At 50.1% G+C, this 70400-nt stretch overlaps 2 protein-coding genes and 1 pseudogene across 7 annotated transcripts; 1 reads left to right on the top strand and 2 right to left on the bottom strand.

Moving 5' to 3' along the window:
- Positions 1–17493: 17493 nt before the first annotated feature.
- Positions 17494–28888, bottom strand: MIIP (migration and invasion inhibitory protein). Its single transcript, XM_010346508.3, is given in 11 exon segments — positions 17494–17652; positions 17654–17680; positions 18001–18135; positions 19535–19631; positions 19770–19899; positions 20370–20434; positions 20535–20643; positions 25358–25442; positions 25829–26176; positions 26429–26624; positions 28818–28888. Coding segments are annotated over 10 exon segments (1170 nt in total). The 5' UTR covers positions 26543–26624; positions 28818–28888; the 3' UTR covers positions 17494–17592.
- A 1758-nt stretch (positions 28889–30646) lies between these two features.
- Positions 30647–33333, top strand: LOC101042306 (inositol monophosphatase 1-like; annotated as a pseudogene).
- A 3512-nt stretch (positions 33334–36845) lies between these two features.
- On the bottom strand, positions 36846–66530 carry MFN2 (mitofusin 2). 6 transcript variants are annotated; one of them, XM_074380065.1, is made up of 21 exons: positions 66368–66530; positions 64976–65036; positions 64727–64871; positions 64250–64316; positions 57880–58058; positions 54376–54511; positions 52298–52460; positions 51518–51642; positions 50384–50492; positions 50167–50274; positions 47152–47305; positions 46871–46938; positions 46615–46736; positions 44903–45029; positions 44442–44546; positions 44216–44318; positions 43207–43427; positions 42416–42571; positions 41834–42030; positions 40559–40693; positions 36846–38857 (listed from the first exon to the last, which is right to left on the bottom strand). In XM_074380065.1, the coding sequence occupies exons 5-21, from the start codon at positions 58052–58054 to the stop codon at positions 38788–38790; spliced, it is 2274 nt and encodes a 757-aa protein (XP_074236166.1). In that variant the 5' UTR covers positions 58055–58058; positions 64250–64316; positions 64727–64871; positions 64976–65036; positions 66368–66530; the 3' UTR covers positions 36846–38787. The 6 variants fall into 6 exon arrangements, with proteins under 6 accessions (XP_074236166.1, XP_074236167.1, XP_074236165.1 ...); XM_074380066.1 differs by lacking the exon at positions 64250–64316 and having other exon boundaries at positions 64727–64874; XM_074380064.1 differs by lacking the exon at positions 64250–64316.
- Between the last annotated feature and the right edge of the window lie 3870 nt (positions 66531–70400).

Here is a 70400-nt window from a genome sequence, read left to right as displayed (position 1 = left end):
AGCAGGCTTCAAAAGGTGGATGATAAGAAACTTCTGTGAGTTAAAAGAACTTGTTCTAACCCAATGCAAAGTAACTAAGAACTTTGAAAAAAGGTTTGACGAAATGTTAACAAGAATACACAATTTAGAGAGGAATATAAGTGAATTAATGGAGCTGAAAAACAACACGAGAACTTCGCGAAGTATGCACAAGTTTTAACAGCTGAATTGATCAAGCAGAAGAAAAGATATCAGAGGTCGAAGACTAACTTAATGAAATAAAACGAGAAGACAAGATTAGAGAAAAAAGGATAAAAAGGAATGAGCAAAGTCTCCAAGAAATATGGGACTATGTGAAAAGACCTAATCTACGCTTGATAGGTGTACCTGAATGTGACGAAGAGAATGAATCCAAGCTGGAAAATACGCTTCAGGATATTATTCAGGAAAACTTTCCCAACCTAGCAAGGCAGGACAATATTCAACTCCAGGTAATACAGAGAACACCACAAAGATATTCCTCAAGAAGACCAACCTCAAGGCACATAATTGCCAGATTCACCAGGGTTGAAATGAAGGGGAAAATACTAAGGGCAGCCAGAGAGAAAGGTCAGGTTCCCCACAAAGGGAAGCCTATCAGACTTACAGCAGATCTCTCAGCAGAAACCCTACAAGCCAGAAGAGAGTGGGGGCCAATATTCAACATCCTTAAAGAAAAGAACTTTCAACCCAGAATTTTACATCCAGCCAAACTAGCTTCATAAGCGAAGGAAAAATAAAATTTTTTGTGAAGAAGCAAGCACTCAGATTTCATCACCACCAGGCCTGCTTTACAAGAGCTTTTGAAAGAACCACTGCACATAGAAATGAACAACCAGTATCAGCCTTTCTAAAAAATACCAAAAAGTAAAGAGCATCAACAGAATCAAGAATTTACATCAACTAATGGGCAAAACAGCCAGCTAACATTAAATGGTAGTATTAAACTCACATATATTATTATTAATTCTAAATTTAAACCCCCAATCCAAAGACACAGACAGACAAAAAAAGCCAAAACCCTTCGGTATGCTGCATCCAGACCCATCTCACATGCAAGGATACACAAAGACTCAAAGGGATGGAGAAAGACTTACCAACCAAATGGAGAGCAAAAATAAATAAATAAATAAAAAGCAGGAGTTGCAATTTTGCCTCTGATAAAATAGACTTTAAAGCAACAAAAATCAAAAGAAGCAAAGAAGGATATTACATAATGATAAAAGGATCAATGCAACAAGAAGAGCTAAAGATCCTAAATATATACGCACCCAATACAGGAATACCCAGATATATAAGACTAACAAAGAGACTTAGACTCCCACACAATAATAGTGGGAGACTTCAACATCAATATTAGACAGATCAATGAGACAGAAAATTAACCACGATATCCAGGACTTGAACTCAGATCCAGAACAAGTAGACTTAATTAACATTTATAGAACTCTCCACTTTAAATACACAAACTATACACTCATCAGTACCACATCACATCTATTTACAGATTTAAATGAAATATTGGTTGGCTGCTTGTTTGTTATTTTCTTCCCTCATTTTTTTTCATGTCTCTATTATTAAGCACAGTTACAGGCATATCCACTTTTATACTGCATTCTAGCCCGGGCAATAAAGCAACACCCCCGTTCTCTCTCCCTCTTCCTCTTTCTTCTTCTCCTTCATTCTTTTTTTAAAATTTTTTTTTCTTTCTTCCTCTCTTTCTTCTTTTTTTTTTTTTCTAAAAAAAAAAAAAAAAGAGAAAAGTGAGGCCCAGAGCTCAGGGTGAGGTTATACTGTGCGGGACCACACAGGGGCTCACTCAGCCCAGTCCCAGGCTTCGCCACTCCTCCTGGCTAAGCTGCCTCCAGAGGAAAATGGGAGTTCACCCAATGTCAGTCCAGAAGGAGAGAAATGCCAGCACAGACGTCAACAAGGGGCACATGTTGCAGCTCAGAAAATGGACTCTGGAGTTCGGCGTGGTCCGAGTTCAAATCCTGACTTGGTCCCTTGCTAGCTGTGTGGCCTGAGACAGGTCATTTAACCTCTCTGTGTCTCATCTGCCCCATCTGTAAACTGGGGATAACAAGAACTCGAAGAGTAAGAGACGTAGAGCTCTTAGAATAGTGGATGGCGGGGCCACGCATGGTGGCTCACGCCTGTAATCCTAGCACGTTGGGAGGCCAAAGCAGGCAGATCACGAAGTCAGGAGATGGAGAGCATCCTGGCTAACATGGTGAAACCCGGTCTCTATTAAAAATAGAAAACATTAGCCGGGTGGCATGCGCCTGTAGTCCCAGCTACTCAGAAGGCTGAGGTAGGACAATCGCTTGAACCCCTGGAGGTGGAGGTTGCAGTGAGATCATACCACTACACTCCAGTCTGGGCTACAGAGCTGTCTCAAAAAAAAACGAAAAGAAAAATCTTCCTCTTACTACCATAAGTGATCCCTGCAAGACCTGAGCTCCCGAATGTTGTACACCTAGGACAGATAAACCCCCAGGATTATAAAGCCCCGAGATACATCACATGCCAGAGTGGGCAGACACCAAAGGCCATGAGGCTGAGCCCCAGTTTGTAGGTGACCATGGCAGAGGGTTGGGGAGCTGCCTGCTGTCCACCCCTCCCACCTACAGGAGACCTCGTCCCCCCACATGTCATCTCAAGAGGCTGCTTTGGCTGGTAAGACAAACCTGCATTTACAGCTTGGAGCACTGAGGGATGGGGAGCTCTGGAGTTCAGGGATCTCAGAATGGAGGGCCTGGGATCTCAAGCCCAACAAGGAATTTTCTGACACGATGAGAGTGTTCGTCTGCTGAGGTTGCCATAAAGTCCCACAAACGGGGTGGCTTAAATCACAGAAATTAACTTCCTTACACTTCTGGAGGCAAAGGTTGAGACGTCAGCCTCTCTCCTTGGCTCTCGGGTGGCTGTCTTCTCGCTGTGTTCTCACTTGGTCCTCTAAATGCACAAAGGAAAGTGGCCGATTTTCCCCTTTTTGTAAGGACACCCAGTCGTATTGGATTAGGGTCCACCTGAAAGGCCTCGTTTTAACTTAATTGCCTCTTTAAAGACTATCTCAGCTGGCCGTGGTGGCTCACACCTGTAATCCCAGCACTTCGGGAGGCCGAGGCAGGTGGATCCCAAGGTCAGGAGTTCAAGACCAGCCTGACCAACATGGTGAAACCTTGTCTCTACCAAAAATACGAAAATTAGCCAGGCGTGGTGGTGGGCACCTGTAATCCCAGCTACTCAGGAGGCTGAGACAGGAGAATTGCTTGAACCTGGGAAGTGGAAGTTGTAGTGAGCCAAGATCATGCCACTGCACTCCAGCCTAAGCGACAGAGCAAGACTCCATCCAAAAAAAAAAAAAAAAAAAAAAGACTATCTCAAAGGACAGCTGCATTCTGAAGTACTGGGGGTTAGGACATCCACAAATGAATTTGGGGAGGGACACAGTTCAGCCCAGGACACTGAGGTTTCAGCTTTCCCCAGAAAATTCCCAACGGAAGCTAAGAACTAAATCATTCACTTGACCGTGAGCAAACAGCCATCACATGGCCACCCCAGCGTCTCATTCATCATTCATCCAGGCAACTGTCAACTGTGCTCTTTTCCTTTTTTTTGAGTCAGAGTCTCGCTCTGTCACCCAGATTGGAGTGCAGTGGTGTGATCTCAGCTCACTGCAACCTCCACTTCCTGGGTTCAAGCAATTCTACTGCCTCAACCTCCCGAGTAGTTGGGATTTCAGATGCCCACCATCACACCAACTCATTTTTGTATTTTCAGTGGAGACAGGGTTTCACCATGTTGGCCAGGCTGGTCTCGAACTCCTGACCTCAAGTGATCCACCCACCTTGGCCTCCCTAAGTACTGGGATTACAGGTGTGAGCCACCACGCCCGGCCTGTATTCATTTCTTAGGGCCACTCTAGTAACTGCTCACAAATGTTGTGATTAAAGCAACTGAAACTTCTAGCCTCTAGGTCTGGAGAGTGGAAGTCCAAGATCAAGGTCTTGGTAGGGTTGCTTCCTTCTGAAAGCTCTGACAGAAAATCTGTTCCTCCCATGCCTCTTCCCTGCCCGCTATCCTTCATCGGTCCCTCTCTGCCCGTGTCATCCTGTCCCCTACTTTTTTTCTTTTCTTAATTGAGACAGAGTCTTGCTCTCTTGCCCAGGCTGGAGTGCAATGGTGTGATCTCCACTCACTGCAACCTCTGCCTTCCAGGTTTAAGCGATTCTTCCTGCCTCAGCCTCCTGAGTAGCTGGGACCACAGGTGCTGGCCGCCCTGCCCAGCTAGTTATTTTGTATTTTTAGTAGAGATAGGGTTTCACCATGTCTGCCAGGCTGGTCTGAAACTCCTGACCTCAGGTGATCTGCCCACCTCGGCCTCTCAGAGTGCTGGAATTCTAGGCATGAGCCACCGTGCCCGGACCATGTCCCCTACTTCTTTGTGTCTGTGTGGTGTGTCCTTTTCTGTCTCTTCTGTGGACACCTTATTATTGGATTTAAAGCCCTCCCTAACCAGGATGTGCTCATCTTGAGATACTTACCTTACATTAATTACATCTGCAGAAAGGCCGGGCACGGTCTCACACCTGTAATCCCCGCACTTTGGGAGGCCGAGGCGGGTGGATCACTTGAGGTCAGGAGTTTCAGACCAGCCTGGCCAACGTGGTGAAACTTTGTCTCTACTGAAAATACAAAATATTAGCCAGGTATGGTGGCATGGGCCTGTAGTCCCTTTTACTCAGGAGACTGAGGCGGGAGAATCACTTGTATCTGGGAGGCAGAGGTTGCAGCGAGCCGAGAGTATGCCACCGCACTCCAGCTTGGGTGACGCACACACAAAAAAAGAAAGAAAAGAAATGGACGTTGCTTTAGCCCTCCCGACCGTGTTCTGTTACACAGCCCTAGTGGGCGACAGGGCAAGACTGTCTCAAAAAAAAAAAAGAAAAGAAAAAAATTACATCTGCCTAGACCCTTATTCCAAATGAGGTCACACTCTGAGGTTCTAGGTGGACATATCTTTGGGGGCCGCCTTTGAACCCACATCAGAGACCTAGAGAAGGTGTCAGCTCTCCCGGATGCCAGTGGCCTCAGAGTCCTTTGGGAGCCAAGGCCCCCAGGAAGGATCAGCACTGGGGGACCCAAGTCCTTCAGGAGGCCCAGCCCAGCAAGGCAAGAAGCCCCAAGGAGCCCACCCAGCCCGGTGAGGAGAACACAGGAGGGCCTTGTGGGATGGGGAGTTCGCGGAGCCAGGCAGCAAGAGCGAGGAACGGTTTGGGCAATCCAGCCTGAAGGCAGAACTTGAGTAGGTCTTACTCCGAAGGAGGAGTGGAATGGAGGCTCGGGTAACAGCCCCATCCTGCTCTGTTTCCACGCCGTGTCCCACAAGGCCCTTACAGTTCCCACCCAAGGCTTCCTGGAAGGGCCCGAGTGGTTTCCAGGCCTCTGACCCTCCCAGGCACAGAGGCCCACAGGGCCCTACTCTAGCACAGCGCCCTACATCCATCATTTCATGGAGAAATCACCTGAAACTTCCCTTGCTCCCACCCCCCCTCATTCCTTACTGTGTATCAGACCAGGTGGGGTGGACCTCCCAGAGACAGGATCCTCATCTGCCAGCATGCACGCAGGCCCTTATTTCTTTTTTTCTTTCTTTCTTTGAGACAGGGTCTCACTCTGTTGCCCAGGCTGGAGTGCAGCAGCACGATCTCGGTTCACTGCAACCTCCGCCTCCCGGGTTCAAGCAATTCTCCTGCCTCAGTCTCCCAAAGTAGCTGGGACTACAATTACTTGCCACCACGCCTGGCTAATTTTTGTATTTTTAGAAGAGGCGAGGTTTCACCATGTTGGTCACGCTGGTCTCAAACTCTTAACCTTGTGATCCACCCACATTGGCCTCGCAAAGTGCTGGGATTACAGGCATGAGCCAACACGCCCAGCCTAGGCCCTTCTTTCAAATAACTATGCTGCACATTTCTTCGGCCCAGTACTGCCCTACACATTTCATCTCCTGATCACCTCATTTCATCCTCTAAAAACCCCTATGCAGTGGGTAGCATGCTTGGTTTTCTGGTGGTGGTGGTGGTTGTTTGAGACAGGGTCTTGCTCTGTCACCCAGGCTGAAGTGCAGTAGCGTGATCATGGCTCACTGCAGCCTCCAACTCCTGAGCTCAAGTGATCCTCCTGCCTCAAAGTAGCTGGAACCACAAGTTCATGCCACCACATCTGGCTAATTTTTCTTACTTTTGTAGAGACAAAATATGTTGCCCGAACCAGTCTCAAGCTCATGGGCTCAAGCAATCCACCCACCTTGGCCTCCCAAAGTGTTGGCATTACAGGCGTCAGCCATGGTGCCCAGCCAAATAGGTAATCCCCATTCTACAGATGAAGAAACTGAGGCTCAGAGAGGCCCACTGACTTGTCCAGGAGCAGCAGCCAACACTGGTCCCCAGGCTGAGGCTCCGGGTCCAGTGCCCTGTGACACACAGCTGGCACCTGGGGCTAATTCCTCTCCTGGGTGAGCAGAAGTAGCAAATGTAAGAAGCTATGTTTGCTCATTTCTGCTTGAGCAGATTCACAAGCCCCTGACTCTGTGACAATGTGCAGCTCTCTGGAGGGTTGCTTTGGAGACAAAACAGAATAGAGCACGTGGCCGTGTGTCTCTTGTGTGACTCACTACATTCCTTGAAAGATAAATAGCCCCAACCTTGCTTTTTCCTACACAAAAGATACTATCTGGTGGGCTGAGTGATTCTGCGTATATGATTGATTCAGTAGATGTGCTTTAGGCATCTGACACCCAGAGCGTGGTGTGATTTTGCACGTACTGCAGCTTCACCACCTGCACATAAACTGTGAACTGAAACTGGGCCAGCGCAGCCCGACAGAACCCCCCAACAAGGCGCTCTCAGGCGACAGGCTCTGTCTATAGTCCTAGTATAACTTCTCAATAGGCCGGGCACGGTGGCTCATGCCTGTAATCCCAGCACTTTGGGATGCTGAGGCGGGCAGATCACGAGGTCAGGAGTTCTAAGACCAGACTGGCCAACATGGTGAAACCCTGTCTCTACTGAAAAATACACAACTAGCTGGGCATGGTGGTTCATGCCTGTAATCCCAGCTACTCAGGGGGCTGAGGTAGGAGTATTGCTTGAACCGGAACCCGGGAGGCAGAGGTTGCAGTGAACCGAGACTGCGCCAGTGTGCTCCAGCCTGGGCTACAGAGTGAGATTCCATCTCAAAAAAAAAAAAAAAAAAAAACTTCTGAATAAAAAGAACTCTAAGGCTTTTGTTTGTTTTTGAGATGTGATCTTACTCTGTTGCTCAGGCTGGACTGCAATGTGGTGATCACCCCCCACTGCAGCCTCAGACCTCCCCTGGCTCAGGCGATCCTCCCACTTCAGCCTCCCAGGTAGCTGGGACCGCAGATGCATGCCACTGTGCCCGGCTAATTTTTTGTATTTTCCGTAGAGATGGGGTTTCATCTCTGCATGTTGCCCAGGCTGGTCTCAAACTCCTAGGGTGAGGCGATCCACCAGCTTCAGCCTCCCAAAGTGCTGAGATTACATGTGTAAGCCACTGCACCTGGCTCCAACTCTAATTCTTCAGAAGCTTTTTATTTTCTTCAGTTGACACCTGGGAAACTTCCACAGGAGTCGGGGGTATTTGTCAGAATTTGCTGGGAATGGGATGGAGGGGCAGCTGGGTCTCCCTTGAGGCTGGGGTGTTCTATAACCCTCAACCCTGGGGGATAAGAAGAATCCCCACACCAGATCTGAGGCCTGGGGAATTCTCAAAGCCCTCCACGTCCCTTCTCCACTGGCTGAGATCTCACAAGTGTTGGCCGGCCAATAAAGGCTTCCTTACCTTGGGAGCTGGAGGCCAGAGCACCTGGGTCCCTCTGGTATCCCAGCTAGAGGAGGCAGGGCTGGGGGAAGCAGAGGGGTTTCTGGTGAGTTTCAGAAGTTATATTGACAACCCCTTAGCCACAAACAGAACCAAAGAGAGTACCTTGTGGTCAGAGCTCAGCTTGGTAATGCCATGACAGGGGATGTCCCCAAAGGCCACCCAAACCAGCATTAGATAGGCAGTCACTGAGGACTCACTCTCACGCCACCCCAACTGATCACATCATGATCCTGTGGGCCCAACTTCCTCTCAAAACTTCCTGCACAGCTTCAGCCATCCACCGTCACAGCCCCCGCGCTGGCCCCAGGAAGTGCCCTGCCCACCCACATCCCTCCTACCTGCCTGTCCGCAGAGCCTCCGAGCTATTAAAACTGGCAAGAAGGCTGCTGCCTGCATCGGCTCCCAGCCACAGCCCCTCCAGGAGCTGGGAGCGAACGCCAATGGGTCAAAGGACTCCACGCCCTATTTCCCCCGTCTTATTGTCCTGGGGAAGGCGTGAGCTGGAGCGAACTCAGAGAGGCCAGGTTCCATTCCAGGCAACAGGATGGCATCAATCTTATGACCGAAGAGCTGATGACAATCTTATCATTAATCACCGCTCCCTTCCCCATCAGACCATGTGCCCGGGGCTTCGAAGGTCTGATCTGGTTCACCTCTCCCTGGTGTTATCGCCCACTTATGGATGACAAAACTGAGCTACAGAAAGGCCAAGTGACATGCCCGCCATCACGCAGTTGAGAATGGCAACCTTGAGGGTGGGTGTTCGGAGCTACACTCTGTGTCCTCCCACAGATGAGGGTGAAAAGTTCAGCGAGCCTCCGGCCAAGCCTGCGTGGAGCCAGTGTGCATTCTCAGAACATCTGAATGCCATTTTCCAAAGGCAGAGTGGGACAGCATTCTGGAAAATCCAGCTTCCTGTGTGTTTCTGGGCCATGCACACTTGACCTCCCTAATGAAGTGGGAGTCGAGGAGCCACTCAGCGTCTCCGGCAAGATTCCCCTTTGCTGCCTCCCTCGGAGAGGGTGGCAATCAGTAGCCAGCGGGTCCTTCTCTGGCCTGGGAGGTTGGAAGTGGCCGGAGGGAGGGAAGGTGGGGTTATTGCCACACACTCCCATCTGCACACCAAGGGACTGGGCCCTGCCGCTGCTGATGGATGTGACCGACATAGAGTTTCCCAGATGAAGACGTTTCAGCTGTCCCCAGCCACTCCCGACGGTTCACCCCCGGGGCCTAGACCTCCCCTGGGAGACTGGTGCTGAGCTGAGACCCCACAATCTGCCTGAGACCTCGGAAAACAGACACGCAGAAACCGGCGCAAGCTAGAACAGCAGCAGCTGCTCAGCCCTAATGCCAGATTCCCAGGACACACGAACGTCAGGTCCCAGAGCTGCCAGGCCTGCCTTCGCAAGACCTGGGGGCTCATTTACTCCATCGTTCATTCAACAGTTACTTATTGAACATCTATCATATGCCACATGCTATACTAGGCCCTGGGGATAGCGCCGAGGACAGGACAGGCTTGGTTCCTGCTCTCGAGGAGCTTACAGTCAAGTGTCAGTTACAAAGTCTATAGTGGGGAGAGCCGGGGTGCTGTAGAACCCAACTCCAGACACTTTGGCCAGTTCAGTAGGATCAGGAAAGGGCTCTGAGGAGTGGACATAGAAGCTGAGGCCTGAGTAGGAGTTGGTTGGGAGGAAGAGAGCTTCAGGCAGAGGCAATGGAGTAGATAAAGACCCAGAGGCCATGGGGAGCCTGCAGGTTTAAGACCCAGAAAAAAGCTTCAGCAGGGCTTGAGCCATGCCTGGGAGGTGTGTGGGAGGTGTGAGACATGGGTCAGGGTAGCGTGGTCGGGCCGCTCTGGTTTTCTTCCCAGCACTTCCCACCATCTGACACATTTTCTATTTACTGGCTCATTTCAGACCCGCCAGCAGCAGGGAAGCTCCGGGGACAGGCTCCTTGGATCTATGGTACTACTGTTGTCTGATCACTGCTGCCTCTCCAGAGCCCAGAATGGTGCCTAGCACACAGTAGGAGTCTAACATGTGGCTGGTGAATGAATGAGTGAATGGGGGGATGGGGGAGGCATTGCAAACTGTATCAAGAAGTTGGGTTCCATTTGGAGAGCATTCACCAGCTCCATACTTTTCTTTTTTTTTTTTTCTGAGATGGAGTTTCACTCATTCACGCAGGCTGGAGTGCAGTGGTGTGATCTCAGCTCACTACAACATCCGCCTCCTGGGTTCAAGCAATTCTCCTGCCTCAGCCTCCCAACTAGCTGAGATTACAGGTGCAAGCCACCACGCCAAGCTAATTTTTTGTACTTTTCATAGAGATAGCGTTTCACCATGTTGGCCAGGCTGGTCTCAAACTCCTGGCCTCAGGTGATCCGCCTGCCTCGGCCTTACAAAGTGCTGGGATTACAGGTGTGAGCCACCACGCCCAGCCTTTTGGAGAGATGGGGTTTTGCTATGTTGCCCAGGCTGGATTTGAGCTCCTGCCTTTTCTCACGTCCTTAGCTGACTGTCTCCAGCACGGCCAGGTCCCAGAAGACAAACCTCAGGCCAGGGCCAGGGCCATGTTTCCAAGCTGTGGTGCAGGCAATGGAGGAGTCAGATTTTAGTTCTTTTTGTTTGTTTGTTTGGTTTTTGAGACAGAGTCTCACTCTGTCACCCAGGCTGAAGTGCAATGGTGTGATCTCAGCTCACTGCAACTTCCACCTCCCAGGTTGAAGCGATTCTCTGCCTCAGCCTCCCGAGTAGCTGGGATTACAGGTGTGCACCACCATGCCCAGCTAATTTTTGTATTTTTAGTAGAGACAGGGTTTCACCATCTTAGCTAGGCTGGTCTTGAACTCCTGACCTCATGATCCACCTGCCTCAGTATCCCAACATGCTAGAATTACAGGCGTGAGCCACCACACTTGGCCTTTGTTCTTATTTCTTAAAGGACCAACACAAGACACCAGTTTTGGGAGAAGTAGGTGATCTTGCCTTTTTCCTTTGGGATTTATGGTACATACTCAGAAGGCACACACAAAAAGAAAAGAACACTATTAATTTGGGAGAGCGGATGCATGTAAGGTGTGTCAGGAGTGTGCCCAACTACCAGAGTCCTTCTATGCAGAGAAATGAAAGCTTTTGTCCAGATACCTTCACAAGACAGGTAAGAAACCAGGCTAGAGGGAAGAACCAAATTCTGGAACACAGTGTAGCCAGTACTTACGAAAAAGCAGAAAACAAAAGCATTTCAATGAAGGAAAATAATGCCATCTCTGTTTTCAGGAGGCTTCGGTTCTTACAGGGGAGAGATCTTACGAAATGCATCTCACCATTAGTTACTTAAAACTACTCAGGGGCCACTGGACACAGCGGCTCACGCCTGTAATCCCAGCACTTTGGCAGGCCAAGGCAGGCGGATCACAAGGTCAGGAGATCAAGACCATCCTGGCTAACACAGTGAAACCCTGTCTCTACTATAAATACAAAAAATTAGTCGGGCATGGTGGTACATGCCTGTAGTCCCAGCTACTTGGGAGGCTGAGGCAGGAGAATCACTTGAACCTGGGAGGCAGAGGTTGTAGTGAGCCAAGATCACGCCACTGCACTCCAGCCTGGGCGACAGCAAGACTCTGTCTCAAAAAAAAAAAAAAAAAAAAAAAATACTATTCAGGGGCCTTGAAGAAGAGCAGGGAGGCAGGCTGTGGGATGGTAGGGGCAGATCTGAGAACCCAGAGGTTCAGGGAGGACCTCTTGAAAGAAGAGACACTCAAGCTGAGACATACATGGATGGGGCAAGGGTGGGCAACAAGACGAGCATCCAGAGTGACCCCAAGTTGCAGGGCTGAAGGGCCCAGGAGAATTAAGAATGGCTTGCAAATGTCTGGGAAAGTAGTGGGGACATTCACCAAACAGAACTGTGTGGGTGCCGCAGACCTGGAAGACATGGCCGCTGCCCTAGGGGCCTCCTGTGAGAAACTGACCACCACCTGCGAAGGTCTGGCCTGCAGACCCTGACAACGATGATGAATGAATGCACTCTCACACCATTAAGGTGATTCAAGTGGGCTAGGGATGGTCCTTGGCTGCTTTCAGAGGGCAAAATGTAACCAATCGACCAAAACGCCCTGTCCATCCACACATTTATTCATAACAAAGGCTCTAAGTTAACATACCTGTGGATAATTAACATGGTTAAAAGAATTGTTTTACAATTGATAAAAGCTTTAGGCTCCCGGTCCAGAGTAAACACTACTAATGGGTAATTCCCCTCTGATCTCCCCTTGAGAGGACCATCCAGCACAAAGTTTACATGACTAAACAGTTAGAGACAAAGGGATGTGGGGTAAACAGACTTAGACTGGGAAAGCCCCTTACGGTCCCTATCTTTTCCCTAACGTGGACCTGAGGCCTTTGGCCTGTCCCAGTAAAACCTTTCGGCCTTTCAAAAGGTTTGAGACTGATCTATAACTTTCCCTAGTATTTCCTTAATATTTTGCCAGCCACTTGAGTGAATCTCAACACTCCTGCCTCGGACTTCTTGGGTAATTCTTCAGAATTCTTGGGAATTCTTCGTAATTCTTGGGACCCCTTCAACTTGAATAAGCCTGTAGCCTATGCTGAATCAGTCCTAAGAAGCAACCGGAGAGGCAGCCCCAGGCCCATGGCTTTCTCAAGCACGTCCCTGCAGTTCTCAGGAGACCAGGGGCAGGGGCTCACGCCTGCAATCCCAGCAGTTTGGGAAGTCAAGGAGGATGGATCACTTGAGGCCAGGAGTTAGAGACCAGCCTGGCCAACATGGCGAAACCCCTTCTCTACTAAAAATACAAAAATCAATCCAGGTATTGGAGGCAGGTGCCTGTATTCCCAGCTACTTGGGAGGCTGAAGCATGAGAATCACTTGAACCCATGAGGCGGACGTTGCAGTGAGCCAAGATTGCACCACTGCACTCTAGACTGAGCAACACACTCTGTCTCAAAAATTAAAAAGAGAAAAGAGTTCCCAGGCAACCAGACCTGAACCTCATTGGTTCAGGCCATGGTCTTCCTAACCCCGCCGACTGCTCCAGATGGCCCCAGCAAGGCTGCCTTCTGAAGAAACAGCCGGGGACGGGCAGAGCACAGAGCAGTTCATGGGACGATGGGAGTTGTTTGGTGCCACACAAAGAGTGTCATTCAAGCTATGGCATCACAGTTTTCATTCAGTGCAGCATCTGGAGACTTTGGGCTGTGATTCTTGTGCATGGAACTGACTGGAAGCAAGTGGGAAGTCTTCTAAAGTTTCAAAAGAACTGTTTTTCCAGAGAAACCACTCACCCTGATGCATTACAGGCCCCGTGGCAGTGTTCCAGCCTGCATGATGGGAAAGAAGTATTTCTCTCTCTCTTTTAAACTATACACAGGAGTGGGAGCATTTCTCTCTGGGTTAGGCTGTTGCTGTTTTGGACTTCTGTTACACATGGCTGAACCTATAAGCTGATCTTAGCTTTGCAGATTTTGTAACTTTTTTTTTTTTTTTTTTTTTTTGAGACAGAGTCTTGCTCTGTCCCCCAGGCTTCAGTGCAGTGGCACTAACTTGGCTCACTGCAACCTCCACCTCCTGGGTTCCAGCGATTCTCATGCCTCAGCCTCCCAAGTAGCTGGGATTACAGGCATGCACCACCACGTCTGGCTAATTTTTGTATCTTTAGTGGAGATGGGGTTTCACCATGTTTGCCTTGGCCTCCCAAAATGCTGGGATTACAGGTGTGAGCCACAGCACCTGACCTAAATTTTGTAACTTTATTATTTTTATTTTTCTTGAGACCGACGTTTCACTCTTGTTGCCTAGGCTGGAGTGCAGGGGCACGATCTTGGCTTGCTGCCATCTCCACCTCCTGGGTTCCAGTGATTCTCCTACCTCAGCCTCCCAAGTAGCTGGGATTACAGGCATGCACCACCATATCTGGCTAATTTTGTATTTTTAGTAGAGACAGAGTTTCTCCATGTTGGTCAGGCTGGTCCCAAACTCCTGACCTCAAATGATCCACCCACCCCAGCCTCCCAAAGTGCTGAGATTACAGTTGTGAGCCACAGCACCTAACTTTAAAAAAAATTTTTTTTGAGATGGAGTCTCACTCTGTTGCCTAGACTGGAGTGCAGTGGCACAATCCCAGCTCACTCAAACCCCGCCTCCCAGGACTAAGCCATTCTCCTGCCTCAGCCTCCTGAGTAGCTGGGATTACAGGCAGGCATCACCATGCCCAGCTTTTTGTATTTTTAGTAGAGACAGGGTTTCGCCATGTTGGCCAGGCTGGTCAAGAACTCCTGACCTCAAGTGATACTCCGCCTTAGCCTCCCAAAGTGCTGGGATTACAGGTGTGAACCACCAAACCCGGCCTAAATTTGTAACTTTTGTTTGACAGAATAGGCTTCTGGATTTTCCTCTCCCTCTGGCTAAAGAATTTCTAAAGAAACCACTGACTCCTACAGGTTCTCTGACCTAAAATTATACATGGAACAACAACAAAGCAGAACCACTAAAACATGGGACAGAGGACTTGACTTCTCCACAGAAGGTACAAATAGGCCTGGTGCAGTGGCTTGTGCCTGTAATCCCATGTTTTGGGAAGTTCAGGAAGGAAAAGCCTGAGGCCTGGACAACATAGCAAGACCCTGTCTCTATTAAAAATAAATAAAGATGTACTACTGAACTTAAAAGTTTAAAAAAAGACCATTAATAATTTTAAAAAATATATACGAATGACCAATAAGCACATTAAAAGACACATGGACACAGGGAGAGGAACATCGGACACAGGGAGGGGGACATCAGACACAGGGAGGGGAACATCACACACCGGGGCCTGTTGAGGGACAGGCGGCTAGGGGAGGAATAGCAGGGGGTTGGGGGATAGGGGAAGAATAGCATTAGGAGAAATACCTAATGTAGATGACAGGGTGACAGATGCAGCAAACCACCATGGCACGTGTGTATCTATGTAACAAACCTGCACATTCTGCACATGTACCCCAGAACTTAAAGTATAATTTTAAAAAATTAGGCCAGGTGCAGTGGCTCATGCCTGTAATCCCAGCACTCTGGGAGGCCGAGGTGGGCGGATCATGAGGTCAGTTCAAGACCAGCCTGACCAACATGGAGAAACCCCATCTCTACTAAAAATACAAAAAGTTAGCTGGGCAGGCTGGGCGCGGTGGCTCAAGCCTGTAATCCCAGCACTTTGGGAGGCCGAGGTGGGTGGATCACAAGGTCAAGAGATCGAGACCATCCTGGTCAACATGGTGAAACCCCGTCTCTACTAAAAATACAAAAAATTAGTTGGGCATGGTGGCACGTGCCTGTAATCCCAGCTACTCAGGAGGCTGAGGCAGGAGAATTGCCTGAACCCAGGAGGCGGAGGTTGCGGTGAGCCGAGATTGCGCCATTGCACTCCAGCCTGGGTAACAAGAACGAAACTCTGTCTCAAAAAAAAAAAAAAGTTGGCTGAGCATGGTGGCACATGCCTCATGCCTGTAATCTCAGCTACTCGGGAGGCTGAGGCAGGAGAATTACTTGAACCTAGAAGGCAGAGGTTGCGGTGAGCTGATATCATGCCATTGTACTCCAGCCTGGGCAACAAGAGCAAAACTCTGTCTCAAAAAAATAATAAGTTAAAAATAAATAAATAAATAAATAAATAAGATGCTCAACTTAGGCAGGGCATGGTGGCTCACGCCTGTAATGCCAGCACTTTGGGAGGCCGAGGGGGGAGGATCACCTGAAACCAGGAGTTCAAGACCAGCCTGACCAACATGGAGAAACCCCATCTCTACTAAAATACACAAAATTAGCTGGGCATGGTGATGCATGCCTGTAATCCCAGCTACTCGGGAGGCTGAGGCAGGAGAATCGCTTGAACCCGGAGGTAGAGGTTGTGGTGAGCCAAGATCGTGCCATTGTTTCCAGCCTGTGCAACAAGAGCAAAATTTTGTCTCTAAAAAAAAAAAGACACTCAACTTCACTAATCCTTAGGAAAATGCAAATAAAATACACAATGAGATACACTTCACATCCATTAGTATGGCTACTATGGCTGGGCGTGGTGGCTCAAGCCTATAATCCAAGCACTTTGGAGGCCAAGTCGGGCAGATCACCTGAGGTTGGGAGTTCAAGACCAGCCCAACCAACATGGTGAAACCCCATCTTTTTTTTTTTTTTTTTTTTTTTTAAAAAAAAAAAGGATGGCTACTATGGAAAACTCAGAAAATCGCAAATGTTGTTGAGGATGAGGAAAAACTGGAACCGCTGTGCATCCCTGGCAGGAAAGTAAAAACAGTATAGCAGCTACTCAAAAAATTAAAAATAGAATGATTGGCCGGGGTGGTAGGTCACGCCTGTCATCCCAGCACTTTAGGAGGCTAAGACAGGTGGATTGCTTGAGCTCAGGAGTTCCACACCAGCCTGGGCAACAGAGTGAAACCCCTTCTACACAAAAAATGCAAAAAAAATTAGTCAGGCATGGAGGCACGTACCTCTAGTCCCAGCTATCTGGGGGGCTGAGGCAAGAGAATCACGTGAGCTTAAAAGGTCAAGGCTGCAGTGAGCCAAGATGGCACCACCACACTCCAGCCTGGAACAAAGTTAGATCCTGTCTCAAACATTAAACACCATAAAATTACCTTCTGATCTTGCAATTCCACTTCTGGGTATATACCCAAAAGAATTGAAAGTAGGGACTCCAAGAGACTTTGTTTCTCCAGAGAGAGGGAAAGGTTTTTATAGCTTCATAACTCCAGGAAAAAGCCCCAGGACAGCATAGTCCCGTTCCATCTTGAAACCGAGAAACCTTAGAGAAAGCTCATGCCTCGTTTCCACATTTTTCCATTTATAAAAACAGGAATTTCACATTATGCAACCAGCACATACAAGAGACGAGTGAAAGACAGGACACTGCCTACTCATCCCAGACTGGACGTCTGCGCTGTCTGCTAACCTTGCCTCCGAATCACTGTCCAGCTCTCAGTTTCCTCATCTGTCCCTGCTGGGATTCTGAATGTCCCACGGCTCCCAGGGCTGAACAAGAGACGGGAGTGGAGGAGCCACATGACCTCAGGGACTTCTAGAGAGCCCCTCTATCAGTGGATCCTGGTTCTGGGACCAGGAAGGAGAGAGCTCAGTCACTCAATATGACCCACAGCTTCAGCGGAGGCCCTCGCTGAAATGACTTTTTAACAATCTTGAGCCTGTCTTGGGGACCATCTGGTGGAGGCCATTACCCAGAGCTGGGGATCTGCAGAAGGAGCCAACCTTATGGTGACAGACGCACACTGCCCAGCCCCAGTGGTCACAATTTCTTCCTTCTGCAAGTGCCAGGAGGGCAGGCGGAGAGGCCAGAGTGCCTTCTGGGACCCAAGGGCGTTAGCAGGGTAGATTCAGCACACGGGGGACTTGAGCTGCAGAGCGCTGAGCTTTATTTACAAACTTCTACAGAATTCTCTCACCCTCCACCTCAGGGTCCTCCCTCTCTGGACCCCAGGCGGCAGACAAGCCTGAGCCAACCGACCAGCCCAACCTAGGACAGCGGGGTCTGAGCTGGTGGACAGGGGCTTCCATCTCCTGGGTGTGCCTGCCAGAGGGGACAGGCTGGAGGCGGTGGGAATGCTGTCCTCCTCCAGGGGTCAGTCCTTAGGGCTTCTGCCACGGGATGTGGGGCTGAGAGACCTGGAGCACTGACCAGATCGGGGTGTGGGGGCGGCACCTGCATTGGCAAGACCTGGATGGCGGATGGGGAAGTCTCATGGGGCCACTTGAAAGGAACAGGTCATCCCCAGTTCCAGCCCCATTCCCTCCTGGATCTTACAGTCAGGGTGGCCTTCCTGGGTGGAGCAGGGCAGGCCACAGGGAATGCAGGAGTTCCAAGGGATGGCTGGAGTCAGGGCAGGGGGTGGCTGCGCCCCTGCAGAGAGACACTCCCAGGCTCCATCCTCCCCACCCCAACCTTACCCCCCAGGGGGCTCTGCAGTCCCCAGGCCTGCTCCAAGATCTCTGTCCCTCTGGGGGGCAGCCCAGGCTAGGATGCCATCTGGATCATACCGGGCGAAAAGGGCTGGTGCCTGACAGCTTCTGGTGCTGGGCCTCAGTGGAGACAGACGACCAGAGGTCCAGGCTCTTGGGGGCTGAGCTTTTCTCGGACTTCGGAGGGAGAATGTCCCAGCCCAGCAGGCAGTGCTGTGGAAAGCAAGGGGTTAAAGGTGCCTGGCCTGGGGCAGGCTCCCCTCCCCAGGGCAGGGAGGAGGGACTGTGCCCTGCCATTAGGAAGGAGGCCCCACCAGGTCAGGGCCTGTGTCTATCCATAAGATTACCCCATGCCTCCCCTGCCAGCTTTTTTTTTTTTTTTTTTTTTTTTTTTTGAGACAAGTCTCACTCTGTTGTCCAGGCTGGAGTGCAGTGATGTGATCTTGGCTCAATGCAACCTCTGCCTCCTGGGTTCAAGCGATTCGCCTACCTCAGCCTCCCAAGTAGCTGGGACTACAAGTGCATGCCACCAAGGCCAGATAATTTTTTTGTATTTTTAGTAAAGACGGGGTTTCACTATATTAGCCGGGATAGTCTCAATCTCCTGACCTTGTGATCTACCTGCCTCAGCCTCCCAAAGTGGTGGGATTACAGGCGTGAGCCACTGTGCCTGGCCCAGTCCTCCCCTTTCTTATCCCTGCAGATCCAGCCATCCCTGGAGCCCCGAGAGCTGAAATGGGAGGACAGGACAGTGACAGTGACATTCACAGGGCGCTTCCTACTGTGGGCTTTCCTTTAAGCGCCCGAATGGATTACTTCACTCAACAGCCCCACCTACCAGCCAACATCCCTGAAGATGGTGTAGTTATGTCCATCTTAGGGACCAGCAAACTGACTTTCCTCTGTATCCTTCTCCTCCTCTGACCCCAGCCGCCCCACCCTCAATTTAGGAGTCGGGTGGAGGAGAGTTGCTCCTCCCACCTCAGTCTCCCAAGTAGCTGGGACTACAGGCATGCACCACTATGCCCGGCTAATTTTTGTATTTTTATTAGAGACAGGGTTTCACCATGTTGGCCAGGCTGGTCTCGAACTCCTGACCTCAAGTGATCCACCCGCCTCGGCCTCCCAAAGTGCTGGGTATGAGCCACCTCACCCGGCCTAGAAAAAAACATCTGTACGGGAGGCACTACAGAAGCACAGAGACCTAGGTTCGAATCCTAGCTCTTCCACCAAGGCACCTCCCCTTCTGCTTTGGTCTCCCCACCTGCAGGGTGGGGGTACGGCAGTGCCTGCACTGCTGGCTGCTGTGGGGGCTCCATGAGCTAAGCCCCCTACGGACTGTGCCTGCAGCACACAAGAGTCCAATAAACAGCCCGTTCATGTCATGCCAGCCTGCAGGCAGATCACCCTGGAAGCCCCGAGTACATGGAGTGGGGGTCCTACCTTCCTCAGGGAACAGGTGTGGGTCATGGAAGAGGCCCAGCCTATGATCCAGAAACTTGGGTGCTCACCCTTGCTGAGCCTAGCTTTGCTCTGTGACCCTCCCTGGGGACCTGGGCCAGTCTGAGCCAACCCTGCCCTCATCGCCATCCAGCCCCACGTGGTTGCTCACCCGGGGCAGAGCCAGCGTGTCTGAGGCGTCAAAGCTCTTCCGTCGGTGGATGAGATACCGGTGCGGGGGGTCCAGGATCGACATGGGGATGCTTACCCTGCATGGGAGTGCAGTGGGGGACCCCTGAGGAGCCTCCCGGTGGTTGGGAGGTCACACCCAGGCCCATCTTTACTCGTCTCAAAACCAGTGGTTCAGGCTCTGCCCCTCCAGGTGTCCTAATGCTCTGGCCACTCACCTGACCTGTGCCGGCTGCACCAGGGTCCCAGAGCCCCGCTGGTCCCGAGGTATCCTGCAGAGGCGGCAGGGGGTGCCAGGATCCACAGGCACCGGGAACAGGCGCCGGTTGACACGGTAACAGTACACACCTGCGAGGCCCACGAGAAGCCACAGCTCCCTCTGAGTCAGGAACCCAGGTCCCCAGGCCCTGTGCTGCCCCCAGCGGCCGCCAACCACACAGGGGCCAATCCCTCTGGGAAGCAAGTCAGGCCATTTCCTCCTAACCCCTTTCCTCCTAGAGCCTGGGGCCATGCCCTAAGGGGAGGGAAGAGACATCCTCCCGGGGCTCTCGGGAGCTGGGATGGAGCCCCCCCAGCTCGGGGGCTGCTGGGGAGGGTGGGATGGGGCCACACAGGGCAGCCCCCAATTTGGAGCCCAGGCCTTAGCTCACCCCACCCCTACCAGGGCTTGGCCAACCTGTCCAGACCACAGGCCTTCTTCCCTGAGTCTCAACACCTCAGGGGCCTCCCCAGGCCCCAAACCTCAAATGGGACTGCTCTGGGACAGGGGAGGCCAGGGCAGCAGGAGGCTGGGCTACTGCCCGAGGGCCCACACTCACATTCATGGTCTTCCTCCACACTGCTGCAGCTGCCGCTGCTCTCATGCAGGCCTAGGAACTGGGGTCTGAGAGGGCGAGGGGGATGAGCAGGCAGGGGATGGATCCGCTCTGCCGCCCTCGCCCACCCTCGCTCACCCTCGCCCACCCTCGCCCAGCCCTGCTCACTCAGGGTGGCTGCAGATACACTCCTCCTTGTTGGTTTCCCGAAACTCCTGCAGCTTCGAGAAGAAGTCCTCAGGCTGGCTTAAGATGGAAGTGCGGGTGTCCAGAGACCCTGGAGTTTTGTTATTGAGAAAACAGGCAGTCACCGGAAGCAAATGTGGGCTAAAGGTAGAAATGTGGCATCGGATGAGAAATAACAGACTGCGGCTTTACCCTGACTGCATGTAAGATTCTCTCACTGGGCCTCAGTCTTCCCATCTGTGAGTGGGAACCATGATGGTGCCTACCTAACGAGCTAATTGTGAAGGGCAGAGGAGTCAGCGGGAGGAATGGGGAGCACAGCTGGGAGCAGTGCCCAGTGCAGTGAGCATGAGACACAACCAGTTCCCAGAATACTCCTGCATGTTCAGGTTCGTGGGGAGGGGCAGGATGAGGATGCGGGACAGAGAGGGAGAGGATCACAGGAAGCAAACCTGGAGGAGCCAGGAGCAGAGAGGTGGAGCACACCAGAGCAGGGCCAGGGTCCAGAGGGCAGCCTGGATGCTCACCTCGGGAAAGGTGGGGGAGCAGAGCACATGGACCAAGAGCAGGCATTGGGAAAGGCGCCCCCATTTTCCCAGAACCAGGAAGGAGGGCAGTGAGCTGAGAGTTCAAGAAGTCCTCAAGGGCAGGGCCTGTGTCCCTGCCACCACTTGCTCCCAGCAACTCCACAGTGCACCTGTCTTTGCTTTTTGAGAGGGAATCTTGCTTTGTTGCCCAGGTTGGAGTGCAGTGGCGTGATCTATGCTCACTGCAACCTCCATTTCCTGGGTTAAAATGATTCTTCTGCCTCAGCCTCCTGAGTAGGCTGGAATTATAGGTGCCCACCGCCACATCCAGTTATTTTTTTGTATTTTTAGTAGGGACAGCGTTTCACCATGATGGCCAGGCTGGTCTCCAACTCCTGACCTCAAGTGATTCGCCCATCTTGGCCTCCCAAAGTGCTGGGATTACAGGTGTGAGCCACCATGCCTGGCATGGCCTCCTTTCTGCTCCTGCCACGTCTGTGGCCTTATATACCCGAGCATATTAATCCCAGCACTTTGGGAGGTGGAGGCTGGTGGATCACCTGAGGTCAGGAGTTCAAGACCAGCCTGGCAAACCTGGTGAAACCCATCTCTACTAAAAATACAAAAATACAAAAATTAGCCAAGCGTGGTGGCGCACACCTGTAATCCCAGCTACGTGGGAGGCTGAGGAGAGAGAATCGCTTGAACCAAGGAAGCAGAAGTTGCAGTGAGCAGAGATCACACCACTGGACTTGAGTCTGGGCAACAGAGCAAGACTCCATCTCAAAAAAAAAAAAAAAAAAAGAAGAGGCCACGAGGCTGGAAGAAAGAAAGACAGGAGGTTACATCATGGGGCCAGCAGAGGCCAGATCATGCCTCATAAGTCTAGATAGGGATTCTGGATTTTATAGTAAGTGTTGGGAAAAGCCCATGGCAAGGTTTGAGCAGGGGTGACCACGATCTGAATCCCATGTTTAAAAATTCCTTCTGGCTGCTATGTCAAGAATAATAGTGCACACTTGAGTCCCTGGCAGCATCATTCATAACAGCCAAGAGATGAAAACCATTCAAGTGTCCATCCATGGATGAACAGATAAACAACATGTGGTATCTACATACAACGGAGTAAGTATCACTCAGCCTTAAAAAAGAAGGGAATTCGGCCGGGCGTGGTGGCTCAAGCCTGTAATCCCAGCACTTTGGGAGGCCGAGACGGGTGGATCACAAGGTCAAGAGATCGAGACCATCCTGGTCAACATGGTGAAACCTCGTCTCTACTAAAAATACAAAAAATTAGCTGGGCATGGTGGTGTGTGCCTGTAATCCCAGCTACTCAGGAGGCTGAGGCAGGAGAATTGCCTGAACCCAGGAGGCGGAGGTTGCAGTGAGCCGAGATCGCGCCATTGCACTCCAGCCTGGGTAACAAGAGCGAAACTCCATCTCAAAAAAAAAAAAAAAAAAAAAAAAAAAAAAAAAAGGAAGGGAATTCATGCCTGTAATCCCAACACTTTGGGAGGCTGAGGTGGGTGGATCACAAGGTCAGGTGTTCGAGACCAGCCTGACCAACGTGGTGAAACCCCATCTCTATTTAAAAATACAAAAATTAGCCAGGCATGGTGGCATGCAACTGTAATCCCAGCTACTTAGGAGGCTGAGGCAGGAGAATCGCTTGAACCTGGAAAGCAGAGGTTGCGGTGAGCTGAGGGCACATCATTGCACTCCAGCCTGGGCGACACAGCGAGACTCCATCTCAAAAAAACAAAAAACAAAAAGGGAATTCTGGGCCAGGCATGGCGGCTTACACCTGTAATTCCAGCACTTTGGGCAGCCGAGGCAGGCGGACCACCAGAGGTCAGGAGTTCAAGACCAGCCTGGCCAACATGGTGAAATCCCAACTCTATTAAAAATAAAAAAAATTAGCCAGGTGTGATTGTGGGTACCTGCAGGTGCCAGTAATCCCAGCTACTTGGGAGGCTGAGGCAGGAGAATTGCTTGAACCTGGGAGGTGGAGGTTACAGTGAGCTGAGATCGTGACATTGCACTCCAGCCTGGGTGACAAGAGTAAAACTCTGTCTCAAAAAAAAAAAAAGAAGGGAGTTCTGGACAGGTACAACAGCTCAGACCCGTAATCCCAGCACTTTGGGAGCCTGAGGCAGGAGGATAATTTGAGTGCAGGAGTTTGAGACCAGACTGGCCAACATAGTGAAACCCCATTTCTACTAAAAACGCAAAAATTAGCCAGGCGTGGTGGCGCACACCTGTAATCCCGGCTACTTGGGAGCTGAGGCACAAGAGTCACTTGAACCTAGGAGATGGAGGTTGCAGTGAGCCGAGATTGCACCACTGCACTCCAGCCAGGGCGATACAGTGTGACTCTGTCTCAAACCAAAAAAAAAAAAGGGAAGGGAGTTCCCACACACACTACAACATGAATAAACCTTGAGGCCATTATGTGACATAAAATAAGCCAATCACAAAAGAGCAAATACTGTCATTTCACTTATATGAGGTCACTAGAGGAGTCAAATTCAGAAAGTAGAACGGTGATGGTCCAGGGCTGGAGGGTTGGGGAATGGGAGTAATTATTTAATGGGGAGAGAAGTCTTTGGGAAGATGAAAAAATTCTGGAGGTGGATGTTGGTGGTAACAGCTCAACAGTGTGGATATACTTGATGCGGCTAAACAGTACACCTAAAAAATGCTACAGTGGTAAATTTTGTTATGTGTTTATGTTTTCTCTCTCTCTCTCTCTCTCTCTCTCTCTCACACACACACACACACACACACACACACACGAAAAGGACAGAGATGGGACATAAGCCAGGGGGAAACTGGCCAGAAGGCAGCTGAGGTTGCTGTTGGAGACAGCTGGGCAGTAATGTGAAAAGAGCTGGCATTGGTATGGAGTTGGGCAGAGGCCTGGCACATAACAAATGCTCAAACATACAACAGCTCAGACTCATTCACTCACTCAACAGATGCACCGTCTCTGTGCCTGAGGCCAAGAGAGCAGACATGGCTCAGAAGGTGCTCAGAGGCTGGTATGAAGGTAGTAAGTTATTTGCAATTGATGGCTCACAGCCAGTGACAGACCAAACTCTTTGTTCTATTCTTTCCCCCGTCTCACTACTGTTCTTGTCTCTTTTTTTTTTTTTTTTTTTTTTTTGAAACAGAGCCTCACTCTGTCACCCAGACTGGAGTGCAATGGCACGATCTTGGCTCACTGCAACCTCTGCCTCCCAGGTGCAAGCGATTTCTCCTGCGTCAGCCTCCCAAATAGCTGGAACTACAAGGCACCCGCCACCATGTCCAGCTAATTTTTTTATTTTTAGTGGAGATGGAGTTTTACCATGTTGGTCAGGTTGGTCTTGAACTCCTGACCTCATGATCCACACACCTCAGCCTCCCAAAGTGCTAGGATTACAGGCTTGAGCCACTGCGCCCGGCCTGTCTTGTCTTCAAAAAAAAAAAAAAAAAAAAAACAAAACAAAACAAAATGCCAGGCATGGTGGCTCATGCCTTGTAATCCCAGCACTTTGGAAGGCCAAGGCAGGTGGGTCACCTGAGGTCAGAAGTTCAAGAGCAGCCTGGCCAACATGGTGAAACCCCATCTCTACCAAAAATACAAAAATTAGCTGGGCATGGTGGCACACATTTGTAATCCCAGCTACTTGGGAGGCTGAGGCAGGAGAATAGCTTGAACCCGGGAGGTGGAGGCTGCAGTGAGCTGAGATCACACCATTGCACTCCATCCTGGGTGACAAGAGGAAAACTCCATCTCAAAACAAATAAATAAATAGTTAAAAAAAAAAAAAAAGAAGAAGAAGGTAGGGCTATGGGGGGTGGTGGCTCACTCCTGTAATCCCAACATTTCCGCAGGCCAAGGTAGGTGGATTACTTGAGCTCAGTAGTTCGAGACCAGCCAACACTGGCCAACACGGTGAAACCCTGCCTCTACTAAAAATACCAAAAATTTGCCAGGCCTGGTGGCGCTTGCCTACAATCCCAGCTACTCAGGAGGCTGAGGCACAAGAATCACTTGAACCCGGAGGTGGAGGTTGCCATGAGCTGAAATCACACCACTACACTCCACCCTGGGCGACAGAGTGAGACTCTGTCTCAAAGAAAAATAAAAACTGAAGGTGCTCCCCAAGGAAGGTGGCACCATCAGAGAAACAAGCAGCAGCATGGGTGGAGGCTGAGACAGGAGCAGAGAGGCGCCCAGGCCACCACCTCCATTCCCAGGCAAAGTGTGTGCAGGGCGGAAGCAGGCCTTACCTGCAATCCAGTCATAGCCCAGGTACGGCCGGAGGCGCCAGCTCCTCTCAGGCACTGCAGACTCCTCAGAGAAGGTCACCCTGGGCTGAGGAGGGAGGCACAGAGGGACAAGGGCTAAGCCAGGAGGCCCGGCCCAAGGAAAGCCACACCTCAAGGGACAGAGACTGGGTCTTAACTTATACCCTGACTTGGAGCCCAGGGCTCAGCCAAGGGCACAAGAGCAGAAGGAAATGTCTGGCCCCACTTTATGTGTGACTGTGAACAAAGCCTGGCCTCTTCCCAAAGTGCTGTCTGAAAAACTCAACAGCTACCACTTACGGAGCATTTAGGCTGAGCCGGACCCAACTCACAGCACCTCCCAAGGGCCACTTACCCTGCAAGGAGGCTGCCCTCAAGCACATGTTTCAGATAGGGAAACTGAGATGGCCCAGGGAAGCTCCCATCAGCAGATGTCCCACTCTCCCACGTTACCTTGGACAGCTTGCTCTGTTGACTCAGGATGGACTTTAGGGCCTGTGCCTCCTGGGGTCCCGGATCACCCAGCTCCACTGAGGGCTCTGGGTGCCTCAGGCTTGAGGTGCTCAGCGAGGGTGCTGAGTGGGGTCTCGGTCGGCCCTGGGGCTCCTGATGCTGGCACTTGGCAGGTGGGAGAGAGGCCACCCTCAAGCTGGCCACTTCGCAGGGGTCCCCTTGGCAGGCATCTGGTGGGGGCCACACAGGGCATGAGCCCCGTGAGTAGGAGGTGTCCGAGGAAGTTGAGGATGACTCTGGGGTCGATGGAGCCTCTGAGTTGTAGCTGCTGCTGGATTCTGGGCTTGACTAGAGAGAGAGGCCGGGTCACCCAGAAGCGGCTGCCAGAGCCTATCCCCCGGGCCTGCGCCAGGCACCAAGGCCTGCATCATCATCCTGCTCCAGCCTCAGCAGTAACCACGCCAGTCTCTTCCCTCCCAGCCCTCAGTGTCCCCATCATCAGTAAAATGGGTGTGTTGGACAAGATGAGCCTGGAAGCCTGGATGCTCACCTGAGGGTCAGGGAGCCCCTTCCTCTGGGGTTCCCAAGGTGGGCACGCACCTCTGAGGCTGCCTTGGCCACTGACTGCCGTACAGCATCCTGCCCCGCCCACAGCTGCCTCAGGAGCTCCAGGTTGAGCAGTCGCAGCTGTGTCGAGTCCTCGGCCTCTACCATCCTGGGCCTCCCGTAGCAGGTGTCACTGGCCCTTGGGCCGCAGGATGTCCTCAAGGCTGGGTTCCAGGCCCAACCCTTCTACCTGAAGTCAAGAGAGCAGGACACAGGGCTCAGTAGGGTGCCCTGTGGTGCCAGACACCCCCATTCGACAATCATCAACCGTACTGCCTCAGGCAAGTCATTGAACCTCTCTGTGCTTCAGTTTCCTCATCTGCTAGACAGTAACAATATCTACCTCATACGATTGCTGTTAGAATAAAAGAAAGCATGTTAAGCCTGAGCAACATAGTAAGACCCCCCATCTCTACAAAAAAAAAATTTTTTCATTAGCTTGGTGTAGTGGCACTTGCCTGTGGCCCCAGCTACTCAGGAGGATTGCTTTAGCCTAGGAGGTCCAGGCTCCAATGAGTCATGGTGGCATCACTACACTCCAGCCTGGGTGACACAGCAACAGTCTGTCTAAAAAAATAAAAAATATATATATAGGCCGGGCGCGGTGGCTCAAGCCTGTAATCCCAGCACTTCGGGAGGCCGAGGCGGGTGGATCACAAGGTCAAGAGATCGAGACTATCCCGGTCAACATGGTGAAACCCTGTCTCTACTAAAAATACAAAAAATTAGCTGGGCATGGTGGCACGTGCCTGTAATCCCAGCTACTCAGGAGGCTGAGGCAGGAGAATTGCCTGAACCCAGGAGGCAGAGGTTGCGGTAAGCTGAGATCACGCCATTGCACTCCAGCCTGGGTAACAAGAGCGAAACTCCATCTCAAAAAAAAAAAAAAAAAAAAATATATATATATATATATATATATAAAATATAAAACATATATATATAAATATATATATATATAATATAAAACATATATATATAATATATATATATATATATATATATATATATATATATACACACACAAAAAGGCGCAGTGGCTCACGCCTGTAATCTCAGTATTCTGGGAGGCCGAGGCAGGTGGATCCCTTGAGGTCAGGAGTTTGAGACAGGCCTGGACAACATGGGGAGACCGCATTGCTACTAAAAATACAAAAATTAGCTGGGTGTGGTGGTGCATGCCTGTAATCCCAGCTATTTGGGAGCCTGAGGCAGGAGTATTGCTTGAACCCAGAAGGTGGAGGTTGCAGTGAGCTGAGATTGCACCACTGCACTCCAGCCTGGGCAACAGGATAAGACTCCATCTTAAAAAAAAAAAAAAAAATAGCTAGGCGTGGTGGTGGGCACCTGTAATCCCAACTACTCAGGAGGCTGAGGCAGGAGAAATCCCATGAACCTGAAAGATGGAGGCTGCAGTGAGCAGAGATCATACTACTGCACTCCAGCCTGGGTGACAGGCTAAGACTGTCCACACACATACAATACAAAAAACAACACAGTACGATGCTTACAGTGGTACATAGTATGCATTCAATAAACGTCTATTGTTACCAAAATGGCTGGGGCCAGGGCATGCTGCCTTTTTCTTGGCTCACTGCAACCTCTGCCTCCTGGGCAGTGGTTTGGACAAGACTGCTTTATAACTGGTGAATCCAATACAAATCAGGTTTCAAAAGGGATTCTTCCCCCTTTCCTGCCTTCCCTTTCTCCTTCACTTTCTTTTTACATATGAAGAAACCAAAGTTCAGGGAAGTTAAACAACTTGCCCCAACTCACACAGCTAGCAAGAGGCAAGATCTGAACCAAAATCTAACTCCAGGGTCCATGAGTCCAGGGTTCTTGGGAAGCCTTTCCGCCTCCTCCTCCCAGCCCTTGCCTCCCACCTCTAGGGATCATCAGGATTGAGTGCAAGGTCTGGAGCAGAGAGAAGCAGACTACCCTGGAACCTCTCCACACGGATATGACCCTGCAGGGCTGGGGGGCACGGAGGTGCAGTCATAGGGGGCCAACTGCTTGATCCGCAGGACGAGGATCCCAGCCCCCACCCCTAACTGGCCAAGTGGCTCTGGGCCACACCCCTGTAGTCAGAGGGTGGCCGTTTTCGCACGGGGTCAAAGGGCACAGCTGGCCTGCCCTCCCCTGGCCCTGGCCACGCTTTCGAAAGGGAAACGCTGAACAGAGGCACCGGGAAAGCGACACTCCAGAAACATCGGGGCTGCAGAAGTAACGGAGGCCAAGCGGGCAGACGCCGAGGCGGGACCCCAGCAGAGACAGACGCAGCCTCTCCTTCTTTTCCACTGCGACCCCGGAGATCCCCGTGGGAACGCACGTGGGGCCTCCGGCCGAGCCCTTCCGCCCCGCCCCAGTCCCGCCGCCCCGTACTCACCGCGCAGAAGTCCCCCGCCCGCGCCACAGCGGCCGAAGCTGCTGGAGCTGCTCCCAGTCGCCGGCTGGGGGCGGAACCTCCGCCTACAGTCCTGATTGGTCAAGTGTGGGGCGGGGCCAGGAGGCCCAGCGAGCGTTATTCGGCTATCAGACGCGGCAGTTTCAACGTGGGGCGGGGCCAATGGCGGAACTATACAACCAATTGGTCAATTTTTGAAGCCGGTCCGGAAGTTAATTCCCGGAATGGGACGGGCCCCGGAAGGGCGGTCTCCGATTGGTCAGGCACGGACCTGAGATACGCGGCGTTCGGCAGCGGCAGTTTCAGACTGGCTCCGAGGCCGGGGCTCGGCTCAGGTGACGATCTGGAGCTGCGGGGTGGGTGGGGCAGGCGGAGGGCGACCCATCGTTTCATACTTTCATTCAGGTTTTTAGCGAGTGCCCGCTTTGTGCCAGAAGATAAGGACTATATAGTAGACAAGAATATGTAGTATTGGGGCCGGGCGTGGTGGCCGGCGCCTGTAATCCCAGCTACTAGGGAGGCTGAGGCAGGAGAATCGCTGGAATTTAGCTACTAGGGAGGCAGAGATTGCAGTGAGCCGAGATCGTGCCATTGCACTCCAGCCTGGGTGACAGAGCAAGACTCCGTCTCAAAAAAAAAGAAAAAAAGATATCCGGCCTGGGCAACATGGCAAAACCCCGTCTCTACAACAAATGAGCCAGGCACGAGCCTGTAGTCCCAGCTACTCAGGAGGCTGAGATGGGAGGATCACCTGAGCCCAGAAGGCTGAGGCTGTGGTGAGCTGAGATTGCACTACTGCACTCCAGCCTGCGTGGCAGAGAGACCCTGTCTCAATTAATTAGTTAATTAATTTAAAAAAGAAAGTGTAGTATTGGCGTCCAGGTAGACGAATGATCGATGCAACAGAATAGAAGTGTTGGGCCGCGTGCAGTGGCTCACGCCTGTAATCCCAGCACTTTGGGAGGCCGAGGCAGTTGTATCACAAGGTCAGGCATTCGAGACCAGCCTGGCCAACATAGGTTCTGAAACCCTGTCTCTACTGAAAATACAAAAATTTAACCGGGCGTGGTGGCTCACGCCTGTAATTTCAGCACTTTGGGAGGCCAAGGCAGGTGATCACTTGAGGTCAGGAATTCAAGACCTGGCCAACATGGTGAAACCCCGTCTTTACTAAAAATGCAAAAATTAGCTGGGCATGTTGGTGTGCGCCTGTAATCCCAGCTACTTGGGAGGCTGAGGCAGGAAAATCACTTGAACCTGGGAGGCGGAGGTTGCGATGAGTGGAGATCGCACCACTGCACTCCAGCCTGAGCAACAGAGCAAAACTCTGTCTCAGAAAAAAAAGAGAGGGAAAGAAAAAGAGAGAGGGAGAGAGGGAGGGAAAGAAAAAGAAAGAGAGAGAGAGAGAGAGAAAGAAAGACCAAGAGAAAATCTTCATGACCTTGAAGGAAGGAAGGAGAGAGAAAGAGAGAGAGAGAAAGGAAAGAAAGAAGAAGGAAGGAAGGAAGGAAGGAAGACTAAGAAAATCTTCATGACCTTTGATCAAGCAAAGATTTTCTAGAGTGACAACAAAAGCATCCATAAAAGAAAACAATTGATTAATTGGATTTGATCAAAATTAGTCACTTTTGTTCTTTGAAATACATAGTTTTTGTTTGTTTTTATGTTTTGAGACAGAGTTTTGCATTTGTTGCCAGGCTGGGGTGCAGTGGTGCAATCTCGGCTCGCCGAAACCTCTGCCTCCCAGGTTCAAGCGATTCTCCTGCCTCAGCCTCCCGAGTAGCTGGGACTACAGGAATGCGCCACCATGCTCGGCTACTTTTGTATTTTTAGTGGAGACAGGGTTGGTCAGGCTGGTCTTGAATTCCCGACCTCAGGTGATCTGCCCACCTCAGCCTCCCAAAGTGCTGGGTTTACAGGCATGAGCTACCATGCCTGGCCTAAAGACATCATTAAGAATGAAAACACAGGTAGCCCCTCTACCTCTGGAAGAGCCGAGCGTGAAAACACCAGGCACCAAGCTAGCAGGAAGCCCTCTGACTCAAGAAGATGGCTGATGCTTGGCAAAAATGCATGGATTATGCAGTACCTCTAGCAAAATGAGCTGGAGAGGTAATTTGTGATGCTCTAAAAAATGAAATGAATGTTATGCCTAAAAGTTCTCCAGTTGATTTGGTAACTGCTATGGACCAAAAAGTTGAAGAAATGCTTATTTCTTCCTTAAAATAAAAGTATCCATCTCAGTTTCATTGATGAGGAATCTGTGGCAGCTGGGGAAAAAGGTGTCTTTTTTTTTTTTTTTTGAGACGGAGTTTCGCTCTTGTTACCCAGGCTGGAGCGCAATGGCGCCATCTCGGCTCACCGTAACCTCCACCTCCTGGGTTCAGGTAATTCTCCTGCCTCAGCCTCCTGAGTAGCTGGGATTACAGGCACACACCAACATGCCCAGCTAATTTTTGCATTTTTAGTAGAGACGGGATTTCACCATGTTGGCCAGGCTGGTCTTGAACTCCTGACCTCAGGTGATCTGCCTGCTTCGGCCTCCCAAAGTGCTGGGATTACAGGCATGAGCCACTGTGCCTGGCGGGACAACTTTGTATATAGATTTCCTTTTGTAGTTGTTTCAATTGGCTTTGCTGTAAATAACAAGATATAATTTAGAGTGGTTTACATTTGTGTGGAAGATAAGTTGTACACTGCCAGGAAAGGAAAAGGTGCCTTTCGTAATGGTTAAAAACTACAGGTTTCACAAGAAGATATTACCAAATCACCCTTGGTGACTGAGTTGGGTGGGCTCTTCCAGAACACCAGAGACTGTAAGAATTGTTCTTTCCTAGGCCAGGTGCGGTGGCTCATGCCTGTTATCCTAGCACTTTGGGAGGCAGAGGCAAGTGGATCACGAGGTCAAGAGATCGAGACCATCCTGGTCAACACGGTGGAACCCAGTCTCTACTAAAATTACAAAAAAATAGCTGGGCATGGTGGTGCATGCCTGTAATCCCAGCTACTCAGGAGGCTGAGGCAGGAGAATTGCCTGAACCCAGGAGACGGAGGTTGCGGTGAGCCGAGATCACGCCATTGCACTCCAGCCTGGGTAACAAGAGTGAAACTCCATCTCAAAAAAAAAAAGAATTGTTCTTTCCTGATGGCCGTGGTGGTTCATGCCTATAATCCCAGCACTTTGGGAGGCCGAGGCTGGCAGATCACTTGAGGTCATGGGTTCAAGACCAGCCTGGCCAACATGGAGAACCCGTCTCTACCAAAAAACAAAACAAAAAAAGAACACCAAAATTGTTATTTCTAATATGGAAAAGCTTTTTTTTTTTCATTCTTGTTCATGGGATCTGTAGTGTTGGAACAGCAGCTATTAATATGTACCTTGTAGCAACTGGAGGAGCAGATGCATTTTATGAAATGAGAATTCACTGCTGAGATGTTGCAGGAGCTGGCATTATTGTTACTGAAGCTGGTGGCATGCTAATGGATGTTACAGGTGGACCATCTGATGTCACTAAGAGTAATTGCTGCAGATAATATTAACAGAAAGGATAGCCAAAGAAATTCAGGTAGTAGCTTTGCAATGAGATGATGAGGATTAATTACAGCAGCTTCAGAGTCAATCCCAGTTGCTTTTCTGACGATTTTTGCTGACTCACTGATGGATATATATTTTGGAAGTATGATATGCTTGGTTTAAATTCTCTTTGTCCAGGTTAAAAATTTGGAACTTGTTCCATTAAAAAAAAAAAATGAAAAGACAAACCACAAAATTGGAGAAAATATTTGCTAGGCATGTATCAAAGAATTTGTATATAGATGAAATAAAGAGTTCTCAAAACTCATAAAACAGCCCAGTTTTTTAAATGGGCAAAAGAATTGAACAGACATTTTAACAATGGAGAAATACAGATGGCAAATAAACACATGAAAAGATGGTTGAACATCATAAAAATCTACTGAGGGCCGGGCGTGGTGGCTCACACCTGTAATCCCAGCACTTTGGGAGGCTGAGGCAGGCAAATCACCTGAGGTCACAAGTTTGAGACCAGCCTGACCAACATGGAGAAACCTCATCTCTACCAAAAAAAAAAAAATCTTCTAATGAGGCTTGTCAGAGACTCCATACAGAGTCCTTATCCACCACAAATGCCTCTAGCTACAGCTTCCATCCCCTTCTGCCTTTCTAAAGAAGTTTTCTCTTGCTGTGGGATCCATTCACTGGGCAAATATAAATCAAACCCACAACCTACATATGGTGTGTAAAATTGAAGATTCACTATAGGTGGGCGCAGTGGCTCACGCCTGTAATCCTAGCACTTTGGGAGGCTGAGGCGGGCAGATCACTTGAAGTCAGGAGTTCAAAACCAGCCTGGGCCAACATGATGAAACCCTGTCTCTAGTAAAAACACAAAAATATTAGCCAGGCATGGTGGCACATGCCTGTAATTCCAGCTACTCGGGAGGGAGAGGCAGGAGAATTGTTTGAACTTGGGAGGCAGAGGTTGCAGTGAGCCGAGATCATGCCCTTGCACTCCAGCCTGGACAACGAGAGCAAAACTCCGTCTCAAAAAAAATTTTATTTTCAAGGACCAAGGTAGTAATAAATGCTACACCATGGATAAACGTATGATTCCATTTATATAAAATGTCTAGAACAGGCAAATCTATAGAGACAGAGTGGTCCCCTGGCTCTGGGGGTGACAACAGGGGGTTACTGCAAATGGGCACAAGCACCCTTTTTGGGGTGATAGAAATGTTCTAAAATTGGGTTGTGGTGATGGCTGCACACCATCAGTAAAGTGGTTGAATTCGACATTTAAATGAATGACTTTTATGGTATGTAAATTATACCTCAATAAAGATGTTTTTCAGCCAGGTGCAGTAGTAAGCACCTGTAATCTTAGCTACTCGGGGGGCTGAGGAGGGGGGATTGCTTGCGCCCAGGAGTTCGAGCCTGCAGTGAGCTGTGAGTGTATCACTGCACTCCAGCAACCTGGGCAACAGAGTGAGAACCTGTCTTTTAAAGAAAAAAACAAGAAAACAAAACATGATCACCTTCCATCACCTCCATCACAACTGCCCCAGGCCAAGGCACCATCCTGTCCTGCTTGGAATGTTCTGGTTGCCTTCTAACTGGTCTCCTTGCTTCTACTTTTCCTCTCTGTAATCTACTGTCACACAGCAGCAAGGATCCTATTGAAATGTAAGTCAGGCCAGGCGTGGTGGCTCATGCCTGTAATCCCAGCACTTTCGGAGGCCAAGGTGGACAGATCACAAGGGCAGGAGTTCAAGACCAGCCTGACCAACACAGTGAAACTCCGTCTCTACTAAAAATACAAAAATTAGCCAGGTATGCTGGCACGCATCTGTAATCCCAGCCACTCAGAAGGCTAAGGCAGGAGAATCGCTTGAACCCAAGCGGCGGAGGTTGCAGTGTGTTGAGATTGTACCACTGTACTCCAGCCTGGGCAACAAAGTGAGACTCTGTCTCAAATAAATAAATAAACAAAAATAAAATGTAAGTCAGCTCATGTTAGTCCTCTGCTCAAAATTCTCCAATAACAACTACCTCACTCACAGAAAACACGAAAGCCCTTATGGTGGCCTGCAAGCCCCCAGGGCTGCTGCCAGTTCTTTTCACAGCTTCCCTCCTACCACTCTCCACCTCCCTCACTGCACTTGGCCACACTAGTCTCATTTTGTTCCTTGAAGACACTAGGCGTGCTCCCACCTCAGGGCCTTTGCACATGCTGTTCCCTCTGCTTGGAAAACCCCACCCAGACATCCCTTGACTTCATCCCCCATGGTCTTCATTTAAGTCTTTCTTCAAATGCCATCTTCTCAGTGAGACCTGCCCTGAGCACCCTATTGTCACATTTTCCTCCATAGCCCTTCTCTTCTGACGCACTGTGTGTCTTTAGCCTGATTTAAAAATTCTGCCTATTGTCTGCCTTCTCTGATGAGCACATAAGCTCCAGAGGCAGATTTTTTTTTTTTTTTTTTTTTTTAAAGAAAGATTCTTGCTTTGTTGCCCAGGCTGGAATGTAGTGGCAGGATCTCTGCTCACTGCAACCTCCACCTCCTGGGGTTAGGCGATTCTCCCACCTCAGCCTCCCTATTAGCTGGGATTACAGGTACACGCCACCAACCCCAGCTAATTTTTTGTGTTTTTAGTAGAGATGAGTTTCCAACATGTTGGCCAGCCTGGTCTTGAACTCCTCATCTCAAGTGATTCACCCGCCTCGGCCTCCTACAATACTGGGATTACAGGCGTGAACCACTGCTCCTGGCCCAGAGTCAAATTTTTATTCACCTTAGTCACTGCTGTATCTCCAATGCCTGGAGCTGTGCTTAGCACATAATCGGCATGCAAATTTTTTTTTTTTTTTTTTTTTTTTTGAGACGCAGTTTCGCTCTTGTTACCCAGGCTGGAGTGCAATGGCGCCATCTCGGCTCACCACAACCTCTGCCTCCTGGGTTCCGGCAATTCTCCTGCCTCAGCCTCCTGAGTAGCTGGGATTACAGGCACGCGCCGCCATGCCCAGCTAATTTTTTGTATTTTTAGTAGAGATGGGGTTTCACCATGATGACCAGGATGGTCTCGATCTCTTGACCTCGTGATCCAACCACCTTGGCCTCCCAAAGTGCTGGGATTACAGGCTTGAGCCACTGCGCCTGGCGGCATGCAAATATTTTGCTGAATTAATGAACTTCCTCATTTGAGGAAATTAGGAAAAATAGACCATTGGATTTGGGATTAGGGTTCATGCATATGAATATCTGACACATGCTAAATTCTCAAAAATGTTGGCTGTTCTATGGCCAGGCGCAGTGGCTCACGCCAGTAATCCCAGCACTTTGGATAGCTGAGGTGGGTGAATCATGAGGTCAGGAGTTCGAGAGCAGCCTGGCCATCATGGTGAAACCCTGTCTCTACTAAAAATACAAAAAATTAGCTGGGTGTGGTGGTAGGCACCTGTAATCCCAGTTACTTGGGAGGCTGAGGCAGAATTGCTTGAACCCAGGATGCAGAGGTTTCAGCGAGCCGAGATCTCGCCACTGCATTCCAGCCAGGGAAGCCGTGCAAGACTCACGTCTCAAAAAAATTATAAAAAAGCACAGGAATGAAGCTGGCCTTGACTGGGAATAACTAAGCAGCCTTTGCATAAGGCAAGAAGAAGACCCTTTTTCAAACGATGGCTCATCACCCAGGATAATGGTGGTGTGAACAACTTAGTGGGTTGTACATAACATCTTGTTAATGACAGAAACTACTTGTTTTGTGTATTGCAAAAAAAAAAAGTAATGATTTATTTAAAATATTTTATTACATGAGAAAGTCTTGGCTGCTGCCTTGAAACAGCCACAAGATGGCAAGGATGGGTGGGGATAAGGCAGGAGCAGGAACCTGAATCTGGGCTGATGGTTGTGATGGAAGTGGGGAGACTGGGCAGGGTCAATAGGCTTGGAAGACAGTATGTGACAGATGAGGTGCAGCACGTGTGACAGCAAACTCAAGGGTGATGCCCAAGTGGCCTGGGAATCTGGAAGGATGAGTTTGCTATCAGCTGAGCTGTGGCCTCTGTGGGCAAGCAGGGCGGACAGTGGGTGGCATAAGAGCTGAGGGAACAGCTGTAGGGATGGGGAAACTGACTAGCCACCCCTGTATCTACTCCTGAGGACCCTTAAAAAAAAAAAAAAAGAAAAAAAAAACAGTAGCAACCAAATTCTCAGAAGGCAAAGCAGGATGGAATAGTGAGTCATTTACATTTTAGTGAAAAATGGTCTGGAGTTACAGAGAAATCTGTTAAGAAATCAGTCTCAATTTCCTGATCCTTAAAGATCAGTTACACCATTTGTTCTTTTTAAAGTATCTAATTCCTTCCAAGAATAAGGAGGCAGATTTTAGTGGGAACTTCCCCTGAAGTGAAGGACACTTGAGAATACAGCTGGTCATGTAAAAGAGGAGTTTGTACAAGAACAGTAACCCAAAAAGACAGAGAGCTCACAAAGGGTTTCCAACTAGGTTTTATTTTAGTTTCTAATATTATGAGCAATGATACAGGAGTAACTCAGGCAAATACATCACCTTGAATACATCAGAGAAAACTCACTGTGTCAGCACGTCTTGTGCTCCAGCAAATGAACATAAAAACAGAACAAAGTTAGCAGCATTAAAGTGCTTTTGGCCATACTTCTTTCAGAATCTTCCTCAGTGGTATAAATTTAATTTTACTTACTGAAGAAACTCAAAATTTCATTTATTCCCTAGGGGCTACATTGAAAAAACTCATGTTTATTCTAAAGAATTTTTTTTTCCCCCAAAAAAGAGCACAAAATCCATTGCAATTATGTGACACTGATTTTTTCTGACATGCTGTGAAGTGAGTGACCCTTGTCCATCCAGGCCTGGCACACACCCAGGAACATCCACCCACAGCACATCCACCTGGTAGAGTCCATCACTTCACCCCACACAACAGGGCAGACTGAGGGCTTTAAGTACCCGCAGGTATATGAGCAGGACATCACCTGTGATGTGGCCACCAACCAACTCATTTCCCCAGAGACAAGTGATGGCTGGGCTGCTGGCCCCTTCCCTGCTGGCTGCTTTTTGGGAGAGGTGTTGCTTATTTCTAGGAAGCTCCAACTTGTGCCAGACGGGATTTGTCACCCAAACTGCTTTTCGCACACAGTCAACACCCTGGTGACAGGCATCTGCTCCCATCTCAACCAATAACAATCCCAAAACTCAACATCAACATAAAGACAAGGGGGTCAGTCGAAGGTTTTGGGGATCAGGGAGGGTGGGAGAATGGGTGCTGCATTTTCCACATTGTCCCTTGGCCAACTGCAGTCACTGGCATAGGAAATTTAGTCCAAGGGACTCAGGGCAAGGTAGGGGAGGGGAGTGAAGACATGTCTCTTAAGGGCCACAACAGGGATGCAATCAAGCCTAGTAGGTGGGGGCTCTCAGGCCCATGAGCCCCTCGCAGGACGAGGCCAAGTGGACAGCCCATTCTCCAGCTGTCCTGTGTGGGGCCCACTCCCCTCAGCCAGCCACCAAGGTCCCCACCTTCCACCATCCTTCCTTCTACTACATCCTTCAACCACCTGGACCAAGCCATCTTCCAAAACAGATCTACACAAAACAGGCCTACACAAGTCCAGGACTGATGCTAAAGCAAGGGACACAATGATGGGAAGAGAAGCCAAGTCCCTCCTTGTCCCAGTGACCACCACCTGCTCCACCTGCTCCCCCCACATCCAACAGCCCTCTCCTCTGAGCTGCCCCCATTCCTCCAGCTTCCTTGCAGCACCCTTTCTAGCCCTCCCAGTACTGGGCCCACCTCAGCCTAAGCCCAGGGGTAACTGAGCCTCGCCACCAAGACGTGCCTGTGAGGCTCTGCGAACGGGATGAAGCAGTGAGCCAACAGACGAGACAGACACAAGCCACAGTCCTCTGGGACAGACTCTGCAACTACTTCTGATGCTTCTGTGAAGAAAATACAATCATCCCTTATACCTGCAGGTGTGCTGGGGTGCCAGGAGAACAGGTGTGCACAGGCTGGAGGAAGGTGGGGGTGTCTGCCTGATATCCTCGAAGGCTTCCATGAGGCACTGTGCAATGCTGAGATCCTAAGGCCTTATCAAGCAATCACATGAACCCGATAAAGCTGGAAAAAGCCTCAACTTAACTCCTTGGTACCATGCTGTCCATAGTTGTCGTTGAAAGCATCCTTTAGGGGTATGAGCCAGATCTTCCTGCAACAGCAGGCAAAGGAGGGGGGAAATAACTAGTGTTGGAGGGCTCAAAACAGCACGAGACTGGGTGCTTCATTCTCTTGGTGGTGGCCAGGGGCAGGAGCCACATGTGCCTCTGGGGGAGCCCACATGGCACACACAGCTGGCAGCACCACCCCCTCCATGCAGGTTCCGCCTCAGGTGCCCACTATCTGCTGGGCTGCAGGTACTGATGTGTGAACATATTGAGCTCACTGTCCAACCAACCAGCTTTATTCCTGCAAAGAAATGGTTCTTTTGTCACCACAATAGCTGATGACAGTTTTAGGACTACCCACCAGGCACTATTCTAAGTACACTTGCCATGTACCCTCATGTAACCCTCCAACAATCATGTTTATCCCCATTTCACAAATGGGAAAAAGGAGGCCCAGAGGGGTTAATAAGCCAGGGAGCCGCAAGTCAGGCTTTTCTGATTCTCAAGCCCTGTGTTTGCTTTACCCAGGACCATGTACAAGTCCCTGAGCTATCAGGAACTCAGTTTCCCTGCTTGTCAAGCAAGGGGTTGAGGTGCTAACAGGAGACCCTTTTCAGGTTTAACAGTGTCACCGTGGCTGACAATCAGCAGTTTCCCCCAACCCCCCTCCCTGAGAGTCCCCAGATGGCAAGCAGTGTGTCCCTGGGAAGCAGCTGTCCCCAGGTGGCGGCGGGGCGTGGGGGCCCACATCCGCAGTCAAGGGCAAGGAAAGCCCACTGATCTGGTGAGGTTGGAGCTGACACCCTCTGATGCAGCTCCCCTCTGGCTCTGCACCCTGTAGGCTCTGACGTCAGGGGCGAGGGCAGGAAGTGCAGGTCCCCATGTGCTGATGTTATCATGGGCTGGGCAGGCCAAGGGTTTCTACAGGACACTTTTATATTCAGTCATGCAGTTGTGTCACAAAATGTTACTCCCATTTTACAGATGAAAATAATGAGACATAGGAGAGTTAAGATCTTGGGTCAAACACATGAGTGGCTGGAGAGAACCTGTGACTCCAGACTCCTCAAACTGATGCTCTTTCCAGCAAACTGTTAATGAAAGCTCCACAGAGATCCCATGGAGATCCGAGTTCCAATCCCAGCTCTGCCAGTCCCCAACCAGGTAAACAGCTTCTCTGTGGGTAAATGGGAGGTCTATGCCCTTTTCATGGGTCCAAAGAGCGGCAGGTATAAGGAGAATCAGCATGCAGGAGCTGCTGCAGTCAAGCACACCTGGGCTCCCCTCCTAGCCTGGCCATTTTCTGAGATGTCAGACAAGTTCCCCATTTTTTTTTTTTTTTTTTTTTTTGAGACAGAGTTTTGCTCTTGTTGCCCAGGTTGGAGTGCAACGGCACGATCTCAGCTCACCGCAACCTCCGCCTCCCGAGTTCAAGTAATTCTCCTGCCTCAGCCTCCTGAGTAGCTGGGATTACAGGCATGCATCACTACACCTGGCTAATTTTGTATTTTTCGTAGAGATGGGGTTTCTCCATGTTGGTCAGGCTGGTCTTGAACTCCCAACCTCAGGTGATCCACCTGCCTTGACCTCCCAAAGTGCTGGGATTACAGGTGTGAGCCACCACGCCTAGCGTTTCCCAATTTTTCTACGTATAAAATGGAGGGATATGCAAGACTGAGTGAAATAGCACATGTAAAGCGCTGCAGGCCCTGCAGTTCGGCACAGGGTGCTGTGAACTGCAATCTCGCAGTACTGTGATGCCATTTATGTACCTGCCATCAACTGCAAGTGCTTTGTGGGCAGTGACACTGTGGTGTTGAGCCGCCAGCACCAGCAACATCTGGCACCCATCAGATACATGGTACACATCTAATACCAATGAGCTAAACCCCCACCAGAGAGGTTTGTGTCCACGCCCAAGACACAGTACCAACAGCTGAGCCCCAGTGTGCGTGGGCTGCACCCCTGAGCCCTCACCTCTGGCCACCCAACCCAGCCTCACCTGAGCAGCTTTGCTTTGCTCTGAAGTGAGTCAAGAACCTCAATTTTCTTGTTCATGGCAGCAATTTCCTGCTCCAGGTTCTCCCGGGTGACGTCAACTTGCTGACACAGATGAGCAAAGGTCCCAGACAGTTCCCTGGGGAGGAGAGAGAAGGGATCAACTGGGGTATGTGGAGCAAGATGCCACTGGTGGCTTAACGAACCCAGAGTGGGGAGCAGCTGGGCCCATCTATATCCCTGACAGCAGCTCTGCTCTGAGCCAGCCCTGGTTTGGCAGAATCTCCTACCCTCTGCTGAGACTGTGCATAATCATAACAACCAAACACATTCAACATCACCATGGCCTGAGAATCAACAGAACAGAGCAGTACACCATTGGGCACAAGAGATCCTGACTCTGCTGCTTATCAGCCAAGTGGCAGGGGACATGTGACTATTTTTCAAATCTGTTTCCTCATTTTGAAAAAAAGAGATGCCTGTAAGACAATATCTATCTCAAAGAGTCGGAGAAATACGTAAATTAGGTGCAAAATGTCTAGAGCAAAGGGTCCGCCACTCACAATAAAAAAAGGAAGTGAGCATATTCATGATATATACTGAGTAATACTAGCATGACAGATGCCAGTCACCCCAGATTGAGCAATAGATTCCCACCTGACCCAAGATGTGCATGAAAATCAGGCTGGGTTTGAAAACTTCAAAGCTGGTCGGGCGCGGTGGCTCCTGCCTGTAATCCAAGCACTTTGGAGGCCAAGGCAGGCGGATCACCTGAGGTTGGGAGTTCAAGACCAGCCTGACCAACATAGCGAAACCCCGTCTTAAAAAAGAAGGCCAGGTGCGGTGGTTCACGCCTATAATCCTAGCACTCTGGGAGGCCGAGGTGGGCAGATCACCTGAGGTCGGGAGTTCAAGACCAGCCTGACCAACATGGTGAAACCCCGTCTTAAGAAAACTTCAAAGCTACATCCACAGCCCAAGCTCTTCAGAGCAACCTCTGTAACTCTTACATTTTATAAATATCTCTTGCCTTCCCATTTCTTCCTCCTCAAGGAGCCCAGAGGCCTACCTAGTCCTGGCCCAAGACACAAGGTGTCCCTGGGAGACCCCTCTCCCCATGACTGGCCTCAAAGCTGGCCCTGCACCCCTGAAGGCCCAGGGTCTACGATGCTCAGGACCCAGTGGCTTCCAGGTCAGTTTGAAGAGAGATGGGGGAAGGGGGATGGGGCTGACCCTGCCTAAAGGAAGTCCCCTGCTGGGGTCCGAGGGGGTCACTCACTGCTGGACTTGGTGGCTACAGTTGGAGCCAGTGTAGCTGATGACCAGCTGCAGCTTCTCACTGGCATGCTCCACAAACTGGCGCTTGAAAGCCCTCTCTTTGGCCTTGGTGGTCCAGGTCAGACGCTCATAGACGTAGAGGAGGCCATAGAGCCCAAAAGAGAGGGCAATGAGCCGCCAGCCCACCGCCTTCCACACCTGCAGAACACACGGTCACCCTGGAGTGCAGCCTCTCTGTGACCCACCCTCCTTTGGGGCCCATCACTACCAGTGCCATCTAAAGGGCTCCAGCCAAGGAGTCTTCCATGTTTCTACTCTGAGTTCCTCTCTCAGTGTCTCCTTTGATCCCACCAAGGCCAGAAAGGCTGGGACCATCTCCAGAGGGAAGTGAGGGAAACAGTGAGGGAGTAAGCCAGTCACTGGCGCTGCTGTGGCCCTATGCGATCACAGTGAGAAGTCACTGAAAGAGAATGTATCAGACTGTGGCATGTGTGGCCAACGCAGGGGTCATCACCGGAACTAGCCCTCAGGCCCTGCCCACCTGCCCTCCTCCCCACCTTCCCAAGCAGAACTGCTCACTGACCACTCCTCCAACAACGAGAATGCCCATGGAGGTCCTGGATGTCAGGGAGGCCAGGCCAGTAACCATGGAAACCATGAGCTCCTCTTGGGTGAGTGAGCCCTGTGGCAGTGGGGGCATGCTGGGGTTGGCTGGCGTCAGAGGGATGGGACGCTGAACCTGAGGAAAGACGAGAGGCGTGAGGGGGATGTGGTGAGTCTCTCATTCACACGTTCTGTGTGTCCCTGTTCCCCAGACTAGGGCATCACTGAGAATGCCGTAGTCTGGGGAACAGGGACATACAGAGTAGCTCTTCAATTTCTAAAAGGCAAAAAGGGGAAAAGTAGCATCACATGTGGCAAAGGTGTGGAGCTTCCCAGTGGACCTGCCAACCCTCAGGTGATACCATGGGATGTGCACAGTGTGAGCAGGAGCCATCCTGGCCCACCTGGCAGCTTCCCTGAGCATGGGTTGTGCACAGAGGGCAGTACGTGTAACAACTCAAGCGGTTTAGAGATGAATGTTTTTAAAATTGGAATTTTAAAACAGTTATATGTAGGTGGTTATTTTTAATAGCTATATACTTTAATGTGTATTAGAAAAAAATACTAGCAGCTGTCACTTCACAAATATTATTGCTTAGAACAAATCCAGGTCAATCAGTAGCAAACATTCTGACTGTGGTGTACTATGGCGGGGGCACCCCACACAGCTGCTGACCTTAGGGAACCTCCTTTTTACAATGGTTCCTGTGTCTAGAGGCGGGGTACACACTGACTTCCCACAATGCCCCTGAGGTGAGGAACTTTGCTTGCCTGGTCATTGTAGCCCATCAAGGCCCGACGGCTGTTCTTGGGGCCCAGGAACCTATTCACCAGCATGGTCCATCCGAGAGAGAAATGGAACTCAATGTCTTCCTGAAAGTCAGCACACAGCTTGTCGCAGTTCAGGTCGTAGTTGAGGGAGAAGCACTGGCGCGGAACCAGCATGTCTATCTGGCTCCGCACAGACACAGGAAGGAGGGGTTTCAAGCCATCTGTCAGGTAGAGAAACGGGGGAAAAGCTTATCAGCTCAGCCCTGCACCACAGCAGCGCCAAGCCTTGGGGCCAGGACTCCACTAGCTACTGCCAGGGATGCCGAACAGCTTTGCCTGGGAACCACACCCCAGGCAAGTCGCCCCCTGAGACTGAGCATGCTTCACTTGAGGCCAGCTCTCCCTAGCTCAAGTGTGGACTCAAGATGCCATACCTGCTAATGCTTATGTCTCACATGAACTTAAAGGAGCAGGCCCAATTCCCAGCCTAGGATAGACCCATGTGGTAGCACAAGATGGGCTCCCCAACCCTGTGTACAGAATTGAGTTCACAAGGCTAGGCTCGGTGGCTCATGCCTTTAATCTCAGCACTCTGGGAGGCTCAGGCAGGTGGATCGCTTGAAGTCAGGAGTTCGAGACCAGCCTGGCCAACAAGGTGAAACCCCATCTCTACTAAAAACACAAAAAAATTAGCCAGGTATAGTAGTGCACGCCTGTAGCCCCAGCTACTCGGGAGGCTGAGGCAGAAGAATTGCTTGAACCTAGGTGGCAGAGGTCCCAATGAGCCAAGATCATGTCACTGCACTCCAGCCTGGGTTACAGAGTGAGACTCTGTCTCAAACAACAAACAAGAATGAGTTCACAACATGTACCCAGAACCTGAAGGTATTGAGTTGAATCATCATGATAAGTGACAGATAAGGAAAGTCCTGATTTCTTTAGATTGGCCTCCAAATCCGATCTCTAGGCAGCCCAGGGCCACAAGTCCCAAGTTCCCCTAGACACTAACCTATCATGTCCTGCTGCATGGTCTGCAGCGAGTTGGTGATGGCCGTGGAGCAGCGGTCGGACATGTTTCGGCCCAGTCCTTCCTCTATGTGGCGGTGCAGTTCCTGTCACCAGAAGAGGGAGGTTAAGAGAAGCACCCCATCAAAATTCCCTTCAGGCCACATGCACCAGCAGGGGCTGAATCACTTTTGGTCCCTGCCAAGAGGACCTATTGCTCCATGACTCACATTCTTATAAACTTTGAGGACTACCGGAGAAGGGTGGAAATCCATCTGGTAATCATCCACCAACACAGAGAGGCGCCTGATCTCCTCGGCCATTGCCGTCGACACCTACAGCAAAAGGAAGCACACTATTAAGTATCAAGGAAGACCAAGGTTCAGTCTTGCAGCACCAGGAGACCCTTACCAGAGGGTACATCCTTCCTCACACCAGCAGCCTCTTCCGCTCCTCTATGGAATTAAAGCCTGATCAAATGCCCACATGATCCGTGGAGGTCCAGAGGAGAGGGAACATGCCCAGCATCCCACAACCCCACAGCGGCACCCAAAAGGCAGCTCTATTCTTGAAGCAGGGCCGTAACTTCCTTCTGGAAGGCTGAGAAGCTCCTAAGAGGAGGATGTCTGCTTTCTTCTGGACTCTACTCAGAGTCCAAATCCCCCCAGAATGCTTCCTCCTCATTGCTCACCTGTCTCTCCACCTCCTCTGTAATCTGCTTAATTCGTAGTTTATAGTCTTGAGCCAAGAGCTCCAGCTGTTTGTCGATAAATTTCAGCCGGTCTTGCCGCTCTTCACGCATTTCCTCGCAGTAAACCCTGAAAGCAGAGTACTAGTGAAAAATCCATGTTCCTGCCTGACTAGGCGGAGGAGCAAGAGGGGACTCCAGAAAGCCCACACCGCCCCACCCGCTATCTTGCCTGGCAGGGCTGTACACATGCACCCAGGGCATGGCCTTCCCCTCCCCAGGTCGGAGGGGGACCCTGCAGCCAACTACGCACTCTGTTCAGTCTTCCATGTGGAAGAGGCGGTGGTGACAGGGCAGGGAGGGCGCTTTAAGGGGGTTTAAACAAATTCTGCCAATTAATATAGGGAAAAAGCTCAACCTCACTAGTAATCACAGAAATGAAATTTTTAAGGGCACTGTTTTCCACCAAGTCCTGGCAAAAATGGCCAGGCCTGACGTTCTGGTGAGAGCTGAGGAAATGGAAAGCCTGTGGACAGTACTGGTCATGCAATGAACAGGTACAGCTGTTGTGGAGAGCAATCAAGTAAAACTGACTAAAACTTGAAACACATGTACCCTAAGAGAGAATCACTATGCCACTAGGACTTTACCCCTGGAAGACTCCTACAAAGCTGCACAAGAGGACACATGAACAGATGTCCACTGCAGTATGGTTTACAATAGCAAAAAAAAAAAAAAAATCCAAAATTCCATCCATAGGAAAATGAGGCATATTCACAATGGAATACACTACAGCAGTTACTACTCAGAAACTCAAATCACACGTACTAACAAGGATAAAGGGAAAAGCAATGTTGAGTGGAAAGACAAGTCAGGCTCAGTGACAGACCGTGCGATGCCACATCTGTACGTCTGAAGCATGTAAAAACCTTACATATTCTTCAGCATTTATGTAAAAAGTACTGTTTGAATGGGCGACAGGACTATGTAAATTCATGATTATGGTGCCTCGGGGCAGAGTGACACTGGGACAAGTATAAAAGAATCAAAAGGTCACTGAACTTTTTTTTAATTTCATATAAACAATTGAGAAAGTCAATTCTGTGTGACAGAAGCAAGATGTTTTTGTATTATTCTTTAGTGACAGGGTCTCACTCTGTTGCCCAGGTTGGAGTGCAGTGGTGTGATCACAGCTCACTAGAACTTTGAACTCCTGGGCTCAAGCAATCCTCCTGACTCAGCCTCCCAAGTAGCTGGAACTATAGGTGTGCGCCACCATGCCCAGCTGATCTGTAAAATTTTTATAGAGATGTGGTCTCACTATGTTATCTGGGCTGGACTCAAACTCCTGGCCTCAAGCAGTCCTCCTGCCTCAGTCGCCCAGAGTGTTGAGATCACAGGCGTGAGCTATTGCTCCCGACTGGAATGCTGTTTTTAATAATGTGTTCAGGCTCTGAGAATGGCTGCAGAGCTCAGCAGGGCATGGGCCAAGGCCTCCAACACAGGGGATCATGCAGCACAGACCAGATGGGGTGATCAAGCACCCAGCTGCCCTCCTCACCAGGCCATCTATGCGGCTTTAACATGGTCTGGTGGCCAGGGAAAGGGTCCTGGATGGGAGCCCAGAGACTCAGCTCTGCCTAATTGCCCAGAGCAGGGTGGAGCACCCTCATCTCAGCAGCACGCGCCACCTATCTGGCGTCTTGGACTCTTACTGCTGCTCCCGAGCTGCCACATGAAGCGAGTCCATGATGAGTCGAACCGCCTCTGCAATCTGCTTGGCCCGGACAGTGTGCTGCTCAAACTTGGTCTTCACTGCAGACTGGGAGATGCACTCCTGGAACACACAGAGGCACTGAGGGAGGCGGGGGCTACAGCCAAAGGGCAGACGCTGGCTTTCACTGCCAGGGACATAGCCAGTGGGAGCTGAGGAGGCACAGCATGGCCAGAAACCGGAAGCAAAGGACTCACCTCAAATCTCCTCTCAAAATTCTGAAACTCAAACATCCTCACTTGAAAACCTTCTGCGAGAGCGCCCCCTAGGAGAATTGTACTGCATTAGTCCAAAAATAACGGCGGCAGAGGAAAATGATAGAATCTCCAGAAACCAAGCTACTGGCCGAGGAGCAAGAGCCTCTCACTCTGCTATTCTCAGCATCCCCTTCTCAGAAGGATTTTCTACTGAGAGAGTCAGCACAAGACAAAATGTCTCAAACATCAGGGAAAAGGAGGACATCTTTTCTGATCATTACCTGCTTCAGGCATGCCCTGGGCCTTCTGAATCCTGGCGTTGAGCACCTCCTTGGCAGACACAAAGAAGATGCGGTCCCCAGCCTGGGATCGATCCACCACGCCCAGCTCATCCACAAGGAAGCTTGTACAACGCTCCATATGCTGCCGCCGCACCTGGAGCCCAAACAAATGTGTCCAGAGTGGGTGCAGGCGGCCCCACAGCCCCCACCTGCCTCCTTTATTAAAAGAATAGGTGCCAGGGCCGGGCACAGCGACTCACGAGGTCAGGAGTTTGAGATCAGCCTGACCAAGATGGTGAAACCTCGTCTCTACTAAAATACAAAAATTAGCCAAGCACGGTGGCAGACGCCTGTAATCCCAGCTACTCAGGAGGCTGAGACAGGAGAATCACTTGAACCCAGGAAGCGGAGGTTGCAGTGAGCTGAGATAGTGCCACTGAAATCTAGCCTGGGTGACAGAGCAAGACTCTGTCTCAAAAAAAAAAAGGGTGCCAGGCACAGTGGCTCACGCCTGTAATCCCAGCAATTTGGGAGGCCAAGGTGGACGGATCACTGGAGGTCAGGAGTTTGACACCAGCCTGACCAACATAGTGAAATCCCGTCTCTACTAAAAATACAAAAAAATAGCCAGCTGTGATGGCACATGCCTGTAATCCCAGCTACTTGGGAGGCTGGGGCAGGAGAATCGCTTGAACCTGGGAGGCAGAGGTTGCAGTGAGCCAAGATCATGTCATTCCACTCCAGCCTGGGTGACAAAACTCCATCTCAAATGAATGAATGAATGAATGAATAAATAAATAAATAAATAAATAATAAGGCCAGGTGCTGTGGTTCACGCCTGTAATCCCAGCACTTTGGGAGGCTGAGGCAGGCGGATCAAGAGATCAGGAGTTTGAAACCAGCCTGGACAACATAGTGAAACACCGTCTCTACTAAAAACACAAAAATCAGCCAGGTGTGGCAGCACATGCCTGCAGTCCCAGCTACTCGGAAGGCTGAGGCGGGAGAACTGCCTGAACCCAGGAGGCAGAGGTTGCAGTGAGCTGAGACCACACCATTGCACTCTAGCCTGGGTGACAGAGTGAGACTCCATCTCAAAATAAAAAAAAAAAAAAAGAATAGGTAATAAGAGGCTGAGCACGGTGGCTCATGCCTGTAATCTCAGCACTTTGGGAGGCAAAAGGAGGTGGATCACTTGAGGTAAGGAGTTCAAGACCAGTCTGGCCCAAATGGTGAAACCCCATCTCTACTAAAAATACAAAAAAATTAGCCAGGCATGGTGGCATATGCCTGTAATCCCAACTACTCAGGAGGCTGAGGCAGGAGAATCGCTTGAACCTGGAGGTGGCGGTTGCAGTGAGCCAAGATTGCACTACTGCACTCCAGCCTGGGCGACAGAGTGAGAAGAAAAAAGAAGAGGCAACACATCCACATGGCTCGACAGCCAAAGGTACAAACACATACACAGTGCAATGTCTCCCACTATTCTGCTCTCTTGCTACCAAGGTTTCCAGGCCAATGCATGGGGATTACTTGGCGTAGAGCCTGACAAAGATATTTTATGATATACAAGCAGAAATGCTTAAATGTGCCGCAGACTGCCTCTTGTTAAGCCTATACAGTGCCTTACTTTGGTGCCTTCCCTGGTGGCAAGAAACTTAAATCTGGGAGCTATACTCTGACAAGCTGTGCACTCCTGGGGCACTGTTTACAAAAGGAGTGGGCATCACTAGAAAACCTCTCCTGGCTCTGACATCCTAGAGTTCTACCGATAAAATGTGATAATAACCTCTTGTAGACACCTACCACGTGTCAGGCATTTTTAACTGATTTCATCCTCTCAAGAAGTCTATCACACCATCACACTAGTGAGGAAACTGGATTACCAGAAGGGTCAAGGAATCTACCAAAGCCACACTGTCTAGTGTCAGTCAGAATTTGGACCCCTGGCCAGGCACAATGGATCACACCTGTAATCCCAGCACTTTGGGGGGCCGAGGCAGATGGATCACCTGAGGTCAGGAGTTGGAGACCAGCCTGGCCAACACGGTGAAACCCATCTCTATTAAAAACAGAAAAATTAGCCAGGCATGGCAGCAGGCACCTGTAATCCCAGCTACTAGGGAGGCTGAGGCAGGAGAATTCCTTGAACCCAGGAGGCAGAGGTCGCACCATTGCACTCCAGCCTGGGCAACAAGAGTAAAACTCCTTCTCAAAAAAAAAAAAAATAAAGGAATTTGGACTCCAGCCTACTGACTGCAGCTGCATGTTTTATCATCCCATATTACTGTATTATCAATCTATTACCCTTTTTTTTTGGAGATGGCGTTTTGCTACATTGCCCAGGGTGGTTTCAAATTCCTGGTCTCAAGGGATCCTCTCTCAGCCTATAGGTGTGCATCACCATGCCCAGTTTGTTACCCCTTTGTCTTTCACTTCACATATATAAAGAGTTGTGAGGCCGGGTGTGGTGGCTCATGCCTGTAATCCCAGCATTTGGGGAGGCTGAGGCGGATGGATCACTTGAGCCCAGGGGTTCAAGAACTGTGTGGACAACATGGGAAAACCCTGTCTCTACCAAAAATACAAAAATCAGCCAGCCTCATAACCCAGTCTCTAAATAAATAAGTAAATAGCTAAGAGTTGAGTCACCAGTAAGAACCAGTTCTTCACTCCTCTTTCCAGCCTCTTTCCCAGAGGCCTCCCTAGAGCTGAGCCCGTTCTGCATTAATTCCTCAGAAACCACACTGAGCACTGGCCCCAAAGACGCACCAATGCAGCAGGGATCCTTTTCAGACCTCGGGGAGAGTGGCTGGAAGAGGGGGTGCATCCAGCAAAGTGGCTGGGAGAGGAGGAAGGCTACCAGAAGATACCATAGAAGAGTATCTGGAGAATTCTTTGGCAATAAAATTAGTTCAGGAAGTCACTAGATCCAGAAGCGCATGAAGTGGCCCCAGTGGCAGGCAGCGCTCCCTCAGGGTGGCAATCCCCAAACTGCCAAACAGAGGCGCTAACCTCCTCCATGTACTCAGGCTCCGAGGCAGATGCATCCCAGCGGTTGTTCAGGATGAAGATGTTTGGCCGGGAGAGACGCTCGCTCACCTTGTGGAAGAAGTGCTTTTCCTAGATAAAGGGTAAGACCTCAGTGGAGCAGGAGCTTGAGAGCCAAGGCCCCGTCAGCTGCCTGCCCAGGGGGTGCTGGGAGCTTGGGAGAAGGCAAAGGAGGAGTTACCGTCTGCATCAGGGTGGACTCTGAGTTGGCCACCAGCACAAACACATCAGCATCCAGACAAAACTTGTCAATCCAGCTGTCCAGCTCTGTGGTGACATCAATACCAGGGCTAAAAGTGACAGGGGCAAACCAAATCATCAGGCAGAGCAGGAGCCCTACTCTTCCTGCTGAGAACACACCAGGGACTTGTGAGGCAGGCAGGCCACAGAGGAGAAAGCCAGGGAGGGGAGAGAAATCAGGCCCGGCTGTCATTCCCAGTTTTTACTTTCCATTTCATATCCTTCCAGATTGCCTGGAAATGAGTGTTTTTAAGCATATACATCTATTGCTTTTATAAAAACAGATTTATAGTTCTACTTTAAAGATAATATACAATTAAGATGAAGTTGTGACTTGATGTGAGGCCAGATAAACACTATAATGCTATATTTCTTGGTATAGTTATAACCTGTCCACGAAGCCAAGGCGAAGTGTTTCTTCAAGAGAAATAAAATGCGGCTGGGCGCGGTGGCTCAAGCCTGTAATCCCAGCACTTTGGGAGGCCGAGGCGGGTGGATCACGAGGTCAAGAGATCGAGACCATCCTGGTCAACATGGTGAAACCCCGTCTCTACTAAAAAAAAATACAAAAAAATTAGCTGGGCATGGTGGCGTGTGCCTGTAATCCCAGCTACTCAGGAGGCTGAGGCAGGAGAATTGCCTGAACCCAGGAGGCGGAGGTTGCGGTGAGCCAAGATCGTGCCACTGCACTCCAGCCTGGGTAACAAGAGTGAAACTCCGTCTCAAAAAAATAAATAAATAAAATAAAATGCACCTCTGACTCCACCACAACTCCCCACCCACTAGTACACGTGCTGGCACTGGGCGGAGGTTGAGAACCTCCCTAACTTTTGAGCACTCCTCCTATCTTTTACAGGCCATCCCTGGGACATCTGCAGGGCACTGATGCAATGGGTATAGTAACCAGACTCTAGAGGAAAGCCAAGAGGCCAGAGGATTTGGTTGAGCCCATCTGAAAGGCAGTGATACTTAAGCAGAGTGAGGATGGGGCCCAGGGACTCTGGCCTGGATTATCCAGAAATGGAAACCTGGTGCCTCCCAGTTTGGACCTCCTAGGAGGGTACCTCCTTCTTACCTGTCCATCAGCACAAGGTCATCCTTCAGAAGTGGGCACTTAGAGTTGGGCCACATCACACTCACCAGGCTGCCGGCATGGAGCTGCTTGTCCTGATGGAGAGCATGGGCCAGCTGGTTCACAGTCTGATGTGGAAGAAAGAAAGATGAAGCTGAGGAGGAACCACCAAGCCAGGAGATTCCTATGCTGCTGCATCACAGAACAGTGGCTGGGACTGCTGCCTCTATCTCTACCCTTTCTTCTTTCACATATAAAAAGTTAACAGCTGGGAGCTGTCAGTAAGAACCCACTGCTCTTTTGAGCTTCTTTCCTGGTTATCATCCTAAAGTCATCTGTTCTGTACTGATTGATTCTTTGTGAAGCAAATTGAGCATCTAGCCCCAAACAAGAATGCAGCTGCCTCTCAGAAAACTCAGAGTGTCAGCCCCTGACTGATAGGTCAGAGACACAGAGCAAATGGAGGAGTCCCTCTCTGGCAAAATCCCAAGAAGAACATGGCACACACCGTCTTCCTTAATTAGCAAAGAGAGGTCAGTGGCCACTCAGAGCTGTACGAGGAACAGCAGAGTTCTCATTTTTGGTGGTCCACGTTTCTGAAAACTGCCCAGCCAGCCCCCAGAAGTTCTCACATCCTTCAAAAAGTTCGTCTAAAATAGGGTCTCCCAGTTCACCTCCACAGGGCAGTGCTGCCCTCTCCCTAGCGATGAGGTCAGCCGTGTCACAATCGACGACTTGCCCCACCAGCAGACGCGGGGCTGAGAGCTGGCCTGGTACCCTCACCTTGGCGCTCCTCTTCTCCTCTGAGCCCTCGGTGAGGAGGAAGGCCTCATGGCCATCTGTGCCCTCCACCCGCAGGAAGCAATTGGTGGTGTGGCCAATCCCAGAGGGCAGAACTTTGTCCCAGAGCATGGCATTGATCACAGTGCTCTTCCCATTGCTCGTCCTAGGAGGAAGTAAGAGCTGTCAGCAAAGCCACCTCTATCTGACCTGAATCACTTTCACAATGCAGATACCAGCCTGGAGGGCCAAAGCCCTATTCACTGCAATGTCGCCAGTGCCCAGACAGCACTGAGAGACAAAGAGTAGGTGCTGTTTATTAAAATGAATAAACACCCCAGGCCCAAATCTGCGACATGTCCTTGGTTCATCATTTCAGATCAATCTGCAAGAGGTTCCCACAGCACACTGTCTGCCCCTTCAATCACCCAGCTACCCTCAGCAAGCGTCACTTATAGAGACTGTCTCCAAAGTTTACTCCAGGCCGACCTGAAACCACCAACTCACCCCCTAGGGCGACTTCTTTAGTCTAAATGACCCCAGTGTTGCCCACACAGGGCATGTTCCACTGCTTTTCTCCCATCACGCTCCTCCTGACACATGAAGCTCCACCTTGCCAGTCCCAGCTGACAACTACCAGGCTAAAGGCAAGAGTACTTTCTCATTCTTTTCTTTTTTTTTTTTAAATATAATGTTTTTGGTTTCTTTTTTTTTTTTTTTTTTACAAGATGGGGTTTCACCATGATGGCCAGGCTGGTCTTGAACTCCTGACCTCAGGTGATCCACCCACGTCAGCCTACCAAAGTGCTTGGATTACAGGCGTGAGCCACAGCACCCAGCCTCTCTTTTTTTTTTTTTAGACAGTCTCGCTCTGTCATCCAGGCTCAAGTGCAGTGGTGCAATCTCGGCTTACTGCAAACAACCTCTTCCTCCCGGGTTCAAGTGATTCTCCTGCCTCAGCCTCCCGAGTAGCTGGGACTATAGGCGCATACCATCATGCCCAGTTAATTTTTGCATTTTTAGTAGAGACAGAATTTTGCCATGTTGGCCAGGCTGGTCTTGAACTCCTGACCTCAGATGATCCACCCACCTTGACCTCCCACCGTGCTGGGATTATAGGTGTAAGGCACCGTACCTGGCCTACTTTCTCATTCTTACCTATCACACCCCTTTCATGTATTCTGATGTTTTTGTTTGTTTGTTTGTTTGATATGGGATCTTGCTCTGTTGCCTAAGCTGGAGTGCAGGGACATGTGGCATGAATACAGCTCACTGTATGCAGTTTATAGGGCAATTATCATGTCACATTTCCCCCTTGTTTTATTTACAGCAATATAGCTCACTGTAGCCTCGACCATCAGGGCTCAAGCGATCCTCCCACATCAGCCTCCCAGGTAGCTTAGACTACAGGTACGTGCCACCACGCCCAGCTGATTTTTAAATTTCTTAAATTTTTGTAGAGACGGGGGTCTTGCCATGTTGCTCAAGCTGGTCTCAAACTCCTGGGCTCAAGCAATCCTCCTGCCTCAGCCTCCTAGTGCTGGGAGTACAGGTGTGAACCACTGCACCCGGCCATTTCTGCTTCTTGAAAATAGCTCAGCAGACTCATCTGCTCTGAGTCTCAGAGCTTTCAACCTGTGCTAAACAATGTTTCTCACTCTGAGTTGAAGTTTCCCAGCCACATCACTAGAGCAGAACTACAATGACCTTACCTGCACCCAGTGAGACAGGAAGCCCACTAAGGTGGTAAATTTTGTATTATGTGCTTTTAAGCACAGTGAGAAAATTAATAAAAAAAAAAATTAGTCAGGCTTGATGCCATGCACCTGCAGTCCCAGCCACTCAGGAGGCTCAGGTGATTCTTTCTCCCACCCAGGGAGCTCAAGGCTGTAATAAGCTTCCAGCCTGGGTGAGAGAGTGAGAACCCTGTCTCAAAAATCAAATACATAAATAAAATATAAACTAAAAGGAAAGCAATGAATTCTGAGGCATGTCCCTGCCCTGGAACGTTCTGTGACCTCGCACAAAGGGCCTCCCTCCCTCCCAGCCAGGAAGAAAGAGTGGGGGCCTCAACAACCTACCGGCCGAAAAAAGCCACTTTCATGTGCCGTCGGGCCAGCACCTCACTGATGCCTCTCACTTTGGACAGGTAACCTTTGACATCCAGAACCTGTTCTTCTGTCGTAACAGGGTCCAGTTCTGCATTCCTGTAGGTGTCTGGAGGTGGGAATCGAAATGGGTCACCATGTGGTAGAGGACTTCCAGTCACAAGTCTGGAAGGGCCAGAGCGCCGGCCTTGCTCACCCTAAACGAGTCCACCTCTGGCTCCCTGCAACCGACAGGCTGAGTTCCAAATCCCCTACGGTGGCCCCACGGTGTGGTGGTTAAGAACATGGCTCAGGAGCAAGACTGCCTGGTTTTAAAGCTGGTTCCTACCACTTTCTAGCTCTGTGGCCTTAAGAAAAAGAACCTTTCTGGGTCTTAGTTTCCTTAGGCACAAAATGGCAATAAGACAATACCTACTTCACCAGACCACTGTGAGGATCACGTGAATTAAAACACAAAGTGCTATGAATGGCGGCTGGTATAAGATGAATACTTGAATGTTAACTGCCATCCTTGTCTATTTTTTCTTAACAAATATTTACAGAATTCTTACTACATGCCAGGCACTGTTTCAGTCACTTTTCAAATTTGTTCTCTCCTTTCGTCCTCTTTGTTAACATGGCCCCAAAGTTACTAAAAGGCAGAGCTAGGATTTGAATTAGGCAGACTGGCTCTGAGTCCAGGCACTTAACCACTCTGTGTCACTTCTCGAGGCCCTCCCTGCCCTGGCCCTGTTGGCCTCTTGCCACCCGTGCCTCACAGTCTCCCTCACCATATCCCCAAACTCGCCAGCTTCCTCAGCCCTCTGGCTCCACTCCCTGCTGCCCAAACCCCTTCCCCAGTCTCTGAAGAACTTACACACTACACTGCCTTGGAGCAGCTTGGCTCATTCTCACTTGGCCTCAAGTCTAGCTTAGACAGCACTGCCCCCAAGGAAGCCTTCTCTGTCCACCCCCTGAACCTAAGTCAGGGCCCCAGACCCTTCTCTGTGTGCCCCAGCACCCTACACTTCTCCCATCTCAGCTCTCACCTCACCATAAGGTAACTGTCTAGCTCACCTGTCTGCGTCATCTACCTCATGACGGCCACACTATCCAATCATAGCACCAGCAGGTGCACAAATATTTGCCAAGTGAGCAGACCCTTGGATCACTGCACTGCTTTTTCCCAGTGCCCTTAAAAAGCAGATGGCTAACAAAGTACTCCACACAGGAGCAACTACGTGAGATCCTACCACTATCCTGTCTAGGACTCACACCAGACAGGTACTTCGGCCAGCTGGGACACAGAAGAGTGTTTGGTCCCTCTGCACACTCATGTGAACCACCAGACAGACAGGCCCCAGCCCTGAGAACACTCCCAAAGCATCTGAAGCATGACAAGGGCGTGTCAGGGCCCGCCCAGTGAGCTTCCCCTGCAGCCAGCACCATGAAAGGAAGTGACCAAGTCAATAACACCCCCATCTCCCGCCTGCTCTGTCCACCAGTCACCTCTGCCCCACATGCATCAATATTCCTCCCTTATATGGGCACCTGGGCATGGCCTTTGGAATGTCCCTTGGAGGAAGCTGGCTCTCAAGCATGTGACTACACTTAAAAGTGACAACCAGGGGGGTGGGGAGGTGGGAAGAGATAGCATGGGGAGAAATGACAGATACAGGTGAGGGGACGGAAGACAGCAAACCACACTGCCATGTGTGTACCTATGCAACAATCTTGCATGTTCTTCACATGTACCCCAAAACCTAAAATGCAATTAAAAAAAAAAAAAAGTGAGGCCGGGCGCGGTGGCTCAAGCCTGTAATCCCAGCACTTTGGGAGGCCGAGGCGGGTGGATCACGAGGTCGAGAGATCAAGACCATCCTGGTCAACATGGTGAAACCCTCTCTACTCAAAATACAAAAAATTAGCTGGGCATGGTGGCACGTGCCTGTAATCCCAGCTACTCAGGAGGCTGAGGCAGGAGAATTGCCTGAACCCAGGAGGCGGAGGTTGCGGTGAGCCGAGATCGTGCCATTGCACTCCAGCCTGGGTAACAAGAGCGAAACTCCGTCTCAAAAAAAAAAAAAAAAAAAAAAAGTGACAACCAGCAGGCCAACAAGCTTCCCGTTAGAAATGGTCCCCAGGCAAGACCCATTCCACTATTCCCTCCCTGACCCAACACAGCTCAAAATCACTCCAGCTCTTTCCCTTCCATTCAAACAACAGGGGAGGCATCATATTTTCACACACAGAGAGATCAAAGCACGCCTCACATAAACAGCTGCATGAAGCATGTGTTTGTCCATAGCATCATCTGAGCAAGTGACTCAAAGCTTCCAAGAGGGTTATTCTGGGATCCCGGAGGGCAGCCGCTTGATCTACCCCATCTCTGCATGCCCAGCACCTGGCACAGGGCTGGCACACCATAGCCACTGATAAACAGGCAATGATTTGGGATTATTTCAACTACCAACCACCAATCATACTACTTTAAAACTCAGATTTCTTCAGTTCAACAAGTATTTAGGAAACACCTTCTATTGCATCAAGTGCCACTCAAAAGGCAGGGCACAGACAAGGGCATGAAACGGGACAGTCTCTTTCTTCAAAGGGAGCCTTGTGTAGCAGCCTGGGGTGTAAAACAATGAGAAACCAAGCTACTCTAGCTGAAAGCAGAATGAAAAGAAGGTGCCCCCTGAGCCAGGGGCCAACCCCTGAAGCACCACCACCGAACTTCTAGGGTTCTGCAGACTAGAATCTGAAACCCCTATTCACACCTGAGCCCCACTTTCACAAGTGAGGAAACCAAGACTCAGCTACTGGGTCTCCACAGACAATCTCAGGACCTGGAGCCAAAGTGCCCATCTAAAGAGGGAGCCTGAGGAAGCCAGTGCTGGAGTTGACACTCAAATGAGCAGGGCTCTGGGAACCAGTCCTTCTCTGCTGATAAACAAGGAACTAGAGGTTGAGCTCAAATTAGTAACTAGTAGAAACAGCATAGGTGACACAAGTTTCCTACAGTTCTGTCAGCAATCTAAAAATGTCACAGAGAGGGCACCCTGGTCAGGCATTATTGACACTCAAACAGTGCCTGGTATTAATGGCAGCCAGAACCAGGCAAAGGAAAACACGTGGGCTCCGGAGTTGGAGACACCTGGGTAAAGCCCTGACATGTTACTTACAAGGTATCTGACAACTCTCAAACCTCGATTTGCTTGCCTTGAGGATGGGGATAAGATTCACCTATCTTTAATGATTAAACAAAACGAAATGTGTGGACTTCTTAAATTAATTACTAAATGGCCGTTCTCTTGTCTTCCTGGCCTAATCTCCTCAGATTCCAATTCCACATGATTTTCAAGAGCAGAGAGAGCATCTCTGAGGCTATCTGGGCATGAGTTCCCTAGGAGCAGAGCTGAACTTCGCCATCCCCAAATTCCATTAGCTAAATATCTAAACAGGTAAGAGTGGGCCTGCCTGAGCAGGTGCCCAACTTACCTTCAAGGAAGGTGGCGCTCTCTTGGATGTAGGCCCCCAGCTGCTCAAAAATGCCATTGATCTTCTTCTTGGCAGTCACAAAGTGCTTGAGAGGGGAAGCATTCACCTCAGCCATGTGTCTCTTATCTTTCTTGACTGTAACTATAGAGTTGCATCGAGAGAAGAGCAGGGACATTGCGCTGCAAGAGAAGCCAATGTGAGCGAACACAGCAACATCTACCTCGGGACGTCCTGCTTGGGGGATGGTGGAATGCTTGGGGGAGAAGAGGGACTAGCTCTCTGTTCCATTGAGAATATAGGGATCTCGGCTCACTGCAACCTCCAGGACTAGAAAAAAGGATGGTGAGATAAGAACAGTGTCTCAGGTCGGGCGCGATGGCTCACTCCTGTAATCCCAACACTTTGGGAGGCCAAGGCGGGTGGATCACAAGTTCAGGAGTTCAAGGCCAGCCTGGTCAAGATGGTGAAACACCATCTCTACTAGAAATACAAAAAAAATTAGCCAGCGTGGTGGTAGGCACTTGTAATCCCAGCTACATGGGAGGCTGAGGCAGAGAATTGCATGAACCCAGAGGGCAGAGGTTGCAGTGAGTGGAGATAGCACCACTGCACTCCAGCTTAGGCGACACAGCAAGACTCTGCCTCAAAAAACAAAACAAAACAAAACAAAACAACAACAACAACAAAAAAAAAAAAAAAACAGGCTGGGCTCAGTGGCTCATGCCTGTTATCCTAGCACTTTGAGAGGCTGAGGTGGGCAGATCACTTGAGGCCAGGAGTTTGAGACTGGCCTGGCCAACATGGTGAAATCCAGTCTCTACTAAAAACACAAAAATTAGCTGGGCATGGTGGTGCACACCTGTAATCCAGCTACTCAGGAGGCTGAGGCAGGAGAATAGCTTGAACCTGGGAGGCAGAGGCTGAAGTGAACTTGAACCTGGGAGGTGGAGATCCTGTCACTGCACTCCAGCTTGGGTGACAGAGTGAGACTCAGTCTCAAAAAATAAAATAAAAAACACACCCACAAAAAAACTATTGGTCTCTTCTAGTAGAGCATGTGTGCTACAGAAAACTTGGAAACCAAAAGGGAAAAAAACCCATAGACCCATCATTTTGTGATAAGCAATATTAACATTTTGTTTGCTTACTTACTTTTTATTTTGAGACAAGGTCTCACTGTTACCTGGGCTGGAGTGCTCACAGCTCACTGCAGCCTCAACCTCTTGGACCCAAGCAATCCTCCCACCTCAGCCTCCTGAGTACGTGAGCCCATAGGCATGCACCCACGACACCCGGCTAATTTTTTTATTGCCCAGGCTGATCTTAAACTTCTGGGCTCCAATGATCCTCTCACCTTGGACTGGACTCCCAAAGTGCTGAGATTAAGGGCGTGAGCCACCATGCCCAGCCAACATTTTGTTTATTAGCAGTCTTTGTTTTTGAGACAGAGTCTCACTCTGTCACCCAGGCTGGAGTGCCTAACTACAACCTCACTCCAGCCACCTGAATAGCTGGGATTCTGGGCGTATGCCACCATATCCGGCTAATTTTTGCATTTTTTGTAGAGACAAGCCTTCACCATGTTGGCCAGGCTGGTCTCCAACTCCTGACCTCAAGTGATCTGCCCACCTCGTCCTCCCAAAGCGCTGGGATTACAGGCATGAGCCACCGAGCCTGGTTATATTATCATAGTCTATTTTTGTGTGACTGTCTCTCTTGCTCTCACTCAATCCCACACATCTTTGTAGCTTATCTGTTCATATAACACTTACATTTTAGAGGCCATAAGACGTGACTCCAAAGTGCTAGAGGTCTTTGGTCAAAGGTCAAAAGAGGCTGAGCATGGTAGCTCACACCTATAATCCCAGCATTTTGGGAGGCCTAGGTGGGTAGATTACTTGAGACCAGCCTGGCCAACATGGTGAAACCCTGTCTCTACTAAAAATACAAAAATTGGCCGGGCACGGTGGCTCAAGCCTGTAATCCCAGCACTTTGGGAGGCCGAGGCGGGTGGATCACGAGGTCGAGAGATCGAGACCATCCTGGTCAACATGGTGAAACCCCGTCTCTACTAAAAATACAAAAAATTAGCTGGGCGTGGTGGCACGTGCCTGTAATCCCAGCTACTCAGGAGGCTGAGGCAGGAGAATTGCCTGAACCCAAGAGGCGGAGGTTGCGGTGAGCTGAGATAGCGCCATTGCACTCCAGCTTGGGTAACAAGAGTGAAACTCCGTCTCAAAAAAAAAATACAAAAATTAGCCAGGCATGGTGGCAGGCACCTGTAATCCCAGCTACCTGGGAGGGTGAGGCACAAGAATTGCCTGAACCTGGGAAGGTGGAGGTTGCAGTGAGCCAAGACTATGCCATTGCACTAAGCCTGGGCAATAGAGCTACACTCCGACTCAAAAAAAAAAAAAGATCAAAAAGAGGTTGATACACTAGAAGGTAGAGTCCAGGGTAAGACTGGAAATGTCGATCCCAAAAGTGGACCCCAACCAGGTCCCTCCTCAGAGTTCCCACCACGGTGAAAACTGCTTCCCAGGCAGAGCCCACCAATCCTGGGAAGTCAAAGGGCAAAGACCTCCTGGATGAGGGGTCCTGTGCACAGCTGACTGCACCTGGGTCTGTCACTGCCTCCCCAGCCACCCTAATCTTAGGGCCCTCAGTTCTCCACCCAGCAGCAAGCTCACTCTCTCTAGATGGGAAATAAGGTGTTGCTCCCGAGCAAGCACACGTGAGAAACTTCCAAATGGGGTCAAAAGGTGTTGCACAAGGAACTGCGAAGCACAAAGAATACCCGGAAGAGGTGCATGAAGACTGAGTGCCAAAACAGACTTTTAGGAACTAACCATCCCAAAGGGTGGGCAGAAAGACAGGCTGATCCAAAGCAGGATGGGGACCCACGTGTTTGCCCAAACTGACAAGTTCTTGTGCAATATTAATGATTCTTCTGGAAATGAGGGAAGAAAGTGATACCACTTCCGTTTCTACATTCCTCCTCAGCATAATGCCACAACTATGAGAGGTTTGCTCAGCATGGAAGCCGTATGTCCAGGGCTTAAAGACAGTACAGCTCTGAAGAAGGAAACTGGAAAGAAAATGCTACTCTGACTCTTCCAAAGCAGGAAAGGAGATGCACTGAAATCAGGCTTGCCATGGCCTGGCAGATCAGACTTCGAGAAAGAGGGGATGGGCCGGGTGCAGTGGCTCACGCCTGTAATCCCAGCACTTTTGGGGAGCCGGGGCGGGTGGATCACAAGGTCAAGAGATCAAGACCATCCTGGTCAACATGGTGAAACCCCGTCTCTACTAAAAATACTAAAAAAAATTAGCTGGGCATGGTGGCGCACGCCTGTAGTCCCAGCTACTCGGGAGGCTGAGGCAGGAGAATTGCTTGAACCCGGGAGGTGGAGGTTGCAGTGAGCCGAGGTCGAACCATCGCACTCCAGCCTGGGTAACAAGAGCGAAACAACTCCATCTCAAATTAAAAAAAAAAAGGGGGGGGGGAGGGGATGTGGCAGGCACAAGACGAAAGCCACCCAAAAGGAAAAGAAAAGGGATCAGGGGCTGGATGCAGTGGCTCACGCCTGTAATCCTAGCACTTTGGGAGGCTGAGGTGGGCAGATCACCTGAGATCAGAAGTTCAAGACCAGCCTGGCCAACATGGTGAAACCCCGTCTCTACTAAAAATACAAAAAATCAGCTGGGCATGGTGGCACATGCCTGTAGTCCCAGCTACTCCAGAGGCTGAGGCAAGAAAATCACCTGAACCTGGGAGGCAGAGATTGCAGTGAGCCAAGATCTCACCACTGTACTCCAGCTTGGGTTTTTTTGTCTCAAAAAAACAAAACAAAACAAAACAAAAAAAAAGAAAAGAAAAAAGAAAAGGGATCGGGGATGGGGCACGATGCAGCACTACATAAGACAGGTTTGGAATCGGGCAGAGCTGGGTTCATACTGTGACTGTATTATTTTTGGGCTGCTTAAACTTAAGCAAGTTATTTAATCCCGGAACCTTGATTTCTTCATGTGTACAACAAACAAGATACCTACTGGAGAGAAAAACTCTCTGCATTTTCTCTGTACCCTCACACCACAATCATCAACACAAAAGACGACTTCTGTGATCAAAATGAGGGGGGTCTCCTTCCCATACACCAAGCAGCAGACACTAGCTGGGTGTCCTCAGTCAGTTCCCACACTGTCTACCTGGAAATAGCGCCAGATCCCACACATTGAGGGCTCAGTCTCCAGGACTGCCCCCGTCTCCACCACCACCCCTCAAACACACCAGTTGTTTAAGTCGGGGCCTCCTGAACTTCTGACCGAATGACTTCAGGCTGGGCTTCACATCACCCCTTCTTTGAGTTCAATTAATTTTTCGGAGCAGCTTACCCAAATCAGGGAAACACTTATGTTTACAGGGTTATTATGAAGGATATTGCAAAGGATACAAATAAGAGATGCATAGGGAGGTATGGGAGAAGACGCATGTAGCTTCTGTGCCCTCCCTAAGCAAGCCTCTCTTCAGTAACCTGCTCCCTGAACTCTGTCCTCTTGGACTTTTATGGAAGTTTCATGACATCAGCATTCTTTCCCCCAGGATATATGGCCCAGCACTCTCAAGGGAGAGTCTTAAGAACCACAATCAGAAAGGTGGGGAAAGATTAGGGTGGAAGAAAAGTAGAAGAAGATCAGAGGCCTGTCCCTGAGGCCTAACACATCTAACATTATAACAAAAGACCATAACAAGGGCTATGGATAGGAGTTATGAGCCTGGATCCGTGGATGAAAACCAATATCCCACTACCACAATACCATCTAAATCGTGAGAAGACTAAAGTTGATGCAAGCAACATGTTTCACATACAGTACGAGCTAAAGCAGTTTTACATGTTATAAAGCAATAACAACAACACACTCTACCAGCAAGATCACAAGACTCTCTCCATGAACACCCAGCCTTCAGGGAGGGCAAAAGCAACTCCGCCAACTTACCCCACACCCACCACGCCCTTCCCCGCTACCACAGAGACAGAATAAACAGGTCAGCTGGGGAAGAATCAGCGACACCCCACTGCAGAAGTGACCTGCTGCAGGAAGCAAGTTCCCTGCTATCACCTGGACTTTCAGAAGCAGGTGCATTTAAGTTCTGGTCAATGTTTGCAAGCCCGGGGATATGAAACCAAAAGCATTAGTGCTCACCAACTGCAAGACTCAACAGCATGTACACCGTAGAAGCTTGGGAGCTCCAGGTTACAAGCTCAGCCGGTCCAGGAGCCTCCCTGTTCTCACCCCTACTCAGCCTGCAGCTGCCTCCAAACCCCCGGCATAAAACCTATTGTCAACCTCTCCAAACTCTGCCTGATTTATCTTGCTCTGCTAATTTTGCAAGTTGAGATTCCACGTGTGTTGCATAAACTGCTTTCTACCTAGAATCCTCCTTCCTTTCCCACCCATTTGACATACTCCTACTGTCCTTCTACACCCAACTCAAGTGTCACCCCCTCCATGAAGCCTCCCCTGATGCCTCACAGAGAACAAACAACCCCACAGACTTCTGGTTTTTATCACACCTTGTGTCCCCCAATTATCTCAAAGCTTTGACTCTCTACCCCTCCAGAGAGATGGGGGGCAGGCACCTGGGTTCCTGTTCCTCCTCCGGAAAGCCTTGATAATCTCTGCTTCACCAAAGAGCTCACCACAGGCACATGAGAACCATCCCACAAGCACAGCCTGAGAGCCCAGCTCCAACATAAGTTACATGCTAAGTGTCACACTTCAAGCTGACTGCCTCATACGTGCTCTGGAGATTACAGTTTTGGATAGTTTCTGGCAGAATTTCCCAAAGTGTGGTCCACAGAACTCCACTTGCACCCAATATCCCATGTAAAGAAGGTTCAATAGTAGAATCAGTTTGTAAAACACCATATGCTACCATTCCCCTCCAGTGGAGCACATGAGCACAGCAAAGAGCTTGGGAAGTAAGGCTTGTTGTAAAGACACCAGTTTAACTGTACTGAATGCAGCATTTCACAAATACATCCAATGAAAAAATCTTTCTGTGTAATAGCCTTTAAAATCCTGAGGATCATGCTTTAGGGAAAGGCTCATTCTTTCTGGTACTCTCCAATCCCTACCCCCAAAAAGTACCAGGGGCACAGGATTAACAAATATTAAGCTAAGACCAGAAATGAACCCAATTCTAAACGGAAACTGCTATTAGCCCTCCAAGGTGGTCAAAAGCTTTGCTTCAACCTAGGCTATTAGTTGAGGAGCATTAGGTATCTTGGGTGTAGAGACAGCAAAATTCACTGGAAGGTGTGTCTGGATCCCAAGCACAGTCCCTGAATCCACACCACCTCCTTACCCAGTTTTATGTAAAGCAACTCCTAGCAGGGAAAATAAATGGATCCACGGATCGTCTGCTGGCACAACTGGAACAGAGAAGAAGCAGAGAAATTGAAACAAAAGAGTATACAGGGTAAACGGGGCAGAGCAGACTCTTAGGAGTGACAAGGAGCCAACCTCTGCTGGGCAGAGATGGGGAGGAGCCAGCACAGCAGAGAAGACCAAATGAGGGAGAGAGAGACTAATTATTCAGGGAGCCCAAAAGATCCCAGCCACTTCCTGAACTGTCAACTTTTAAACAGGCTCTCTCAGCAACCAGCGAAATCCTTCACGGAAGTAGAAAAGAGATACAATTGTTTTTCAACAGAGGTTGGAAAGCTGTGGCTCTATACAAAGAGGATGCCATCCAAGAGACTTGCCACTAGAGGTCCAGAAGAGCATGCCCCTGTCCACTCAACTCAAATCTAGGGTGCCAGAAATCACAGCTACCACTTACTTTTTTGGATGGTGAGAGATCTTCACAGGGTAGGCATCATGGACATGGCTGGAGTCCAGAAGACAAAAAGATTCTGAGTTCTCCTCTGTCTTGTCTCAGGTTGAGGTTGGCTATTGATGACTGTGTTGACTCCACCAATCCTGACCTACTAGAAAAGAAAAGGGAGATAGACCAGGTATCAAAAAAAAAAAAAAAAAAACATTGGTGTGCAAAACATGTCTAATCAGGTTTCAAGCCAAACAAACTCACCCCTGAGGGAAGCTTACTCATTGAGGTACTGGGGAGTTGGGCTGGCATGTGAGGAGGTGCCCTGGGGAAAAAAACGCAGAGGTGTGGGACCAATCCTGGCTGTGCACAAGCATGTGTTCCGCCATGAGTGGGTTCAAGGCACCAGGAAGGGCCCTGAAGGAGCCCTGGGAAAGGTACATCCAGAGAGGGAGAGGAGAGGACAGAGCAAAGCCAGGAAAAAAACTGGGATTGAGGACTGGGGAACAGCTGACTACTGAGTTACAGAAGAACTGATTGAAAGCCAATGTGTCCAGCTGCTACAAAGTATCTCACTTAATTCTCAATTCTAAGGGGAAAACAGAGGCCTGGAATACTTGAAGATTTATAGACTGTTAGTCAATTGTCTAAGCTGGGATCCGAAATATTAGCTCCATTTGACTCCGAAGCTCCTGGAGCGCAGTGAAGAGAGCTCGGATCAACCTCCGCCTCCCAGGTTCCACCGATTCTCCTGTCTCAACCTTCTGAGTAGCTGGGATTACAGGTGTGTGCCATCAAGCCCGGATAATTTTTGTATTTTTAGCAGAGACGGGGTTTCACCATGTTGGCCAGGCTGGTCTCAAACTCCTGACCTCAGGTGTTCCGCCCGCCTCGAACTCTCAAATTGCTGGGATTACAGGTGTGAGCCACCATGACCGGCCTCCTTCCTTTTTTAACCATATTGAGCTGCCTTCCTCCCTCAATCCCCTAAACCTTGGACACTGGAAGCGGACAATCAGTCCTTACCTGGGGAGAAGAAAAAGAGATGATTGAGAATTTAAAGAAAGAGGGCAATGAAGGATTACCAGAGGGGGTAACAGACAGTTTTGCCTTCGTGCGTTTAAACAGCTATTTATTCAACATTTATCTTTGTGCCTTCTCTATGTGTGTCAGGCGCCAGGTTAGGAATGGATAAGAAACAGTCCTGCCCTCCAGGGCCTTACAGTCCGCTGACAAGTCATACAAGCAAATAGGGTTGAACGAGAGGGCAGAAGGCGCCCAAAGTGGGGAGGGCAGGGCAGTACGCTCCCGCGGTGAACGTGGACACCTATTGCATGCTGAGTAAAAGCTGGCAAAATGAAAACTGGATGGAAAATAGAGAAGGGGCAGGAGTAGAACGTGGCGTGAAGGGTGGAAAGGCGGGGGCGATGAGGAGCTGCAGGGGAGCCCGCCTCCCAGTCCCAGGTCCTGCGGCCCGCCCCCTCCTCTCGCCTCCAGGGTAGGGCCCGGAGGCGAGGCCGAAGAGTGGGGACCCCCGCTTGACTGCATCCCAGACCCCCGTGGCCCCAGAGTGTCGTCGGCCCACGTCAAGCTGCTCAGGACTCGCAGGGCCGGGCCGGGCCAGTCCCCGCCACCCCGGCTTGCTCGCCCTCTCACCTTCACCTTCCCGGCCTCGCGGCGGCCATCACACTCACTGCGTCACCAGCGAGCGCCGCCCCGGGGGGAGGCGGGAGAAGGGAAGTGGACGCGCGCGTCACCCGTAGCCTCAGGCTCGCCCCTCGACCCGGGTGAGCCGGTGAGCCCTAAGCCCAGCTGGCTCGCCCCGCCTACTCCTTACGCCTTTGAGGCCCCGCGACTCGGCGCTTCCAATGGCACCTCCTCCGCCGGAGCTTCCCAAGCCGATAGGCTCGGACTCCCGCTGCATCATGGGGGCTGTAGTTCCAGCGAGCACTGGCCGGAGCTGCGGGGCGGGGCGGGGCAGGGCGGGGCCTCAAGCTGTCAAGGGGCAAAAAACCAAGGGCGTGGAGTAGAGGTTCCCTCTCTTTCGCCAGCTGCCCTAGATCCTGACCCTGGGGCCTCTGCCAGCTCTGGAATTCAGACTTACATTCTGTAATCTTAGAGGAGCGCTCTCTAGAGGTCCGTGCCTAGGCTGACAGAAGCGAGCTTGGGCCTGCTGCCCTTCAGCCGCCCTTGAAGAACAGCAGCAACAACGAATCAGTGCCGGTCACCGAACTGCGTCTCTAACATCCACCGCTGTGTTTAATCTCAGCATTCCCAGGAGACCGAAAGGGGAGGTTACCCAAGCTCACATGGTTGCCCAGACAGCGAGCCCCTCCTGATGCGCCAGACACTAGGAAACTGCAGCAAACAGGTCCCCTGCAGGATCTGGCCTCCGCAGGGAAGGCTCCAAGCCTGAGCACGCCAGTACAGTAGCCACCCCCCACATGTGGCTCTCGAGTCCTGAGCCAGTGCAAACCGAGATGCGCTATAAGACTTAGGACAGGCCAGGCGCGGTGGCTCAAGCCTGTAATCCCAGCACTTTGGGAGGCCGAGGTGGGTGGATCACGAGGTCAAGAGATCGAGACCATCCTGGTCAACATGGTGAAACCCCATCTCTACTAAAAATACAAAAAATCAGCTGGGCATGGTGGCACGTGCCTGTAATCCCAGCTACTCAGGAGGCTGAGGCAGGAGAATTGCCTGAACCCAGGAGGCGGAGGTTGCGGTGAGCCAAGATCACGCCATTGCACTCCAGCCTGGGTAACAAGAGCGAAACTCGGTCTCAAAAAAAAAAAAAAAAAAAAGTTAAACTATCTCAATTTTTAGAAAAAAAAAATGTATATTTTATATATTATATATAAAATATATATATATATATATATATATATATATATATATATATATAGTTTGGGCGCGGTGGCTCATGCCTGTAGTTCTAGCACTTTGGGAGGCCGAGGCAGGTGGATTGCTTGAGGTCGGGAGTTCAAGACCAGCCTGGCCAACATGGTGAAACCCCGCTTGTATTAAAAATACAATTAACTGGTGGCACACGTTTGTAGTCCCAGCTACTCCAGAGGCTGAGGCAGGAGGATCGCTTGAACCCGGGAGGCAGAGGTTGCAGTGAGCCAAGATCATGCCACTGCACTCCAGCCTAGGCAACAGAGAGAAACCCAAAACAAAAACCTATTTTTTAGCCAGGGTCTCATTCTGTCACTCAGGCTGCTGAGTGCCAGTGGTGCATGGCTCACTGCAGCCTTGAACTCCTGGGCTCAAGCAATCCTCCCACCTTACTCAGCCTCCCAAGTAGCTGAAACCACAGATGCTGGAAGCCACGCCTATTTTTTATTTTTTGTAGACATGGGGAAGAGTTTCACTTTGTTACCCAGGCTGGTCTGAACTCCTGACCTCTTGGAGTCAAGCAATCTCTTCCTGCCTTGGCTTCCCAAAATTCTGGGTTACAGGCACCTGCCACAGTGCCAGACTATTAGCTCATTAATATTTATATGCTGATTACATGTTGAAGTGATACTATTTTGGATCATTTCGGTTAAATATATTACTAAGAGCCGGGCACGGTGGCTCAAGCCTGTAATCCCAGCACTTTGGGAGGCCGAGGCGGGTGGATCACGAGGTCGAGAGATCGAGACCATCCTGGTCAACATGGTGAAACCCCGTCTCTACTAAAAATACAGAAAATTAGCTGGGCATGGTGGCGCGTGCCTGTAATCCCAGCTACTCAGGAGGCTGAGGCAGGAGAATTGCCTGAACCCAGGAGGCGGAGGTTGCGGTGAGCCGAGATGGCGCCATTGCACTCCAGCCTGGGTAACAAGAGCGAAACTCCATCTCAAAAAAAAAAAAATATATATATATATATATATATATATTACTAAGATTAATTGCTGGTCGGGCATAGTGGCTCACGCCAGGGTGAGACTCTCCATCTCAAAAAAAAAAAAAATTGTGCTGTTTGAATTTACCATTTATCAGGCTTCCTCAGCCTCTGCACTCCTCACATTGTGGTCTGGATCATTCTTTTTTAAAGGGCAGGGAGAGACTGTCCTGTGTTGTATTGAATGTTTAGGGGCATCTCTGTCCTCTGTCCACTAGATACCAGTAGCGATCCCCCTTCCCCAGTTGTGACAACTAAAAATGCCTTCAGACATGGCCAAATGTTTCCTGGGGAGCAAAATCGCCCTTGTATAAGGAGCACTGTGCTATGCAAGTCAGCTGGTCCCTTCTGCTCCTACTCTTCTTTGTTGTAACAGGCATGGTGGCATTTATCACAGAGGCCACAGTGAACTACATTTGGTTTTTCCTGTCCCCACTGCTGACAACTGCCTTGAGGGAGGGACCAGATTTTACCAATGGCTGAAATCATACTCAAATCTCTTATTTCTACCACTTACTTGCTGTGTGACCTTAGGCCTATGACTTGGTCTCTCTGGGTCTGTTTCCTCATCTGTAATAACAGCTCCTACCCCAGAGGGCTGTGTACTAAGTGCCTGGCATGTACAATGAGCAGGCCATGGTGAGGGATGGATAGATACTTTTTTGTTTTTTTTTTTGAAACAGAGTCTTGCTCTGTCACCCAGGCTGGAGTGCAGTGGTATGATCTCGGCTTATTGCAACCTCTGCCTCCCGGGTTCAAGCAATTCTCCTGCCTCAGCCTCCTGAGTAGCTGGGATTACAGGTGCCTAGCACCACACCCAGCTAATTTTTTTTATTTTTTATTTTTTTTTTAAAGATGAGGTTTCACCATGTTGGTCAGGCTGGTCTTGAACTCCCGACCTCAGGTGATCCGCCCGCCTTGGCCTCCAAAGTGCTTGGATTACAGGCGTGAGCCATTGAGCCTGGCCATTTTTGTTTTTGTTGTTGTTTATTTTTGAGATGGAGTCTACCCTGTCACGCAGACTGGAGTGCAATAGCACGATCTTGGCTTGCGGCAACCTCCACCTGCCGGGTTCAAGCCAGTCTCCTGCCTCAGCTTCCTGAGTAGCTGGGACTACAGGCTCATGCCACCAACCCCATCTAATTTTTGTATTTTTAGTAGAGACGGGGTTTCACCATGTTGGCCAGGATGGTCTTGATCTCGTGACCTCGTGATCCGCCTGCCTCAGCCTCCCAAAGTGCTGGGATTACAGGAGTGAGCCACCGTGCCCAGCCAGATATTAGCTTTTATTGTTAATAAATGCCCTGAAGTGCCATTGTTACTAGAATAGTCTGCCCAAGGTATAGTGGAGGCCACCAGAACACCAGTTCCCCCTGTTCTGCCACGTTCATGTTTACAGGAGGAGTGGTCAATAAAGACTTCAGGGAGGAGGTGTCACCTGATGCAGGCCTCACAAAAGTGTGAGAAGTGTGCCCTGGGCAGCCAGTGCCTGACTTGAAGTGTAAGTTTAAAAAACACACAAATGACATGGAGATCCCATGGGACTAGGTTTGGGACACAGCAGTCCCTGTTTCTGCTGGCACGGCCTTTCTTTTTTCCTTTTTTTTTGGCGGGGGGGGACAGAGTCTTGCTCTGTCACCAGGCACCAGGCTGGAGTGCAGGAGCGAGATCTTGGCTCACTGCAACCTCTGCCTCCCGGGTTCAAGCAATTCTCCTGCCTCAGCCTCCTGAAGTAGCTGGGACTATAGGCGCGTGCCACCATGACCAGCTAATTTTTGTATTTTAGTAGAAATGGGGTTT

The sequence above is a fragment of the Saimiri boliviensis genome, chromosome 11, assembly GCF_048565385.1.
Source record: "Saimiri boliviensis isolate mSaiBol1 chromosome 11, mSaiBol1.pri, whole genome shotgun sequence".
NCBI lineage: Eukaryota > Metazoa > Chordata > Mammalia > Primates > Cebidae > Saimiri > Saimiri boliviensis.
This window is presented reverse-complemented; position numbering and strand designations above follow the sequence as displayed.

Bases quoted from the DNA above. Each gene is read 5' to 3' on its own strand.
- MFN2 (XM_074380066.1), bottom strand. From the start codon at position 58,054: ATGTCCCTGCTCTTCTCTCGATGCAACTCTATAGTTACAGTCAAGAAA. The intron at 44,319-44,441 runs GTGAGTCATGGA...TTCTGGTGACAG, and splicing joins TCCTCAAAGTTTATAAGAAT to GAACTGCACCGCCACATAGA. The intron at 43,428-44,215 runs GTTAGTGTCTAG...TCTACCTGACAG, and splicing joins CATGCAGCAGGACATGATAG to ATGGCTTGAAACCCCTCCTT.